Source organism: Glycine max, chromosome 10, assembly GCF_000004515.6.
Source record: "Glycine max cultivar Williams 82 chromosome 10, Glycine_max_v4.0, whole genome shotgun sequence".
Taxonomy (NCBI): domain Eukaryota; kingdom Viridiplantae; phylum Streptophyta; class Magnoliopsida; order Fabales; family Fabaceae; genus Glycine; species Glycine max.
The window spans coordinates 40,208,810-40,280,413 of NC_038246.2; the positions used below are offsets into that span (position 1 = coordinate 40,208,810).

Below are 71,604 nucleotides of genomic sequence, written 5' to 3' on the forward strand. Positions count from 1 at the left end.
TCTTCTTACTGGCTTGAAGAAACAAATAGAGTGAAAAAAGGAACAGATAACACAAACTGCAGGGACCTCAACTGTTAAATTTGATTTCTAACTTAATAAAATATGTGTAAAAATATTTTGAAATAATTTTGGGTGAGTACTATTATTTCAGTAACACTTTTCCACGGTGTTTTTCTACTAAAAATAAGATGGAAAAATAATAAAAATATATTATAACTGATACTATAAGTCATTATATTATAAAATTGTTAAGTAAAAATAATATTATCCTATTTTTTTTAACTGTTAAAGACTTAAAAGATCATATTCCTCCTCAATTATTGTGCCATTCATTAAAATAAGGGAGTATAAGTTGATAGAAAAGTAGTCTTGCTTATGAGTTTTAGGTTTATACTACTACTTTATACAAGCAACGTGATACAGTGATGGGTCATGCACTTCCGATCAAACTTCATATATTCCATAATACTATACAGTGATTCATTTGAATTGGGAGAAAATAATGACTACGAAGTTTACTTTGAAAATACGTTAACTTAATAACTTAAATACGTTGTTGACCAGTATCTTAGATGTATTAATAAAATAAACATATTTTACTAAAAATAATATTAATACACATTTATCATAGTTTTAAATGCATTTTTAGCATTAATTTTAATTTTTAATTAAGATCTTTAAATTACTAACTAATAAGAACATATAATAATAATGATAAGAAATATTAATAACATATTACCAAACATATTTTTTTGTTATTAAAAGAATAATGCATTTTAAATGATAAAATTTATAAGTTTAATAAATTATGTTTACATTTTATAATTTAAATATATTTTTTGAAAGAATAATTTAAATAAATTTTAATTAATAATGAAGAAAAAAGTGATATATATAGTGTTGCTTATGACTTACGGAGTACGCAAATGTGAAGGGAATGAAACTAAAAATCTGCTTCACAATCGAAAGGCGTATGTATGCAGTGATGTCATATTAAGTATATATAAGTAGGAAATGGTGAGTTTAAGATAAGCCATGGTATCTATATTGATACCCTTATCAAATATCAATTCATTGTGGCCCATTGTCTTTGGGACCAGCGTTCACATGTGACCCCCTCATTTGTTCCCTTTTAAATTTAGCCTCAAAAGACGTTTTACCACCTTCATGTCGAGTAAATTACTAATTTTACTGCTGCTATTTTAGTACTAATTTATAAATTATTTTTCAATAATCAATAGTAAACTCAAAACTAAAATTAAAAGATAAATTATATAATTCACATAAGTTAAAATAAATCAAATAATCTTGTTGACATATGTGAATGTGAGTCGTCACTCTTTTATTTGTAGAAAATTATGTAAAAAGGTATACTTTGGTTTGTGTATATTAAAAATTTAATAAATCTATATATAGATTTAGTATTATTATTAGATAAAGCATACTTCGTAAAAAAAAATTGAAAATTAAAATGACTATGTGAACACTGTACACGTATAATATATTCAAAGTAATGATAATGAAAATAATTAATTATCTCAAAATGAATCGAATTAGTAGAAGATGATTAATTGAGTTTTAAGTATAAACTTCATATATTTTATAGTTAAAATATAAAACAAAAACTAACCTTTAATTTTGAAAAAATATCAGTAGTTTTAAAAAAAGAGATATAGAAACCCAATTTGAAACAAAGACTCCGTCAGTGCATTATTTTAATAAACTCCCAAGTTTATTTTATTTTTGAAAAAACGTTAGGTGTCCATAGTCTAGTCTTTAGATGAGCGTGGGGCCAAATTGGATGTGAAATGTCAAAAGGAAGAAAATAAGATGCAACGGCCAAAGGTTGTATTCAAAGTTGAAGAACGTATCTGGTCCCGGAGCTTCTAGAATCGATCATGGCATATGCTCTTGCCTATTACAAAATGCATGATAAGGGGGTAAGGGTATGTCAAAACACATTCAGACACCAAACCAAGTCTATATTTTTAATAAAGTAAATGAACATTGACTAACCCATTTTTAGTTTCATTTGATGAGTCGAATCCTTCTTTTCACTTCCCCTAACTTGGAATCTAATGTTAAAGACCACATCCACTAATCCAGTGGCTCCAAGCACGAGGTTCTTCTATACCCTAGATTCTCTCCGTACAGTATCACCCTCCTCTTCTTCCCATGCTTAATCACATCATTCACATGGTTGCAATACTAAACTTGCTCCATAGAATTAATGCCCCAGACTCCGGAAAATTCACGCCAGCTATGCAGCAACAGCATATTATTAGGATAATCTGCATAGAGAGTGACATGCGAATATATTTAATGCTGAAATTTAGAAACAAAGAATGAAAGAAAATTGGTACTTCTATATCATGCTATTTCCTTCTTCTCTTTTCCTTCAAAACCGAACCTTTGAACTTTATTTTAGAAAAAAACGCAAAGACTAAAGGCTTGCTTTATTCCTTTTTCACTTTTTATTATTATTATAAACAGTTTTTAAAAAAATTAAATTACTTCATGTAATTTTACAATCTTTATCTTTTTAGTCCTTATAGTATGAAAGTGATTTTTTTAGTCCATATAATTTACATTTTAATTTTCTTTTAGTTCCTATGGTTTAAAAGTATTTTTTTAGTTCTTATAGTTTATATTTTAATTTTTTCCTATAATTTGAAAGTGATTTTTTCAATTCCTATAATTTTTTATTTTAATTACCTTTTAGTCCTTACTAAAAATATATAAAAATAATTAGTTATAAATTAGTTATAAATTATCAACTATTTTTTATTACAAATTATCTTGCGATAAATTAGTTAAAAATTACTTGTTAATATTTTTTTAGTTAATTGTAATTGATAATATTACTCATATGGTAAAGAATAAAAGAGAATTAAAATATAAAATGTAAGGACTAAAAATATTACTTTCAAATTATAGGAATTAAAAGAAAATTAAAATGCAAAATATAAGGACTAAAAAAAACACTTTCAAATTATATGGACTAAAAAAGAATTAACATGTAAATCATATAGACTAAAAAATTCATTTTCAATTAAAAAGGTAAGAATCGTGAAATTATAGATATCAAATAAATAATTTAATCTTTTTAAAATGTTTGTTTAAAAAATTGTTTTTTTTTTAAAAACTGTTTTTTAAAATAGTTTTACAGTAGTAATACTCTCTACATACATGTATATACGCTTACATAAAATGGTATAACCATACCTTAAAAAGACGTCTTAAAAAATTCTTAGTTTTTTTTGTATTATATTTCGTGATTCATTAAGTTTATGATATTTAAAGCTTGATATAAATCCCACTTATTCAGTTATTCTTGAAAAAAAGTACACTTTAGATATAATTATGCATTTATTTAAAAATAAAAATATTTATTATATATAATTATATTTTATTATAATTTTAACTACTAAATTTTGAATTAATGTTTATAATTATACTTTTCCCATGACTTTTAAAAAATAAATCCTCCTAAAATTAGGTGTCTTGAGTGAAGCAAATAGGTAGGTGGGGGAGATTAATGTGATAAGCTTTCAATGGTGTTGAATGCTTATCAAATCGTACACCTTCGTATTGGAATCCGTGACACGTGTATACTTATTTCCTTTTCAAATTTAATTTAAAGTAACTAACTGTACGGTCGGGGCTGCTATCCCCACAGCACGTGATCGTGTTTCGGCCCAACAATGCCTTGGATGGGCTTCTTTTGTTTTTTTATTTACCTTCGTTGGATTTGTGGTTGCCAGCTATTATTATTATTTTTTAAAGAGAAAAATGAACAAGAATTAATATAATAAAGAAATAAAAATAAATTATAAAAACATTATAATTTTTTATAGTAAAAATAATAATTAAATATAAATTTATTTAAGAATATAATTAAAATATATTAACATTATAAATATTTATTACATTATCATGCAACTATAACTTATCATATATACAATAAGTCTTTTTATAATAACTAATTTGAAAGATGTAAAAAAATTATATGGACAGTATATATAAATTACTTTTAATTTAATTTATATTATCAAATTTAAATAGTGTTTCAAAAATGTTTTTTTTTATAAAACCCTCTGCAAACCGAAAGGTTATAAACGTTTACCTCATTTTGGGTGAATTGAGACAAAGAGAGGAAAGGGATAAAAACAAGTAATAAAAAGTAAAGAAAGAAAGTAATAGATGTGATAGAAAACATGGAGAGGGATTGGAAAATAAGGATGAAAATGAATTGCGAGTAAAATGTATGTTTATAAGAACTTATATAAATTAGAATAATTATCGTGAATGTGGAGATTTTTAGGAATTATTTTTTGACTGAAAGTGTTTTTATGATTTTTTTTTCTGAATTAAAGAACATTTTTAGAAATTTCTTATCTCTTTCAATCTGGTCTTTCATGTTTTTTTTAAATTGCATTTTTAAAAAAAATTATAAATAATTTAAAAAATAACATCACAATATAAATTTAGTCATTTTAAACTTTAATTTTAATATAATTTATATGTTAAAATTTTTTATGTATTTTATATTTTAATTATATAAAGTAAACATTTATTACTCCAAACATCTCTTGATTTCTTTGGTGAGGAATCTCACATGGAATATGTATACTTTATAGTACCATTCAGCTAAATTGGTTAACGAAAAGCTACATTTACATAAATTTTTTATTAACTAATTGTTGGCACAGTTAATAATATAATTATATTTCTTAAAATACTAACAAAAGTTTAATTTTAACTATAAATACAAAAATGATTTTTATCATAAAAGACAGTTTCTTTTAATAATCCCTTTAAGCTTAAGAAATCATCCGATGGAGGCATTGACTTTTTAGGTTGGGGAAGGAGGATTCAAAGTGTTGATGAATGATGAATGATGAGTGAGAGCACTTATTTTGGAACGGGACCCAAACAGTCGTAGCAACCCACGTTTGGCAGTTGCTAGCTATTCTGTTACGGAATATAATAATGGAGCCCACCAGAGTCTTTGCTTTGCCTTTACTTTATGTGATTCCTCGTTCCAAGCAAAAATACATACTCATTATATATATATATTACCCCACAACCACAATTACTATGAATTATCTATTTTACACCCACCCAAACACTGGGAAGATGGCACTGTTTTCCCACAGCCTACTACTTTAACTATTTAAGACTTTCTACTAGTTTATAAATGTTATGAAGATGGATCAACAATAATTAGTTAGTTAAGTTGTAACCTTGTAACAGAAATCTATTGTAAATCTATTAGTTGTGTGATACCCTTTTTTGTAACTAGAATTGGTGTATATAAGTCTCAACTGATGTAATTCTTGTATGACATATTCTTTAGATTCATTGTGATCAAATACAAAACTCTGAGTGCAAGTGAGGAGAGGCTATTGTAAACTTCCCTAGAAGTCTTGCTGATGTATGTTGCGCAGTTGTGATCAAGTAATGAAGAAAGAATCGGCTACAGTGTGGATGTAGGGGTCTCAAATTGCCCTGAACCACGATAATATTCTTGTTGTTTTGCTCTTTCTTTACCACCTCTGTTCTTAGCATTCTTGCTGTGTGCGCTTGCATATCACCATTTCTGCAGTAATATCATCGCAACGATATAACAATTGGTATCAAGAGCCAGGTTCTTAGAGGGATCTTGCGATGGGGACAAGGTTTGATGTGGAGAAGTTCACAGGGGAAAATGATTTCAGCCTAAGGAGGATCAAGATGCAAGCTCTTCTTGTTCATCAAGGGCTTGATGATGCACTACAAGGAGCCTCTAAGCTTCCATCTACACTGTCAGACAAAGAGAAGAAAGATTTGCTCAGTAAAGCTCACAGCACAATCATTCTTTCTCTTGGTGATGAGGTTCTTCGAGAGGTAGCTGAGGAGAAATCTGCAGCAGGGATTTGGCTGAAACTTGAGAGCCTATATATGACCAAATCCTTAACTAACAAGTTGTAGCTGAAGAAAAGACTACATCAGCTGAAGATGGAAGAAGGTTCTTCTATCAAAGAACATGTTTCTTTGTTCACAAAGGCAGTTCTTGATTTGAAAAGTGTAGATGTGAGGATAGATGAGGAAGATCAAGCAGTAATGCTATTATGTTCTCTTCCATCATCCTTTGAAAATTTGGTGGACACTATGCTTTTTGGGAGAGATACACTCACCTTGGAGGAGGTTAAAGCTACCCTGAATTCTTGAGAATTAAAGAAAAAGATAACTGAAAATAAAGGTGAAGGTGGAGATCCCGAGGCATTGATGGCTAGAGGAAGATTAGAAAAGAGGGATTCAAAGAGTAAGAACAAGAAGAGGTCCAAATCCAGGAACAAGAAGGCCTGCTACTACTGCAAGAAAGAGGGTCATTTCAGAAAAGAATGCCCTGAAAGGAAGAAGAAGAACAATGGTAAATACAATGATGAATCTGATATAGCAGTGGTGGCTGATGGATATGAAAGTGCTGAAGTGCTCTCCATCTCAACTGAAAAACACAGTGAGGAATGGATTCTAGACTCGGGTTGCTCATTCCATATGACACCCAATCTGGAATGGTTCAGCTCCTATAAGGAGATAGATGGAGGGAAGGTTCTCGTGGGAAACAATATGGCATGTAATGTCATTGGCATTGGAACTGTTAAATTGAAGATGCAAGATGGATCTGTAAAGTTGCTCCTTGATGTAAGGCATGTTCCTGAGCTTAAAAGGAACCTGCTCTCTTTGGGAATGCTAGATCAATCTGGATGTTCATTCAAAGGAGAAGGTGGAACTTTAAAGGTATTCAAAGGTTCATTACAAATAATGAAGGGTACAAGGCAGAATGACCTTTACAAACTGCAAGGTAACATTATCTTGAACTCAGCTTGCCTAGTTTCTATCTCTGAACCAAATGCTTCCAAGCTTTGGCATTATAGATTAGGTCATGTGAGTGAGAAAGGGCTAGAAGAACTACATAAACAAGGATTGATCGATAATGGGAATTATCAAAAGCTAAGTTTTTGTGAACATTGTGTATATGGAAACCAAAAGAGAGTTAGTTTCCATAATGCAACTCACACAACTCAGGGTATCCTAGATTATGTACACTCTGATGTTTGGGGGCCAGCCAAGGTACTTTCATTAGGAGGAGCAAAATATTTCATAACTTTCATTGATGATTGGTCTAGGAAAGTCTGGACTTATCTGTTGAAACATAAAAATCAGGCTTTTAAGTGTTTCAAACAATGGAAATTGCTTGTTGAGAATCAAACTGGTAGGCATGTGAAACTGCTCAGAACTGATAATGGCCTCGAATACTTAAGTGAGGAATTCAATGAATTTTGCAAAGACAATGGAATAAGAAGGCACAAAACTGTTAGATTGACCCCTTAGCAAAATGGCCTTGCTGAAAGGATGAACAAGACCATTTTGGAGAGGGTGAGATGTATGTTGTCCAATGCAAAATTGGCAAAGAGTTTTTGGGGAGAGGCTGTGAATACAACATGTTATCTAATAAACAGATGTCCTTCAAGTGCAATTGAATTCTAAACACCAGAGGAAAGATGGACAGGAAAAGCTCCAAGCTATGAAAACTTAAGAATTTTTGGATGCACTGTATATGTTCATTCTAATGAAGGCAAACTTGAACCTAGAGCTAAGAAGGGAATCTTCTTAGGTTATCCGGAAGGAGTGAAGGGATATAAAGTGTGGTTATTGGATCCTGAAGGTCCCAAATCTATTATGAGCAGGGATGTCTTGTTTAGAGAAGAAGACATGATAACAGATTATCAACAGAAGTCTGATTCAATTCGAAAGGGTGTTCAAGCTGAGCAAAACAGACACTCTGATCAAGGAATTAGGTTGGAGGTGGAGAAGCTAGCACAAACATCAAGTCCAGTAGAGGACAGAAATGAAGCATCTCATGATGAACCTATGATTTCATCAATTCCTGAACCTGTTGATACTTCATATAACCTGGTCAGAGACAGACAAAGAAGGCAGATTAAAGCTCCTGTAAGATTGGGTTATGCCGATCTCATTGCTTATGCTTTGAGTATAGAAATTGATAATCAAGGCTCAGAACCAATTTCTTACAAAGATGCAATTTCCAGAACCGACAGTGATCAGTGGAGATCAGCAATGCAAGATGAGTTTGACTCTTTAATGAAGAATGATACTTGGAAACTTGTTGAAAAGCCAGCAAAGCAAACAGTTGTAGGGTGTAAATGGAATTTCAAAAGGAAACCAGAAGAAACAGGAATGGATAGCTACAGATACAAAGCAAGGCTTGTGGCTAGGGGTTTCACACAAAGAGAAGGAATTGACTATAATGAGATTTTTTTTCTCCAGTTGTGAAGCATACAAGCATCAAAATCATCTTGGCACTAGTTGCAGTTCACAACCTTGAATTGGAGCAAATGGATGTAAAAACAACTTTTTTACATGGGAATCTAGAAGAAACAATCTATATGAGTCAACCTGAAGGATATGAGGTAAAAAGGAAAGAGGAGATGGTATGTTTGCTGAAGAAATCTCTGTATGGACTGAAACAATCCCCAAGGCAGTGGTACAAAAGATTTGACTGTTGTGTCTACTTCAGAAGGTTGAAGCCTGATTGTTTTATCTACTTATTGCTCTATGTAGATGACATGTTGATTGCAAGTGCAGATATGGAAGCCATCAAAGAATTGAAGAATCTGTTGCAATCCAAGTTTGAAATAAAGGATTTAGGGGCTGCAAGGAGAATACTGGGAATGGATATTATCAGGAAAAGAAATGAAGGTCTGTTATATCTATCTCAGTTAAGCTATGTGCAGAAACTACTGAGAAGGTTCAATATGCTTGATTCAAAACCTGTATCAACACCTATTGCTGGACATTTTAAATTGTCAATCACTCATTCTCCACAAACCGAAGATGAAATCAAAGATATGAGTAGAATCCCCTACTCGAATGCTACAGGTTCACTTATGTACGCTATGGTTTGTACAAGACCAGATTTAGCATACTCCGCTAGCATTGTAAGTAGATTCATGGCAAATCCTGGAAAACAACACTGGAGTGCCGTAAAGTGGATCTTAAGATATCTAAAGGGTTCAAAGTCTGTTGGTCTGGTCTATGGAAGAAATTCAGAAAGAATCAATGGTCTGTCAGGCTATGTTGATGCTGATTATGCAGGTGACATTGACAAAAGAAGGTCCTTAACAGGATACTTATTCACTTTGTATGGAAGTGTCATAAGTTGGAAGGCTAATTTGCAATCAGTTATGGCTTTATCTACCACTGAGGCAGAGTATATAACTCTCACTGAAGCTATAAAGGAAGCCATATGGCTTAAAGGTCTTGTTCATGAGCTCGAAGGAAAGACTGGTCCTATTGAAGTATGGTGTGATAGTCAAAGCGCAATTGATCTCTCTAAAAACCAAGTTTTTCATGAGAGGACAAAGCATATTGACATTAGGATGCATTGCATCCAAGACATCATAGCACAAGGTGAAGTTGAAGTGAGGAAAGTGGCTGGAGCAAACAATCCTGCAGACATGTTGACAAAAGTAGTTCCATGTTCAAAGTTTACTCATTGTTTAAACTTAATGAACATTGGAACTTGTGACACTTGAAGTCTTTGTAAGAGACTGAAGGGAGGAGAGCTTGCTGGTCCTAATATTGAAGATCCAAGGTGGAGATTGTTATGAAGATGGATCAACAATAGTTAGTTAGCTAAGCTCTAGCCTTGTAACAGAAATCTGTTGTAAACCTATTAGCTGTGTGATACTCTTTTTTGTAACTAGAATTGGTGTATATAAGTTTCAGCTAATGTAATTCTTGTAGGACATATTCTTTAGATTCATTGTGATCAAATACAAAATTCTGAGTGCAAGTGAAGAGAGGCTATTGTAAACTTCCCTAGAAGTCTTGCTGTTGTATGCTCTACAGTTGTGATCAAGTAATGAAGAAAGAATCGGCTATAGTGTGGATGTAGGGGTCTCAAATTGCCCTGAACCACGATAATATTCTTGTTGTTTTGCTCTTTCTTTACCACCTCTATTCTTAACATTCTTGCTGTGTGCGCTTGCATATCACCATTTCTGCAGTAATATCATCGCTGCAATATAACAATAAATGTGGTACTAAATTTTGTAGGAAGAGATTCTACTATGGATCGAATCTCAATTAAGTTGTTTTAACTATATTTTATTTTTCTTTTCTTTTCGTTTAAAATTTCCAAGCTTGCCGTGTGTCTTCATCCATTCACATGAATGATTTATATGCCCAATTCACAATTCCATATAACTAGATAACTCAATTATCATTGATAAAAAAAAGATATGTTCGTTGATTCAATTACTAGGCATTTGATTAGAGGTTGAGTATGCTTACGAAACCTAGTTTTGGAATTTAAATCTAGGAGTGAATAATTTTATATCACAATAATGATTTTCAAAAAAAAATTATCTCACTATAACAATATAAAAATTAAATACACGCACACCTTACACTCACGCAGCGGGGGAAGATATCTCAAAATATATTACTATTATTTCAACTTCAATTTGATGCACATTACAGAACCTTCATATGTCATGCGTGGCTTTACGAATTTCATATATTAAATAATGCTAAATACCTAAACTTAATAACTATGAAAGAATACGTATTTGTGCTAAATATTAATTTGAAGAAAAATCTACTGTTCAATAGTTCTCTATTACCACTTAAGTATAATTATTTCCCTTAAAACTAAAGATACTTGTAGTCTTTAAAAGAAAAAATACGAAAGAAAACTAGGCAGTGGTGGTGGCAAACTATAAATCATATATATACATAATTTTCTTCAATTTGTGACAGACGGCGACTCTCAAATAGCAGTAACATTTAGAGATGCATAGTAGTTTTTTTCGTTTACTAACACACACACACAAAAAAAAAGAGGCGGTGATGGCATCCTTGCGACTTGCAAATAGCTTTAATTTGTACTTCGGCTTCATTTAATTATCGCCTATTTTAATTATATCTGACTCAAATAAAACTATCTCTAATAAATCTAATAAAAAATGCATGTGTTTTAGAAAAAAATAATAGTAAATAAATAGAAATATTATTAGAATAAAAAGTAGTTATACCGAAACAATACTAATAATCTACATGAGAATCTCGGAAACCAGAACAAGTGTGCCCACATCGGGTGCCTCAAAGTGATTCCCCCAATTTTTTTAACTCTTTCTTTTGGTTGCTGAGAAAGATTCAACTTCCAGTTATTTCTACCATTAAAAAATTGTTAGTTTTGACAGCAATAATTGCACCAAAGTACCAAATGCTAAACCCAACCCACCACATGTCCGAACCACCAAACATGGTCCTACCCATGTGACACATTACTCTCATTGCTAGTAATGTGATATTTGAGTCCAACCAAAGTGGATAGGATTATTATTAAGAGCAATGGAACAGTTTGTCTAGAATAATTTAGGATGATAAATTGATTATATGGGTCCCCAAAATTCAATAATAGAGAACAATCAAACAACAAACATCTTAGGTTTGGCTGGTAGTTGTGAGTTGTGCTGCTGAGGTTACTCTCACTATGACTGCACAAGACAGTGAAAGGCACGTCATCTTACGCTTTGTATTTTTTTTGCTAATTCAAAACTCATGACGTTGCTAATGTCTCGACGTTTCATATTCTGAAGTGAATAATATTCATTCAATTCAATTCAACCTTTAACAATATCGAAACTACACCACCAAGCACCAATCCCTTTCGTACTCATTACTCAATTTGTTACATGTGTAGTCTCCAAAAAGCTCCAGCATAGCAAAGCAGAAGACACATTACACATTCTCGTCAATTTCAATTTCTGTACGAGGCATCATAGACAAACACACAACATTAAACAATTTCTGCTAAGTTATAAAATAATGTCACTGAAACCATGGGCTTCAGAAAACCATGCCCTTCTTTTCTAATTTATAACCAAGTACTGTCGACTGTCGCATTGACAACGCTTTCCATTATTTTCTCTCTTTTATTTTTTTATTTCACTTGTGAAAATAACCAAATATTTTTTTTATACTTTTAGTCTATTTTAAAAATAATATATGAATTAAGAAATACATTCTTTTCGTTTCCTTTAATTTTTTATACTTCAAAAATTATTAAATACATTAAAAAAGTACAATCAATATATTTATTTATTTATTTATTTTAAAGTGATTTTCAGTTTTCTAACATGCCCTTTCATTAACATTTTCTTTTATTTATAAGAATTGAACTCAAATACCTAAAATATACTAGAACTCACGTATTATTCGATCGAGTTAGAATACTTTATCATTTAAAATTTATAACATTGAGTAAATTGATTAAAATTTATAAAAGGAAAAACATAATTATAAAGATTACAAGTAATACACTATTATTTATAAATTTTAAAACAAATAAAAAAATTCTTGATAGATAAAAATAAAATAATAGAAGTATGTTCTTTATTACTTTTTCATATTCTTTTCTTTTAGTTGACATGTTATAGGTTGAAAGTATTTATTAATTTTATTGATAATTAATCTCTATTAAAAATTATTTTTTTATTTCAACTAATAAGTTATAGGTATAAAGTATGTTGGACAAGCGGCGTCAATTATCTTAAGAGGGGATGAATTAATTTTCCATTAACAAACTTTTAACCCCTTCTAAATGATAGGCTCGGAATGCGGAAGAAGAAACAACAATCAATTTAATAATGTTCTTTAAGCATGCAAGACAAAATTAATTGCAATAATAAATGAGATAAGGGAAGAGAGAAATGCAAACTCAATTTATACTGGTTTGGCCACTTCCCGTGCCTACTTCTAGTCCTCAAGCAATCCACTTGAGATTTTCCATTCTCTTTGTAAAATCCTTTTACAAAGTCTGAACTACACAGGGACAACCCGTCCCTTGTGTTCAGGAATCCTTACAACTTAAGAGATCCTCAGTCTCTTAATCAATCTCTTTGATTAAGAAGAAGAAGAAGAATTCTCTCTTTAAGAGAAGATATTACAATTGAAGTCCATGGATGAACTCTTAATGGATTTGCAAGTGTTTGCTCAAGAGTTGTTGAGAGAGCATTTGACAATGAAGTTCTCTTAGAATATCTCTCTTTGCTTTTTGAAGTCAGACACACACATATATATAGGCCCTTCGTGCCTTTTCAAAATGGCTTGAAGAGATGTGTTTTTCAAAAAGTTTTTTCTAAAATTCTTCATTGGTAATAGATTATAGGTTTCTGGTAATCAATTACACAGTTATATTTTGAAGAGTCATGACTTTTGAATTTGAATTTCAGGAGTTTCGTTGTTGGTAATCGATTATAGACGCATGGTAATCGATTACATGTTCAAAATTCAAATTCAAAATCATTTTCAACAGTTATTTCTCAAACTTCCCTTATGGTAATCGATTACACTGCCTCGTAATCGATTACCAAAGCCTTGGATGACTTTGAAACCTTTTGTTTTGAGGCAAGGTTTGATCTTGAAGCAAGACTTTGTTTTGTTGAAACAATCTTGTATTAATCTTGAAGCAGTACTTATCCTTTTGAAGCAGCCTTGTTTGATTCTTCTTTGACATCATCAAAATCATGTATGCATACATTCACATTCTTCCCCTTTCTGATGATGACAATCAAGTGATTTCTTTTCGACATCATCAAAAGATACATGATTCACATTCTCTCCCTTTTTGATGATGACACTCATTATTAAGCTAATTCTTTTTTACATCATCAAAACTTGCATGATTCACATTCTCCCCCTTGTTGATGATGACGACCACTGTAGGTTAAGAGCAACAACAACAAAAAATATCTATTTGTATATAGTTTTACTCCCCCTTGGTTTTGCAATGTTTGCTTATATGAGACAATTGAAGATGTCATAGATTTCATATATAAAAAGTTGTCTCATAAAGAATAAATAATTTCCCTTACTCTCTTATCTTTTTTATCTATCTCTCCCCTTTTGTCAACATAAAAAACAAATCATAAGCAGGAAGGAGAAAATCACTTGTTGCAATGTATAAGAGTCAAGCGATACCAAAAGGCATTAAAACAAACTATTTTGCACCCACAAAAATACATATCAACTATAAAACAATCAAAAGTAATCAATAATAAACATAACCTTCAAACACAATCATCAAAATCAATCATAAAAAATGATCATAATAACTCCTAAACACAATCATCATAGACAATAAAAAATAATCATCAAAGACAATCAAAGTTCAATCAAGAACAATCATTAAAAACAATAATCAAAGACAATCAAAACTCAATAAAGAACAATCATAAAAAACAATCAAAGACAGGTGACCTGTTGGTATCATTTGATATCATTTGTTGGGCTTGTTGATCAAGTGACCTTTGTTTGTTGTCTCCATAAATCACATATTCACTATCTTGGAGAAATATGAATAAACTTTGATGCATCTCCTCTTCTCCACTTTCATAGTCTTTCTTTTCTTTGAAATTCCTTTTGTCGGATTTTTTCATTCTTCTTTTAAAGACAGAACAATTGAATCTCATGTGCCCAGGTAGATCACATTCATAGCATTTTGGGGCTAAGGAGGAATCTTTTTCTTTCTTCTCTGGATTGATATTTGATTTCCTTTGATCTTTTGTTTCTCATAAACTCATTGAATCTTTTCACAAAATTTGAAATCATCATCTTCTTCTTCTCTAGGATTTTTTTTATAGTTATTTTTCTCTCTACCATTGTAAGAATAAAGGGATCAAATTCAATGACTTCCCATATCTTTAAATCTATGGCTTCAATAAAGATGTGCATTCGGGTTTTCCAATAGTGATAACCCTTGCCATTGAACATGAGTTAGATGAGACCTATTAATAAAATTTCCCTTAGGAAATGAAAAGTTAGATGAAGTCATATCTATTCTTGAAGTTTTTAAACTTTAGACAAAAATCCTGCTCTGATACCACTTGTTGGACAAGCGGCCTCAATTATCTTAAGAGAGGGTGAATTAATTTCCCACTAACAAACTTTTAACCCCCTTCTAAATGATAGGCTCGAAATGCGGAAAAAGAAACAACAATCAATTTAATAATGTTCTTTAAGCATGCAAGACAAAATTGATTGCAATAATAAATGAGATAAGGGAATAGAGAAATGCAAACTCGATTTATACTGGTTCGACCACTTTCCGTGCCTACTTCTAGTCCTCAAGCAACCCACTTGAGATTTTTCATTCTCTTTGTAAAATCCTTTTACAAAGTCTGAACTACACAGGGACAACTCGTCCCTTGTGTTCAGGAATCCTTACAACTTAAGAGACCATCAATTCCTTAATCAATCTCTTTGATTAAGAAGAAGAAGAATAAGAAGAATTCTCTTTTTAAGAGAAGGATATTACAATTGAAGTCCATGGATGAACTCTTAATGGATTTGCAAGTGTTTGCCCAAGAGTTGTTGAGAGAACATTTGGTAATGAAGTTTTCTTGGAATATCTCTCTTTTCTTTTTGAAGTCAGATGCACATATATATATAGGCCCTTCGTGTCTTTGTAAAATGGTTTGAAGAGATGTGTCTTTTCAAAAAAAAAATTCTAAAATTCTTCATTGGTAATCGATTACAGGTTTCTGATAATTGATTACACAGTTATATTTTGAAGAGTCATGACTTTTGAATTTGAATTTCAGGAGTTTCGTTGCTAGTAATCGATTACAGACATATGGTAATCGATTACATGTTCAAAATTCAAATTCAAATCCTTTTTCAACAACTATTTCTCAAACTTCCCTTCTGGTAATTGATTATTCTGCCTGGTAATCGATTACCAGAGCCTTGGATGACTTTGAAACCCTTTGTTTTGAGGCAATGCTTTATCTTGAAGAAATCTTGAAGCAAGACTTTATTTTGTTGAAGCAATTTTATATTAATCTTGAAGCAGTGCTTATCCTTTTAAAGCAGCCTTGTTTGATTCTTCATTGACATCATCAAAATCATGTATGCATACATTCACATTCTCCCCCTTTTTGATGATGACAATCAAGTGATTTCTTTTCGACATCATCAAAACATATATGATTCACATTCTCCCCCTTTTTTATGATGACACTCATTATCAAACAAATTCTTTTTGACATCATCAAAACCTGCATGATTCACAAAGTATTCATTAAATTTATTGATAAATTAATATTTAATTGACTATCTTTAATAGAATCTCTCTCAATCATTTTTATTAATTTTTTTTAATTTCATTTACAAGGTTGAAACGTGATAACAAGACATTGGTCTGAGTAATATTAGACTCAATTTCTTAAGTAATGTTTCAAATTCAAATTCTCTAGATAAAAAAGTGTTTGGGAGAAAAATTTCACTAAAAGTGATCCAACCAAGTTTTTGAACGGAGATTAATCATCGGCAAAATCAATAAATATTTCTTATCATGATTAAAAAAATTAAATATGAAATTTGTTTGATGGGCTGCTATTCGTAATTAAGATTAGTTACAAAAGGTATACGCAAGATATACTGACAATACATATATGTTAAGCTCTATATAAACGCCCAACAAAGTGACTAGTATCCATTGTTGTAGAAATTTTAGGTTTGATAGTTTATAGAATTTTATACTCATACTAATAAATAATTTGAACGTATTTGCATACCTAAAATTTTCGATATTAATATTGCTCGGCAATTAATACTCTATTTTTAGGAAAGCACATGATACTATGGCTTTAAAATGAAGCAGCTTGCTAATACGATAAGTAAATGAACTAGTGTACAACTACATCTAGCAATTCATTTAGTCTTTATAAATTTTCAATTGCACAACCTTTAAATGCTTCATAATTTCACTTTATTGATAATTGAAAGACGTTCTTATTCCTTAAAGATCATACAGAACAATGATATCATTAACCGATCAAGGTTCAGAAGATGAAAACAATTTTTTTACCCCTACTTTAAACATTTGTCAATAGTTCAATTTATCATAAGGTGTTCAGGACTCAATTCCAAGGTCCAAGTACACCCAGGCCAGGTCCGTCATGGAAGACACAAGAGTCCTTACTCACATTTTGCTTTTTATACTGTTAGAACAGTAAACACGTTTTTTTAAGAATAAACACGGGTTTATTTGTGTTCTGTTAAAATAATTACTTGAGTCTTGACAGAAAATAAGCATAGGATGCAACACAAAGAAAAAATAATACAAAAATAATACTCACAATGTTAAAAAACAGGAACTTAAATAAAAGCTGTGAACGCACACCCGGTACAAACAAACTCAAGTCTGTCGGCTAGGTCATATTTCTCCTGTCCTTTATTTAACTCTACTTCTATAACAAGAGACACAGGGATTACTTACTTCAAAATGATTGAAGTGCAAACTTTATATGTTAGGATTATCAAATATACATGCACATGCAAAATAAACTACTTTAATTTTTACTTTCTTGATTTTCCAATTAAATGTTATAATTCCGTACTTTACCTTCACCTCTTAATAGAAAACACAAGACTAGGCACATATTGAAAACATGAATTCAAGAGTTGATATAGCAATGCAATGTCACAAAAAGCGTGAGGACCTTTGTCTCATATGGTAGATCCCAAGGGTTGAATCAGGTTTCAGAGGTATCCAAGTAAAAGGACTTAGGAGAGATCCCGCATTAACAGAGGATTTCCACCAAAGTCAAAATGACTACCAAAAAATAACAAGGAGACATCCAAAGTGAGGACCATATCCATTTTTACTGGCTTCACTGCCATTCATAAACCAATTGTACGAGCATTTTTAATTAGTTTGCAGAACACATGCAGATGTATCCATCAATGCTTGAGAACCTTATAAGTCAGAATGACATATACCAGCTACTAGTGTACAAAAGAAAACAAGGAGAGGCTGTCTACCTCAAAATGCAAATTTGTACCAGTGGAAAACAACAGTCTACATAGTTCATGATGGTGTTTCCCTTTGTTTTTACAATTCCAAAATATCATGATTAAATGGAACTCTACTTTCCTTTTCTTCAACTATTACATCTTCAAGACCAAGCTGACGGTTGTGGCATCAATTTCACCAAAATTAACTTCATACTTTTGTACCCAGGAAGGACTGAAAGGCAACAAGAGAAATTTGGAATGTATTTAATGCATTGAATGTGAACAACAAAACAATACAAAACATTGACACTAGTGATGCTAAGTGATGTGGTATAATAACTTAGATTACATGATAGGTTAGGAAATCAATATAAAATCAGATCATTCCAAGTTCCAACAATCCTAAATTAGATCAGAAATGGTTAAATCTATGAAATCTCACAAAACTACCAAGTTGAAGTCTAGTCCAACAAGCCAAGACACCATGTCTCCAAATTCAGTGTAATCATGACAAGCACCTATTTCAAAAGGCTAGAAATAAAGCAGATTTTGGCAATTACCACCGTAAGCTTATTTAATTGATCTCCGCAAAAGATTCACAAATCAAGTCTAGACAGATAAAAAACAGTCTGCTACCAAAAAATTGCCAATTCACTGTGAAGGTTGAAATTCATAAATATCTATTTACATATACAATAAAATATATACCACTCAATTTTGTTTATATATTGCATCAGCAGAGATTAAGATATCTCCATACCTTTATGCCTGCTGGAGAGTTTCCTGGCTTAGTAGTAGTAGTACTTCCAAAGTTGAGCTTTGCTTTTTTATCAGCTGGCTTTAATATTTGGAAAGAGCACATTAGTGTCTCATCAACACTCATCATAGCGCCAGCATTGTCAAACTCTCCACAATAATTAGGTGCTGAAAATATTGTTACAAGCTGCCGGTTAGCAAAGAACTCGTACCCATCCTCCACCACCTGGTCAAAACTCAACATTAATCCAATTTAAATGCAGGAACGTAAAGAATGAAGCATCATAAGCTAATAAGTGGCATTTGAAAGGGAGAAGTTTAGCCTCAATTCAGATTTGTGTCAGAATTTACATCGAAAACAGCAATACCAAGTTTGCATGAAGTAAAGCAATTGTTATAATCCTGATAGATAGATAAGGATTGGTGGAAATAAGTCTCAGTACTTTTAGTCATCAATTAAATATGGGGATACAAACTCAACCCAGAAGACTTGGCATAACACATTGAACACCAAAGGCAGGGAGTTTAACCTGATGAGCACGACAAATAAGATCCAAATCATGTTTCTGAAGAAACTCTGAGACCTTATCAGCACCAAATGTATATGAAACTCCCCTGTCATTCATTCCCCAACCTTGGACCTCTTTGCTTGGGTCTGACCAGAGGAGATCACAAAGCAAACCTGTATCAGGCACATCAGTGGGCCGCTGTAGATTTCTAATCTGATCCAGATTAAGTATGTCAGGAGAAAGACCCCCATGCATGCACAAAATCTTTTCATCAATTAGTGCTGCCACAGGAAGGCAATTGAAGCATTCTGTAAATGTCTTCCATAACCTTACATTGAACCTTCTTTTACACTCGTCATAAAACCCATATATACGGTTAATAGAAGCACATTCATGGTTACCCCTCAAAAGGAAAAAATTCTCGGGATATTTTATTTTATATGCTAGGAGAAGGCATATTGTTTCCAAACTCTGCTTCCCTCGATCTACATAATCCCCCAAAAATAAGTAGTTGGCCTCGGGAGGTAGTCCACCATACTCAAAAAGCCTTAAAAGATCAGAATATTGACCATGTACATCACCTGAGAGATCAACAAAAGGACATTAAGAAATAATCACACATTTTTCTCTGTAAACCATAATACAGTACTATGTAGCAATTGCAAAACTGTTGATATTGTTAGGTCCTATTTGACATTGATCAACAAAAGGACTACAAATTGTGTCTAAACTCTAAAAAATGAAGATCTCTGAAAAAAAATTTCATGCCGAACAAGGAACATTTGATATTGTTAGGTCCTATTTGACATTGATTAAATTCTGTTGTTTCAAATAATTGCTTTCAGCAGAATTATTATTTGAATTCATGAATATGAATTCTTGCATCAGCAAATGCTAAGTAAATGATTTTACATGGATTCTGGATATTTTGGTTAAAGTTTTGTTGTTTCAAATTGCTGCTTCTAGCAGAATCATTATTAGAGTTCATGAATATAAACTCCTCAACCACCAATACTACATATTTGGTTTTACATGGATACTGAATATATCTTACCATTTTGAAGAAAAGTTTCACAGTTACAAACAAAATAGCTTTTTAAGTTTGATTTTAATCCTATTATTCATTGCTAGGAACATATGTTAGTAGAAGGTATTCATCAAACAGATCTTCTTGCTTAATTTGGTCCTCTACAAAGAACAAACAATACAGTACTTGAGCTGAAGCCCTATTTGAGAACATATCTCTAAGATTGTGTTTCAACCTTAAAATTTAACAGTAACACTCCTAATTTTTCCAAGTTCTTCAATGTAAACTCTGGATTAACTGGCTAAACATAAGATTCATATAGCTTTGACGTGACAATCTTATAAAGGCAGATACAACAACATCCTTGACCTTGAGACAGTAAGATGGAAAATTGAGACAATATAGGCAAGGATTATGATACATTATTATTAAATGTAAATTCTCATAAGACTGCCATTTTAAGGACACTTGAAACAGCTTCTCATATAAAACCTTTTATCTCAACAAGACTTTACTAGGAAATTCCAAACATTTGTGTTTGACCCAATTTTTGTAGAGCTTAAATGCTACTTCAAGTTAAAGTTAAAGCTATTTGGTAAATTTAGATTTTTTTAAAATGAATTACTTTTAAGTTAAAATTTCTTGGATAGTGTATTTTTGGATCTTGGGACTTGAAATAAAGAATGAAAAAGAAAAATATGCGTCAAAAGCTCCTAAAATTAACTCATTTAAAAGCTCATTTTTTCCCCAAAGTTTTCTAATTTATAAATAAAATAAAAAACTACTTTTTAAAAGCTCTTTTTGTTAAAATTCTTTTTGGCACAATTTCTTTTAAGGAGATGACAAACTAAACAAAAGCTGGAGCAAACACCATTACATATCATGGAAAATTTTCCTTATGTACCAAACTTTGAACAGCTTGTTTCACAAACTCTGTTTACAAATTTAAGTTAGCTTGAACACTTCAACTCATAGAAACAATAATAAACTTGGTCAAGCCTAAACAACTGAATCAGGACCTTAAGGTCCTGTAAAGGAATTATATATCAGCAGAGAGATCAATTATGTTATTCTGATTATAAACATATCTTCTACCCAAAATTCCACACCACAGCTTAAAAGTTTTAATTCCCCACATGGAAAGTATGTATTAGACATCTGATAAATGACTAAAAAAACCTAATAAAAAGGTTAGTAATGCTGCATCCATCCTTACACTTCCCTGATAATAATTCACAACTTGATCTCAAGGATTTCCCCATTTGCAATTAATATTATTATTTCCTCCACTGAAGAAACGCTGTTCTTGCTCTGCATGACATTTCAGTGTAAAACAACTGTTTAGCTGAGAAGTTAGAGTTTTGAGCATAGTTGATACTGCCTCTGTTTCCAATATTATTTAAAACAAAGCAGTACAACTCTTTTAAAGTAGTAAACTATTTGATTTTATAAATACTGAGTTTAAGGTTTGGCTTTATTTTTTCTATATAATAAACCCCCAGAGAACTAAACATTATTTGATAGAGGAACATTATCCCACTAAACATTATCCCACTAGCAGAGAACTAACTTTGGGGTGACACACAGAGATCATGGTCCAATAAGCCTTGATAGAGGAACATAAAAAAAATAGGGGGTTAAATTATTTGATCATTTTTATTCAGACAGAAAAAGAATGAAAATGAGGAAGGCCACCAATGCTTCAACTTTCAACAAGGAAGAGAACACAGGTCCACAACTGCATTAGGTCAAGGCAGACTGAAGTGCAACAATCAATGGATTTCACCTCAGATAATAAGCTGGGAAGCTGCTTTGCCTCAGCCACTTTAGCTAATATAATATATGAACTTTCATCCATTTCATTTTTCATTAAAAATCAGATAACACGGCATGCCTATTAATGGGCTAATAGGCTATCAGTACTAATATTGGACTAATTGTACATCTCAATTGATATATTACCAACACCAGGGCCACATCAGGGAAACTTTGGTCAAATTTATCTTCCACAAACACCACTCCAACACCACTCCAAGGTTATCAATAGTGTTTTATGGCGCAACGGCCATGTTGGCAGCCACCATATCAGAAATGGCGGAACCCATTACAAAACATCAAATAATGGCTGATGGTTTGTGGCGTCCACCTTTACATGTTCATAACGCTGTTATGGCAGCACCATAACGGTTGCGTGACAGCACTGCATCACTCTTTGTTCTATACCCTACAAAAGGATTCAGGCCTACAATCATGAATTGAGCGAATGTGCTGGGCTGCTGACCCAGTACAATCAGACGCAATAGCTGACCCATAAGGCTTGCAGGTCAAGAACCTTCTGGTGCAACACCAGCAATGTACCAGGTTAGACTCTAGCGTTGTTTAGTAGGCACAACCAATTTCATCCTCTAGAGACATTTCCCACGTCTCATCATATAAGAAACATCACTGTTGCCTGCAGAGAAATAATATAAATAGGCTATACAGGCCTCAGATATCCTCGCTCTCTAACTTTTAGTCACACACTCGTTCTCGTACTGCAAACACTGACTTGAGTGTGGTTGAAGTCCTTGCAAGTACAGCACCAGAAGTGCATACCTGAGAAGATTACAATCAACTCTGGACTGATGCTGAACATTACTGATCCACTCTAAAACATACTCACTAATAAGCAAGCAACATGCAACAAATTTGTAACCAAAAACAGCAGAATAGTACTTGAGTTAAATCACCATTTGCAAACTAAACTTAAATAACTCTTTAAACCCCATAATCAAAATCATGTGGCAAGGAATCAAAACAGAGCCAAAACACTAGATCATACACAAAGAGAAAACATAAAAGCCTCGCAGTTGATCAATCCAGATGCCATATATATCCTAGTACAGATCTCCCTATGTTCAAACACGAAACGACGCCGTTTCGGGAGGGGGTGATGCTAGGGTTAAAACTAACAAGCAACAAAAATGACAATATGCAGTTCAAAAAGAAGAAGACAACAGAAATTACCGCAAATCTTAATGGGTGCTTCAAGCTCCAACAAATTAGGTTGCTGCAAGAAAATCTCTCTGGAAGCGGCACAGAGATGGCGGATCTCCGACTCCGACAGCTGCACCTGCTTCCCCGGCCGGCTGCGAACTTCGAGAAGGCGATTGATTATGTCGTCCAGAAGAGCTTGGTCCATTTGTTCCCCTCCCAGAAAAAGCACAAAGTCAACGTCTCTGTAGGGTGTGATTACGATGATGAATAATAATATCCCAAGAGCATGCCTCGGGGAAGACGACGACCAAACCGCAGTCGTTTTGCTAGCGGAAGGGTGTCGTTTGAGGATGACGGCGTGGGGTGATTATGGACATTGGTTCCTGAGGGGAGGCGAAGAGAGGAAAAGTGGGAATTGGTTTGAGAGGAGAGGATTTGATTAGGTTAGAGGAAGGAAACGGATTTCGTAACACTGTGTAATGTAGTCAATTATATAAATTATCAATTATTCAATATATATTACCTAGTTTGGTGTCATGTGACAATATATTATTTATTTTTTCATTATTGTACTGATACAGAATATGTCTTCAAAAGTAATAATTAATTTTTATATGAAATTAAGAATACATATAAGATGTAAGATGAGATATTATCCTTTATTTTATATTTAAAGTTAGGATTTAAATTTTAAGTCAGTTAATTAAATGATATGAATCAAAAAGAAACGTAAATAAGATGTGTTTAAAAAAAAAATGTCATGTTTGTGTGATGGCTAGTCTACTCTCAGAATTCTTTAGGCTAGCATTCAAGATGTATGTTAGTGTCAAGGTTCAACCAAATGAGTCATTCAATGAGTCTAGGTTGCGTTAGGGTATTGAGCCTTTTTTATACAAGCTAGTCTCTTTGACATAACAAGGTGTGGGATAGGTCTAAAACAATTCCCTCTCAAGTTAGTATCTTGGGTTAGTCGAGGTGTTGACTTAGTGATTATCTAACATTTTCCTTCGTTTAGGCATCGTCCATTAGTATTCTTGTCCTTTTTGGGTCACTTTTTATTGGGTTAGGTTCAATGTTTTGGTTTGTATCCATAGGTCGCTCATTTATAAAGTAAGTGAATATTTGCTTCTTTTAAATTCTTTTTATCAGTAGAGGACTTGCCCAAGTTGATTTTCCGTTCAATTCATGTTCCTTGCCTTCATTTATTTCTTTCTCCCTCCTTTGCTTGGTTGTCTTTTCCTTTACTTATGCTTATTCACCTGGGCCATAGTGGTGTAAGTGAGATTTTTAAGCCACTAAGACGAAGTGTCATCATTGATGACACTTATTCTTCCTTAAAAAAAGATCTATATTTCACATAAGTGTCTTGTGGTTTTAGCTGTCCTATGTTAATTTTGTTGGACAATGGCAAACTGAAGCCACAATTGTTTCATTGTGATGTCCCACATCGAAAATATAATATTCCTTTTCTTTATTCCCAAATTTCCTAACTGATTTTAATCAGTTTTGATTGTTATTCTTTTAACAAATATTTTTTTTAATGCTCTTGATTAGCTATAAACCAAATAGCATAACCTCCACTTTATTAGCAATTCTCTAACGGTCAATTTGTTAAATGTGTAGCTAATAATTATGATTTGTGGACAGGAAAAGAAAAAGACGTTTTTCATTGTTTTGCTATTAAAAAAGAGGACTGTCATAGTCTTGCAGAGGTTTGCACAGGGAGAAAATAATTTTCAATTCTTTTCTTATTATCTACTTCTAAAATTCTGGGCAATTGTTCTGTGATTTCCATAGCCTAAGGCCACGAGTGCACGTGTTCATAGGCTCGTTGTGTTAACCTTGGGGAGCAGTCGGCAAACTAGATTGCATCAAGGTCTAGCCGAATTTTGCTTTCAAGACAGTGATTTTTCACGGCACAACAAACCTCCAATCTGTGTTATATTTTTCTGTTTTGTACTTCTGACTTCTAGTTTTTTCCTACAATTTGAAAGCATAATGGTTTATTATTTCCTTGCATCAAGTACTAAACAGAAATTGGCTGCGTTTTCAAATGATGGATGACAAACCAATCATGGAGCAGATTCATGAGTATGAGAATCTAGTTGGTGATATACTAAATGAAGGAATGAAGATGTGTGAGATATTGCAGGCTAATGTGCTTCTAGAAAAATTTCCACCTTCGTGGAGTGACTACCGCAACCAACTGAAACACAAGAAGAGGGACTTCACTTCAAGAATTAATAAATCATATGAAGACAGAGGAGGCCAACCGACTTAAAGATAAGTATGTTTTACATTCTGTAAATTCAGTTAATGCTAATGTTGTTGAGTTTGCTGATCAACACAGGTCAAAAGGAAAAGAAAAACGATTTCAGAAAAAAGGACAAAAGAAAACACACACTAATATCAACAAAGGTGATAACAAGATTCAGAAAAGAAAGGGTGAGTGCTATGTTTGTGGCAAAACAGGTCATAAAGCTTATGGGTGCAAACTGAGGAAGGGACAACAATCTAACAACTCTAAACCTGCTGCACCATATGCTCCTCAAGCACATCTAGCAGAAAATGAAGAAGTGATAGTTGCTGTGGTAGTGGAGGCAAACATGGTCGACAACAAGGTGGACTGGATTCTAGATACTGGTGCTTCTAAACACTTATGCGCCAACAAAGAGCTTTTTCACCAGATTGAGGATGCTGATGACGGAGAATGTGTTTTCATGGGAAATTCAGCTACAGCTGGAGTGCTTGGTAAAGGAAAGATTCTCCTTAAACTTACTTCGGGAAAAACATTATCTTTGAGTGATGTTTTGTATGTTCCCTCTCTGCGTAGGAACCTAATTTCTGGTAGTTGTCTAAATAGAGCTGGATTAAAATTGGTTTTTGAAGCTGACAAAGTAGTAATAACTAAAAATGGGTTTATCCATGAAACTAGTGCCCCTTATACTCCTCAACAAAATGGCATAGCGGAAAGAACAAATAGAACACTTAAAGAAATGATGAACGCTATGTTATTAAGTTCTGGTATGTCTACCCAAATGTGGGGGGAAGCCATTTTGTCGGCCTGTTATATACTAAATAGAGTTCCCCATAAACGACTAGATAAAACTCCCTATGAGTTATGGAAAGGATTTGCGCCAAATTTAAATTTTTGTGAAAAGTATGGGGATGTCTTGCTAAGGTAGCTCTACCAGATTTCAAGAGGACTAATGTAGGTACCAAAACTTTTGATTGTGTGTTTATTGGATATGCTCAAAATAGTGCTGCTTATAGGTTCTTACGTTTGAATGATAATTCTATTTGTGAATCTAGAAATGCAGAATTTTTTGAACAAGAATTTCCTTTAACAAAACATGTTAATGAATTGATTTCTTCTTGTAATACTACTTCAGTGCCTTTACATTTGCGTACTTCTTCCTCTGTAACAAATGAACAAGTTAATGAACCTAGAAGAAGTAAAAGGAAGAGAATAGAAAGTAGTTTTGGACCAGATTTTGTTACTGCCTTCGTGGTTGAAAACAATGATGTCGATAAAATAAATGATATATTTGTATCTACTTTTCTCATTGAGGAAGATCCTAAAACTTATAATGAGGCTGTAACTTCCATTGATGCCAACTTTTGGAAAGAGGCAATTAATAGTGAATTAGATTCTATCATGTCTAATCATACTTGGGATTTAGTTGACTTACCTAAGGGAAGTAAACCAATTAGATGCAAATGGATTTTTAGAAAGAAATTAAGAACTGATGGAACCATTGATAAATTTAAGGCTAGATTAGTAGTTGTTGGTTACACACAAAAGAAAGAAATTGACTATTTTGATACATATTCTCCTGTTACTAAAATTTCCACAATTCGTTCTCTTGTTGCTTTAGCTGCTATTCATGGACTTATAGTGCATCAAATGGATGTAAAGACAGCTTTTCTTAATGGTGACTTGAGAGAGGAAATTTATGTGGAACAACCTGAGGGCTATGTGATTCAAGGTCAAGAGAACAAAGTGTGCAAGTTGAGAAAATCATTATATGGCCTTAAACAGGCTCCCAAACAATGGTATGAAAAATTTGACCAAACTTTGGTAAGTGATGGTTATATTGTGAATTCATCTGACACTTGTGTTTACTCAAAATTGTTTGGACAAGAATGACGACTCGCGCTTTGGTAAGTGATATGGTTTCTAGGGTAAGGTCCGTTTTTATGGAATGACGACTCGCGCTTTTTTCATTGTCTTTTTTTTTTCGGTATGCCGCTCCGCCAGCAAGGAGTGCCGCGCACGAGCGGAGCGAAAGAACCAAGTGGTTTGTGGTAATGTCAGAATTTGCACCTATTTGTCTCTCATTCGTGATCAGTCTGCTAGTTTCTTTGATCTTCCTCGGTCTTCTTTTTGTTAATCCATCACAAACTACACGAAAGTTGCCCCCTTATTTTCTCTTTGTTTTTCTTATGGCTCTCGCCTGTAGCATTCCGATTGCCTTTTGTGCCAGGGCCGACGACGGTGCCGTACCTTCCCCTTCGGATTTATTAATGTTAATTTTCGGTACTAATGTGACTGTAGTGGAAAAGACCAAATTATTCTTATCTTCTCATTTTGATATGAAAGATCTAGGAGAAGCTGATGTGATTCTTGGAGTTAAAATGAAAAAAAAGTGATAATGGTTTTTCCTTGTGTCAGTCACATTATATTGAAAAGATACTTAAAAAAAAATTAACTGTTATGATGAATTACTTGTGAGAACTCCCTATGATCCTAGCATACATCTTAAGAAAAACAATGGTTCTAGTGTTTCACAAATTGAATATGCTAAAATCATAGGGAGTGTTATGTTTCTCATGAATTGTACTAGACCTGATATAGCATATGCTGTGAGTAGACTAAGCAGATATACTCACAATCCAGGTAATGAACATTGGATTGCACTTTGTCGCTTACTCAGGTATCTTAAAGGTGGAGGTGCCATATCATGGAAGTCTTCCAAGCAAACTTGTATAGCACGTTCAACTATGGAATCAGAATTTATTGCTCTTAATTTAGCAGGTCAAGAAGCTGAATGGTTGAGAAACTTGTTGGCAGATGTGCCATTGTGGGGGAAACGGTCTATACCAGTTTCTCTTCATTGTGACTCTGAAGCAGCTATTGGAATTGCTAAGAACAGTGTTTATAATGGAAAAAGGAGACACATACGCATTAGACACAGTTCAGTCAGAGAATTGTTAAAAAATGGTGTGATCTCATTACAGTTTGTTAGATCAGAGAACAACTTGGCAGATCCGTTCACTAAAGGTCTAACAAAGAAAGTTGTACTTGAATCGTCGAGGGGGATGGGGCTTAAGCCTTTGTGTTGAGGAAAGTATGGTGGATACCATCAATGGTCAAACAAAACCATATGATTACTCTATTGTATTACATTTCTCATCTCCATGACATGTGGTAATACATTGTGGATAGGTTGAACTTTCAGTTCTTAATGAGTGCATAGCCTTAATTATTAGGTGGTCCATATGAATTGGACTTGATGGACTCATCGCTTATTATTTTGAAAGATGAGAATTTTTTGCTCTTAATGAATCCATAGCCTCTTTGGTGGTGCTTTTGAGACGCACTTGATGGATTCAACTTCGTGAGAGTGAAGGTGGGCCGCCTTCTATGAAAGAATTAGGCTTTCTTTCTAGAGCTCTCATTAGTATCCAAGGTGTGCGCATGGCCATTAAAAGCGCTGGTTTGTAATATCGCGAAAATCACAAATATTAGAGAAATACATGTGTTGTAAGGGTCTCATTTGAAAACTTGGTAGTTCAAGAGTAATTCACTACCTAGACACAATTGTTGCCTTACTTCACTATGTATCAATTCAATCATTATGATATTGATACTTAAATGTTACTCTCTCTTTTGCCCACAAATTGCTCTTTTTTTTAACTCCAGCTTTATAATTGGTGGGGGATTGTTGGACAATGGCAAACTGAAGCCACAATTGTTTCATTGTGATGTCCCACATCGGAAATATAATATTCCTTTTCTTTATTTCCAAATTTCCTAACTGATTTTAATCAGTTTTGATTGTTATTCTTTTATCAAATATTTTTTTTAATGCTCTTGATTAGCTATAAACCAAATAGCATAACCTCCACTTTATTAGCAATTCTCTAATGGTCAATTTGTTAAATGTGTAGTTAATAATTATGATTTGTGGACAGGAAAAGAAAAAGACGTTTTTCATTGTTTTGCTATTAAAAAAGAGGGGACTGTCATAGTCTTGCAGAGGTTTGCACAGGGAGAAAATAATTTTCAATTCTTTTCTTATTATCTACTTCTAAAATTCTGGGCAATTATTCTGTGATTTCCATAGCCTAAGGCCACGAGTGCACGTGTTCATAGGCTCGTTGTGTTAACCTTGGGGAGCAATCGGCAAACTAGATTGCATTAAGGTCTAACCGAATTTTGCTTTCAAGGCAGTGATTTTTCACAGCACAACAAACCTCCAATCTGTGTTATATTTTTCTGTTTTGTACTTCTGACTTCTAGTTTTTTCCTACAAATTTCTTGACGGAGGTAAGAACTTGGAAATGAAAATACTTGTTTAAGGTTCACCTGCCTTGATGGTTGTAGTGTCTGGTGGCTAGAAATTTCTTACACAAATTATCACCTTCTATTCAATAATTTCGTACATGAAAAAAAACAATATTATATTATAAATTCTTATTATATGGATCATATTTTAGTTTAAAATGATTTAATATTTAATTTCCACGTTTTAAAATTGTCATAATATTATTTTAAAAATATAAAAAAAGTTTTAATTATACACTTATATTCATTAAAATAGTTAAATCAATAAACGTACATTTTATATGAAGTAACTGATGAGTGATGACTGCTTTCTCAATGTAATATTTTTAAAATAGTAAATAATATATTAATTTAAACTAGAAGAATTTTTACGAAATCTATTTAAGTTTATCTTATCTTTTAAATGCAGTTAAGGTTATGAAAGATAATAGAAGAGAGAATATATTATCTTTTATAAAGTAATATCTTTTACTGTATAAGTTATTTTGATTTTATTTCAATAAATTTCGCGATAAATTTGGTCAAAATAAATTAAGAATTGTCATTAGTGTATCATGACTTAAACTTTGAGTTCGCTTTGGTGAGTTAGATGATACAGTGATTTGGGCATCGGCGAATCCAACCCAACTGCGAGCAATCAATTGTTGGTGTGAGAAGGAGGGCGAACTAAAGATTCGATTTTGGGGTGAAGAGAAGCGAAGCGAAGCAATGAGACGAAACCATTCTAACTCGGGCAATTACCGGAATCCATGTTTAACTATGCACCAGCCTTGGGCTTCTCTCCTCGTTTACGGGATCAAGCGCGTCGAGGGCAGGTCATGGCCCGCTCCAATCACAGGTTTCTCTTTTTTGTGTTTAATGTTATTATTGTATCAAACAAACAAACAAACAAAGACATCATTGACCACCTGCACGTGTCCTATGTTTTGATTTTGTTTTTTAAGGTCGTCTTTGGATTCATGCTGCCAGCAAAGTCCCAGAGGAGTCTACAATCAAAGCAATGGAATACTTCTACAAGGAGATTTATGCACTCAATGGCATCACTGATATCCAATTTCCTCAGCACTACCCTGTTTCTAGGCTTTTGGGTATAATACCTCAACCTCGTTCTCTGTTAAATGTTAATTCAGTTCAATTCATCGCTCACCAATTTGAATGCTTGATAACAGGATGTGTTGAAGTTGTTGGCTGCTTAACACGTGATGAGCTAGCATGCTGGGAGATGGTTCCTGAAGGGGTAAGGGGTACCATGTCAATTACTATACTTTTGTTTTTAACTATTCATTCCTAGTTATACACATTATCTTCACTTAAGCGGTTAAGCCCGTTTTTTTATTCCTTAGGTGCGGGTGGAAGCACAAACTGATTATTGCTGGCTGTGCGAACGACCACAGGTTTGTGTCTTTCTACTGCTGTGCGATTCCTATGATTATCAGATTAAGAACTGTTTGTGTGTATGTTGAACAAGTGTTAAGTGTTTTTTTTTCCTGTGCTTAATTCAGAAATTGTTGATTCCTTTTGAGATGCGGGGGTACCAAGGTGTTTATAACCTGGAAAAGAAGGTATTATGGTTCCAAGTCTCTGTCTTGATTTCTGTTTTTTTCTTTCTTGGAATTAAGGCTGATTTTTCCTACTTGTTAAAAGATTTATGAAGCTGCAGTTAGAGGTCTGTCTCCAGTTAATAGTCCGTTGCCGGTGAAATTTCCACTTCCAGATCCACAAAACCCATTTTCATTGAAGCCAGGTTCCATCTCTGCGCTTACTCCTAACTTAAAAGCAACTGAAGTGGATAAATCATCAAGTATAAGTCTGGCCATAGCTGGGGCACAAGCAGCAGCCACTCAGTTCTCAAAGAAGGATCAGAATTCCCATAGTACTGCTCAGAACAATGCACCTACTAACATGAATGCTAATAATGAGGACACAGAAGTTGCAACATCTTATAATCTAAGATCACAAGGCAGGTCTATGGAAAAGGGCAATATATCATCCACCAAGTTAAGTAAGACATTTGATGATCTGACATTGCCATCATATCACGAAGAGAAAAGCAGTAGAAATAGGAGTGAGGGAAGCAGTAAGCAGAATCGATCTCCTGGTGCAGAAGCAGATTTGAGACAGTTTCCTCAACCACCGTCTAAGGTATCTCTTTCTGAAAATGGTGTCTTTATGTACGTTCTATCATTCTTTGGAAAATTCTGCTTCATTTTATATGATTAATTAAAGCAAACACAGTGGAAATAAAAAACTTAAAGAAAGAGAGGAAAAAAAAAGGTTTTTTTCATTTGGTGTAACTCTCAGTTTATATCAATTGTATCACCCCTTTCTTTTGCCAAAGGGACAGTACATAAATTATGCCTAATGCTGATATGACTTGTTTATGTACTATGTCAGTAGTATATTGCTCTAATTCATATTGATTTATGTAGTCATTTGGACCAAGGGATCATTCAACATTAGGGTTTACTTGCTCATTATCCAGAATAGAATATATCTAATACATAATAGTTAAATCATAAGGCCGGGCTTCCATGTTTCTATTAATAATATGGCTTCCATGTTTAACTTAATTCTTAAAACTTAATATCTATTTTATATATTATTAAAGTAGAGAGTGTGAGAGGATTTCTGTCGCCCTTGATGGGGAAAAGGATGGGTACCCATTTTTCATTCTTGGCAAGGATGAGGGCAGGTTTGGAAATGCAGGGTCATGTCTAGCCACAAAGCACCCTGAGAGATGTGGTGACTTTGTCATCCGATCTACCCCATCAAAGCCATCTAAGTTGAGGCTCTGCCTTTGTTATGCTAACATACACAAATCGTGTTTAATGTCTTAGCTCCTTCCATCTGTTTCTTTCATCATTGTGTATCTAATTTTGATCCATGTTATGGAGTGGTCAAACTGAAGCTGCTCATTTATGCATGTATCCATTACCTTGTTTTGTGTACGAATGCAAAGTTGCTCCAGCAACTCAAGGGATAAGCCACATTCTCAAATGATGAATCTTTTGTCATTCATAGCTTCTTGAAAGACATGCTTTTCAAGAGTGAGGCTTTCTTTATTTGCACAATTACATCACGTATCTGTCTTGTTTTAACTTAAGTTCTGTAGAAAAGAATGCATTAGGACATCACAACAAAAATCTGAATATGACTATACGAGTCACTTTCTTTGCTTGCTTTAAAATTAGGACACTAGTTTTGATAATATACTGCTAAAATAAAATACAATAACAGATAATTAAATTATGCTTGTTTCATTATTAGATTTTTGCTGCTGCGTTGAAAGGCCTGAGGCACTGATCGTGCAAGGAGTCTGACCACTTGGAGTCTGAATGTGTATTTGTAGCATAACGAAGTGTAACTTACGAAGCTGAGATAAAGCTTGGAAGTGGTTTGCTCTCATGAAATTGTTTTGATGTTTTATAGTCTCTAAACTATTATAATTTTATGTCATTTCTCGGTGTCTGAGTGATTGAGCTTAGGTTCATGTATCATTAGTAGTAGAAGATTGTAGTCTGTAGACAATGGGGTGATGGATTGCATCCAAGCATTCAGACTCGTGCTGCATGATGTTACAAATGAATCCGCGTTAGTATCCATCTAGAACACATATTGCCATCTCTGATTTCCATTTGTACAACAGTACATGGCTGTTCAAAATATCCAGTTATTTATCCCAAACCACATATAAACTCAATCCACATTAGAAAATAAATAAATCAGATTACAGTTAAAACCAGATAAATTGGCTCATTTTTTTAAACCAGAGATTACTTTTATTTCTCTTTTACAAAACCCGGATCAAAACCGGACTTCACAGCTTGCATTCACTGTTGACAAATCGAACCCTCTCCATTCCCACATATTCTCTCCTTGAATCTGGAACCCTAATCCCCATTTGTGCAGTGGAACTGTAATACGCAAATCCTAATCCTAATCCTAATCTCTAATCTACTATTGGACCTTCATTCTCATTTAAAGATTAAGTACTGAACACTCACAATTCCCTGTTTGATGAACCCTCATCTCTTTGCAATCTATTCTCTCTTATTACTCTCTCCGAGAAGTTTTCTGTAATTTCAAGTCATTTGCTTTAGTCTGCAATTTTGATTTCGAATCTTGAACTCACCATAGCTACACACCATAATGAGAGTATGTTGGTAAGTAGGAAGATGCATACTTAATAGGAAGAGGCAATATACACTTTGTCCCTCAATTTGTAGAACGTTTTCATATTAGTCCTTAAATTGAAGTTATTAAAAAAATCTTTGAAAATGTAAATTGATAATCATATTAGTCTATTTTTTTTAAAAAAAAACAAGTGTGATTAAAGTGATAATATCAACTTATATATAAAGAATAAAATTACAGCAAATAGTTAAATTTAAGGATTTATTTGATATTCCAAATACTTATTTAACATTTTGTTAATTTTTCAAAGACTAATGTAAGAAAGTCTACTTCTTAGAGGTTAAAATAGTTGTTCACTCAAATTTGAAGATATCAAAGCAACTATATGACTTGGATTATATAACCCATTTTTTCACAACTATTCACTGATGTAGACCATATCTTATTTCCAATATTGTTTACATTTTTAGTCATATGACTAAAGTCTCTTCTTTAAAAAACCTTTCATAATAGATAATGTAGAGGAATGTTCTTAATTAATTATCTAAATGCAATCATATTTAGATATTTTTCTTCAAAGGTGTCTTCCTCATATGAAACCAGTATTTTAATGAAGAGTTTAATGACTATGTATAATTTTATATGTTACGTATAGTTTTAAACTATCATTCAATTACAAACAATTAATTGTATGATTTTTAAGATAAATACGATAAAGAGTTTAATGGTCATGTAAAAAAATATTTGTACACTGTTGTTTAATCATAAATCATCGTTAGTATAACTTTTAAAATAATTATTATAAAAGTTAACAATCTTTCTGTATATGATAGATTGTGATTGATGAAGGTGTAAAATATTTTATACTATAAGTGTATAATCTTTTTTCTCTTATAAAAATCAACAAACTTATCTTTACATTGTAACTCTTTTTTTTTCTATAGTTAATTTCTCTCTCTTTTAGTGGTTGTTGCTTCCTGCACTTTCAAATTGCTACTTACACTTTTTCTGTAATTTTATTTTTTTTTTACATTTTGGATTGGTCATGTCAAAAGCTAAAAAAGGAGTGTATTTGGGGATGTAATTTTAGATTTTGGATTCACCATTTTGGATGACAAAAAAGGAGTGCAGAAAGTAATAGTACCTTTTAATGTCTCTTCATGAATCTACATTTTTACCATCTTGTCGCCCGATAAAGCACAACAGAAATAACTGAATCCTTTGATGCAACACTTCAATCTTTCTCGTGATATCAAAAGCATGTCATGTATGCTACAAACCCTTTTTCTTTGAAAATAAAAACTTATTCAACTTATGTAATATTAAATATAATTTCTCGTGATAGCAAAACCATGTCATTGTATAGCTTAATATTATAAGTGTATTTTTTTTTACATTATTAATCAACAATAAAGTTTTACATTACAATTGTTTGTAGAGTAGAATGATTATTATAAAATTCAATTGTTTCTTTCGTAAGTACATTACAATTTGTGAAAGGAGATAGGAAAGTTTTACATAGTAGATGGCAATATTAGTTGAGTGTGAGCAATGAGAATCGAAGACTAGTCCTGTGCATGCTCAACTCCTCCTACTAGATGCGAATATTATTTATTCTTGTAAGATATTAAGTTCATAATTATACAAGTTGAAAACAAAAGTGGATAAGATATTTTTGGTATAGTTGTTTCTGGTGAGTAAGACAGTGAAGCCAGAAACAGGAGATAAGGTAAGGCAAGGCACGCAACTCCAATCTTGAATCACTCTGCACTCTGCACTCTGCACAATGCTTTCCCTCTCCGTCCCTCCTCTCAACCTCAAACCCATAACACCCAATGACCTCTTTCTCTCATCAGCCTCTCCCTCACCTCACCGTCGCTACTTCGTGAAACCCATCTCCGCCGTCCTCAACTCATCTTCCTTCAAGAAACCTGAGCAGCCTCTGCTGCCGCAGCATCAAGTCTACCAGCCCTTCCGCCCTCCCCCGTCTCCCCTCCCCTCGCAATTCGGCACCCTCGACATCGCCGGCCGAATCGACATCCTCGCCAACCGCCTCGGCCTCTGGTACGAGTACGCGCCCTTAATCAATTCCCTAATCCGCGAAGGCTTCTCCCCTCCGACAATCGAAGAAACCACCGGCATCTCCGGCGTCGAGCAGAACCGCCTCATCGTCGGGGCGCAGGTCCGCGACTCCCTCGTCCACTCCAAGGCCGACCCCGACCTCCTCGCTGCCTTCGAGACCGGCGGCGCCGAGCTCCTCTACGAGATCCGTCTCCTCAGCGCCTCGCAGCGCGTCGCCGCCGCGCGCTTCCTCGTCGAGAATCGCTGCGACGGGAAGGCCGCGCAGGAGCTCGCACGTTCCATGAAGGATTTCCCGAGCCGGCGCGGGGATAAAGGATGGGCGAGGTTCGACTACACTCTCCCCGGGGACTGTCTTTCTTTTATGTATTACAGGCAGAGCAGGGAGCATAGGAACCCGTCGGAGCAGAGGACTTCGGCGCTGGAGCAGGCGCTGCGCGTGGCGGAGACGGAGGCGGCCAGGAATATGATTTTGGAGGAGTTGGAGGGGAATGGTGAAGAGGGGGATAAGGTGGATGCAGGGGAGGGTGCTGTGCGTGTTCCGGTGGTGAGGCTGAGGATTGGGGAGGTGGCGGAGGCGAGTTCGGTGGTGGTGTTGCCGGTCTCCGCGGCGGAGGAGAGGGAGATTTTGGAGGCGCCGTATGAGAGTAGGAGCCAGGGGGTGTTTGGTGTGGTGGTGGCGGAGAAGGGATGGGGAAAATGGGTGGTGTTGCCTTCGTGGGACCCAGTGGTTGGTTTAGGAAAAGGGGGTGTTGTGGTATCGTTTCCCGATGCTAGGGTTTTGCCGTGGAAGGTGAATAGGTGGTATAAGGAGGAGCCTATATTGGTGGTGGCTGACAGGAGTAAAAAAGAGGTGGGTGCCGATGATGGGTTTTATCTTGTGAATGCTGATGGTGAGGGTTTGAAGGTCGAGAGGGGTTCGGGATTGAAGGAAAAGGGTTTCACTCAGAGTTTAGGAACTGTGTTATTGGTTGTTAGACCTCCCAAAGAAGAAAATGATGAATTGAGTGACGAAGACTGGGAGTGAACTCAAATCAAAGGGAAGGGAATGATTGAGTTGCTAAAGAATAGCGATAACACCACATTATATATATATATATATGGTTTTCTCAATTCAAGAATTGCTAGTTAACTCAGCTCAATCCCCTGCCTTTGTTTTTTGTGTCATGCAAAATAAGGTTCTATTAATTTGGGATTACATGCAACTTTCTTTTGTTTTCCATACTTAATAGAAGGATTTAATCGTTTTTGTTTTCTCTTTGTACGTTATATTCATGTGGTTAATACAGTGAGTGGTTTCTTTTAAATCTTTGATTGTGTTCGATAACCATTTGATCTTTAGAATGCATAACTATTTAACTAGTATATGCAACATTCAATCTGTCATACAGTTTTGTCACTACGGTATATGAATTATACATAGTTAAGTTAGAGGTGGTCAAGGTGTATAATTGTGTTTGGCACACTTGACCAAATGTGAAAAAATTCCAGAACACAGATCTCTACGAGATAACTTCCCATTTCCCCCAGCACAACCAAATTGGCCGTGAAACTACAGATGACAACACAATCCATACAACGGAAGTTATCATAGGGAAGGTGGCTCCTCACATCCATGGGGCTGCATAGCGAACATTGGATTGAAATTACAAAATTGAACAAAATAATTGATTACAACCAAAGATGGCATCAAAGGACTGACCGACTTGACTTCTAATTCATAAATAATCAACCATAGTATAAATATCATTGTGTACACACAAAAATCACAATGTTTGTTGCAATGTAGTAGTGTTTTTTACTCAGAAAAGCTGCTTTTCGCTAAAAATAAGAAAACAAGGGGGCAACAGCAGATGTAGCTTATGATTATGTTATGTCCTGATGTATTAAGTAAAATCAGCACAAGACCGTCCATAAGCACAGAGTGTGTTAAATAAACCATCCAAAACGAAATGCTCTTTAAAAAGTTGTATGAACCTTTACGATGGGAAAAATAAAAAAGAACAACTTCAAAATAAATCAAAGCAGAATAGATAAGGTTGCGAATGCTTCATCAATAAAGATAAAAATCCTCAAGCATAGGCAGAGCAAGAGGATCTGATAAAGCTGATGAAGAACGAATCGGCACAAGTTTTGAGCTCACAGGGTTCATCTTAAGCGCGTCTGCACATCTTTATTGTGCAGAATTTAGGAATATTCATACAAATTATGTGGTTTTAGAAAAATTTAACACAGTTGGAGATTGGGAAAAGGAAAATGTTCAGAAGTAAGACGGAGGCCACAAAGCAGTACCTTGGTCTAAGTCTGATGCTTATCGTTGAACCAAAGAAGCTCTGCCAAGAGTGAAAAGGGTTTAGCTCAAAATCAAGTTTAAGTCATTCATTGATAAATTTTGAAGCTGAAAATGTTAATTTCTTATCACGATAAAACCCTTAATAGATGCCTGTCCTGAAGATGAAACGTTAATAGCTTAGATCAAGTATAAAATTGGTTTATTCACCAAAAAACAAAAAGTATAAAATTTTCCCTGTCCAGAAGTTCTCAAATGTCATGTAACAGTTTGTTTCAACCACCGTGATTTCGGAATCAAATCCCATTCAGACTGTTTTAGTTAATAGATGTCTGAGCACACTACGCAAAACATGATTTCGTGTTTTGAAAACAAATCAACAACTTATATCTGCACAAATAAAAAAAATTAAAAAAAATCACATTTTTTGAAGTCACTTCCTAATTGTTTGGTGGATATTCAATCAAGAGCGACGTCTGAGACCTAGCTAAGTTACAACACTGAATGAAATGACGAGGACGCATCCTCTCCCCTCCTTTAAACTATTTTGCAGTTGCCATCATCCTCTCTATTACTTTAATAGAAAGGTCACAAGAATATTTAACCAAGCCATTGTTGGGCACGACGGTCTCCACTAGCTCCAACAGAATGACGAATGCTAATCTTTTCACCAGCATATTTTTGTTGAAGCCATTCAAAAGCATTTACATCAAGTTTTCCATTAACTGACTTCCCTTGCTTCCGACGAGTTTGTTGCTCCCGTATTGAAGCCCACAATTTCCCAACAGCATCCCTCTGACGAGCTGTAAATCTTGCCACATTATCAAAGGCATGCTTCACTAAAATATCAATTACAGTTTGACACCTGGATAGAGAAAGGACAACAAATAATGTCAACAAGATAAATCGTGTAAAAATACATCCAATAGAAAACAGCACCAGCATTTACCAGGGTGTTTTATAACGCCGAGCAGCAATTTCTAAACAAGTTATCAGGGCTTCTCTTTGTGACTTGAGGAATCTATTGGTTTCTTCCTCATCCTCCCTTATTTTCACAGATGCCTCATTCTTTGCCTTTAATTTTTCACCTTTCTTTGTGGAATTAGGAATCAGAGCATCAAGTCCAAATGGGTCAGCTTGAGCTTCCTCCCCCTCATTATCATTATCAGTGGCAGGTGTTTTACCACCTTCATCTGCTATAACTGTGCTATCTTTCAGAGACTTAGCTTCCTCTGTGTCCTCCTCTTCTGTTGCAACAGGAAGATTAGATATAGCTTCCTTGATTTGCCCAGCTGCTTTAGAAAACTGTATAGAAAGTAGGAAACAAAGTATGAGTAACAAATAGACAATCTTTATGGATCCAAGTATTCAAGGTAAACTGAATAAGATTAAAATAGGCAACAATATCCCAACTCTAAATATGGTGAGTAGACAAAAGTTAACATTACACGAAAAAATCCAGACAAAATTTTCACAGCAGTTAATTTGATGCATTAATAGTCCCTCCAAAAATACACAAAGTCAAAGTATCAGCTAGCAGAGGGCTGAGCCGGGAACCCACATTCCACTTAAGTGACAAATACTGCTATTTGAAACCAAGACAAACTTCCACTACCCCAAAACAAGAATACTTTGTCCCTGGAGTGAGTGTATATATGTTAACATTCAAGAGGTAACACAAGCCATGCATGAGTGCACTTCTATGCTCCATTATTCACCTGTCACAAAATAGTATGGCAAGGGTGAACACAGTAGATGGCTGCTGAATTGGGAAAGGTGGTGCTTATCAATCAGTCATCCACTTGACAAAATGCACAAAGAAAAGGACAGTACATCAATGACAGCATACTTTTCATTTTGTGATGATTGAAACAGCATTACATGTCAAAACAAGTTGCATATCATTCCAATATTTTTTTGTTGTCTCAAATAGGAGGAACATTGCAGTAGTTGTCAGCAAGTTTAACATAAAAGTTTGGTGAGAATCATACCACAAAGCTGTCATCTGTATATAAATCATTCGCCACCACAGCATTAATTGTCCAAGTTTCCAGTTGATTCTTTTGCTTCTTATTGAGGTGCTGCAATTAAAGGATAGGTCAAGGGTCAAGAAATTTTTCACATACCCTATCCAAGAAAGATGAATTATGAATATCTTGAACAGATTCTTAATCTTACCTCTTTGGTGTTTTGAGCTACGGAGAACAGAGAATGATAATCTGCCCGAACTGAAGGATCTGTAGAATTAATGGATGATGACATTGCAGCTTCTAATATGGCAAAAAAATAATCACTAATTTCTGACTTTACACTTCCTGCCTGAATCAGCTGTATAGCAAGCTTTGCAGCCTTGCTGAACTTTGCAGGGTTCTTGATGTGTGAAGTTATCTTCTGCATGGCCTCAATAACTTGTGCTTCAGAAGCATCCGTTGTGGTTTTGAACTTCAAGCTTTTCTTAGGTGCTGCAGCTGAAATTACAATAGATTATTCAGAATTCAGAAAAAAGCAAATGTAAAGAAAAATAAACTAAATTTAGGGAAAGGGGATGATGCCCCAGCCCAAGGCATCTGGGCTCCAAAAAACACTTACCAGAGGAACTTACGTCTACCTCATTCCAAAAAGACAGGTAGAGGCTTGAATTTGCAACTTATTGGATTTCTGTTTGTTTTGGAACACTTAAATTAGGACACCTTTCATACTAAAAACCAAGGCAAGCTCAAATAGAGTTCTTAGTTTTGATAAAAACAATATAAGGAACTCTTAAATTAGGATACATTTCATAATTCAACTTAAGTTCTCATTAATAAAAGAAACAACAACAAAGTTTTATCCCACTAAATATTAAAGACTGGAATTACTGAAGTTCGCAGTGTGAAAAGAAAAATCAGAGAATTCCAAGAAAAAAGGGTCTTGAAGCTGAATTTTGCAGCCCAATTAAATGGTGAATGAGTATGTTAATGATTGTTATCCATTCTTCTCACCGTCTTGCATGTGCACATTCTTTCCATGAGTCCATGTCATAAACAGTGTAGAATAAAAACGCGCCCCCCTCAATTGGTTTCAGAGTTGCAGCACAAAAAGCGAAGGAACGAGATAGCGAATTGGAAAACCTATGTTATCTACCTTAGGGTTCACGCGAGAAAGCTAAACAAAAAGGAAACACTCAACGACTAGGAGTTTAATAGAATTAATTATTAATTGGTTTGAATTCGAGTAACCCTAGGGTGGTATTTATTGAAATTGCAAAATAGCTTGAAAACATAACTGGAAATAACCGATTAAGGGGGGGAAAGAAGAATTGACCTTGGGTGTCGGGTTGAGTAGGGTTGGGGCGCTTGAGGGCACTTTTGAGGATTGGCTTTGGAGCCGGAACTGCAGAGGATTCAGGGTTGTTGTTGTTGGTAGCAACAAGAATTGGCTCATGATTATGTTGTTGTTGTTGTTGTTGTTGAGGAAGAATGAGAGTGCTTGAGGAAGGAGGGGGCAATCCATCAAACAGATCGTCTGCCATCACAAATGCTTTCTCTCTTCGCCTTGGGAAACTCAGCCTTCAAGCTAGTCAAAAACACGCTGCATATATGTCGTTTTTAATTAAACGACACAGTTCTGCAGCATCCCTCTTTCCGCTTTCATTTGGTCAAATTTTAAAACTATTTAAATTGTATTCACATTTTTTTATTTTATTTTAAAAATAATTAATTTTTATTTTTTGGTTTCCTTCTTCTTCAAATTTTATTAAATAATATAAATGAGTATATTCAATATATGATAAATTGTACTTCTGAATTTTGATCTTGCCTCTTTAGTAAAATTTATTTTAATTCTTTATCTTTTTAAAATTTTCATTTTAATTATTTATTCTTTAAATTTAAGTCCATGTTGTCTTTCAGTCAGTGTAGAATTAATATTATTAGTGTTTTATGTTTAAAATAATTAATTTTAACATAGTAACAATTATAAATTACCACCATTCACAAACCATTTTCTTTGAAATAAAATCATCATTATAGTGATAGTTGAAAACCGTTATTACATTAAACTTATCTGCCAAATTATCTAAAGACATTCCATGGTTGGCCATCTTATCTGCCACTTGGTTTGCTTGATGCAACTCAAAACCACCTCCTCTGACTGAGGGCCAGACTATAGCACGGATTGGAAGGATCACAACCTTGCTTCAGAATTCTAATAGCAAGTTGAGAATCACTCTCAACCAAAAGTCTTGAAGCCCTTACTCCAAGCTATGGAGATACCAATATACAAGGCTCATAACTCAGCAAGCAACACTGAACAAAAACCAATATTAGCAGCATAAGTGAAAATCACAGAACCCAAATGATTCCTGAACACACCACCTGCTGTGGCTTTTCTCTGATCCAAGCTTACCGAAGCATCACAATTCAATTTCAGTTTGTCAGCTGCCATCTAATTCCATATGTCACCTTCTGAATCACCTCAGTTTGGTTATAAAAAATAAAATAAAAAAAGCATCAAACTATGAATATTCGGAATTTCGGATAACTTGAGGTTGCTATATATTTGTTGTGTATGATGACGAAAAGAAGAAAAAAAAATCACGCAATTTCTTTTTAATTAGCATCAGATAATTAAGATGAAGTCACATGCGAGCACAAGGATGTTAGTAGCTTAGTTAGTTTTCTTTGCAATTAGGTATTCTGTCCCTAAAAGAAGTGCCAGCGTAAGGTTTGGTGAACAACTTTCATGATACACATGGTTTTGGTCCTTTGGAACCCCAAATACTGAATTCTGAACAATGTTTTGAAAAACTAACCGAAGACTAAACTGACGGTTATTGAATTGTTAAAATCGATTTCTTGGATTGCTTGAACCACCCATATTCTTTTTTTTTTTTTTACAATTAGTCTTAATTACACTTTTTCTTTTTATTTTTTCAGTAAATTTTATCAATAATAAAATAATTTAGTGCATTTTATTCCTAATATCTAAAAAAAGTTTTAAATTTTATCATCAACTACAGAAGGTCAAATTTGCAAATTATTTTAAAGTTAAGAGTGAAATTTATTTAAATTAATTAATTTATTGGGAGTGAAATTTGTCAAAAAATAAAAAAAAATTAGAATAAAAATTGAAACTAAGCCAATAAATTATTATTGAAGAAGAACATTTTTATGAATTAATCTTAAATTAAGAGTTTTTTATGAGTTATTATAAAATTATCTTTCTCATTGAGTCACTTATTTTTTTTCTTAAAACATGTATTTTATTTTAATATACTTTTTTCTTTTGATAATCATGATATTGGTATGAAGTTATTTCCATGGAAAATAATGATAAATTTTCGTCGAAGATCTTCGACATATATAAGGTGAGTATTTTCCTTATAACACAATGTATTCCATATGCTATGTACTTTAAATACACTTTTCTCATTAAGTCAAGTATTGATTACTTATTTTATTTTCTATTCCTTTAAATACACTTCACAATTTCAATTTAATTAAACAAGCAATCCAAAAAGTTTCTTTCTTAAACATGTCAAACAATAGTTGATCTTAGTGGTACTGAGATTCTTTTAAGTAAGATCTTGAATTCAAATCTTATAAATGAAGAAAACATGATTGGAAGGAGAAAATTTCAATAAAAATGATCAATTAGGTTTTTTGACAATTAATCATCAACAAAGTCAATGGATATTCCATACTACTAACATGTTATAGAAACTTTGAGTTTATTTTTTTTCATATATTTTTTAATTGAAATCTCTTTTCACTATATCCTTTTTTATATTGAAATTTATTTTTAATATTTTTAAAATAAATTTCCAATTGTAAAAAAGGAAATAATAGAAACACTAAGGAGGAATGGAGGATTGAACAGTATGTGTGTGAAGTTTAAAACTTTTTTGCAAGGTTTTCGCAAACCACAATTTATAAAACAAGTTAGCAAATATTTCATAAAAAAAAAACATAAAGGGATGAACAAACATAAAAACACGAGTTTTATATTTGTTCTCTCAAAGTTCTCCTTTAATTTTACAAGAGTGTGACTTTTGACTACGACAAATAACAATCTTAATCCTGAATTGTCAGACTAAAGTATTATTTAACACAAAAACTAAGATTACAATGAATCAACTCATAACGTGAAAATATGAAAGTTAAACCCAAAATACAACAGCTTTACAAAATAAAGAATAAAGTATTTGAGTACAAAAGTTCCAGGAGTTTGAGAGTTTTGTCCAAGACGTTCGTTCACCGTCAGACCAGTGGCATTCTATAGAATCCATGAATACTGAATTGAAGTTTGCATTGATTTCCATTGGCTAGAATTCAAGGAGGTATGATTTTCAGCCCTAATCATTTCCACTTTAACTTAATTTCCTTCAAGCGAACAGAAATTGAGTACAATTTGGATTTATACTTATTCAAGAAGGGGGAAATGAAATTCCCAAAGCAGTCGTTAGCAAAGACTACACAACCCTACTCATCACTCTCATCTCTCACTCTCTTTTGAAAGTAAAGTTTAACAGATAATTGAATAAATGAGCAGATCATTCTTCAATTTGTTTGGCTAATAATTGTAGAAAAAACAAACTTGGAAAGCTTTAATTAAGTTTCAAACGGTATAAAATTAAACGGAAACGATAGGAAAATCAAAACAAACAAGGCTATAGAGGTTCCACCATCCCCCTTAGACCTTATCAACGTGAAGTGGCTATTATGCCTTCACATTGAATCATTGATGTGAATGAAATCAGTTATTTTAATTACGTTGAATTATCAAAGTCGCCGCAAAATGATTACGTGGGCATTGAATACTTTATTCACAGAGAATTCAACCATCTGATCAAACCTTGACATTAATGTACACTAGAAAATGTTTTACTAACAGAGTAACCAAAATTATCCCTGACTTTGACATTTCAGCTACGTATTAATGGAAAGAATTATAGGAGAAAATGAACCTGCAATCACAAGTATACAGTATAGCCAAGATTGTCTGAGGTGCCATGTTTTAATCTTCGAAGATCAATTAGTACTTAGTAGATAATGGAATTTAATTTTGTTAATGTACGTAGGCAAGGGGATGGAGGAGAGGAGTGCAAGAGTGCGTGTGAAATTGTTTATGAAAAAATAAGTATCTATGTTATTAAGTTTGAAAAAAAAACACTTTAGCGGAATAAGTATATATCTATTTTTTTTAGGAATCACATTCTAATATAAAGAAAATAATGTCTAGAAATATTATTTTCATGGAATGCTGAAGAAATAAAAGTGAAAGAAATAATAGAATAAATTTGGAATGATTGATTATTGTAAAAAGTAACTTTCATCTTCAAAAAAATATAAAATATTCATCTTTTAACTGGAAAGTAAAAAGTAAAATAAATATAAATATTTTATATTTATAGGAATTGATAATATCTTGAAATATATTTTTTCATAATTTATATCAAATTAAATATGAAAATATAATATTCTCATATTCACTTTTCTAAAAATAGTTTTTATATCTTAGAAGAAACACAACCTAACAAATGTAAATGAATGTTCTTAAGGATATACTAAACTTGTGCGACTAAGTCAAAATCCTTTTACATATACCTCTCAATTCTAAATATTTAATTGTATTTCAAATCCCAATTTCAGAATTTGAAGTGACAAAAAAGAATTAAAGTCATGTTAGTCATGCAGTATACACGCATGGAGCCATGGAGGGCAACAGAAATCTGCCAATTTAATCCACCAATTTGAACCATCGGTTAAATTCTCTGTAGTCTCTTTTATAACTTCAAATTCAATGTTATACTACTATAAGAATAAGTAATACATATTTTGTTTCTCTAAAAAAAGTAATACGTATATTGTTAAAAAATTATATTATCATCTAATAACAAATAAATATTCATATTCATGTATAATAAATTTATTAATTTTATGACAATTATTTTAAAAAATTATTATTAATAATAATTTCTGATGAATTAATAATATTTTTTATATGCTGATAGAACATATTTATTATGCTCCATATATAATTTTTTTTATAAACTTTGTTGTTAAGTAATGTAAGACTTATTTCTTTTTTTTAATCTTATTTTTGAAATAACTTCAATGATCCATAAAAATAAAATAAAAAAGCCAATAATTATAGTCATAATGAGAGAATTGAATCCATGAATTAGAATGCAAACAGAGTCGAATAAACAAGTAATAAAGAAACTGAAATAACAAAACTGTAGATTAGAAAAAAAAAGGGTATAATATATCACAAAAGTTGACAAGTTTTTCTTTCTCTAGGAGAGAGAAAAGTTACAGAGGAGTGAGAGAAGAAAATAAAAATGACTGAGAGACAAAAGAATATATTTAATTAGTTATATTTTTTTTTAAAAAGAAAAAAACGTATATGTACCCATAGCATAAAGATTTTTAATGCAATTATAAACGTATCATAGTTTTTTTGGTTTTAATAATAATAATAATTTTAAAAATCATAAAAAATTACTTCTATTTGATTGACAGTCTAAAAAATTAGACTACTAAACGCTTTTTTAAATTAAATTAACCGAGAGAAATGAATGAGGAATTAAATTTATTGCATGCAATATTGCATTTAAAATCTGAAAAACGCAGACTCGTCTTAGTGAACTACGTTGACGCGCGTCAGAAGCGGGTGGAAAATAATTCTGCGTGAAGAACACAGAATGGAATCCACCGGAAAATAAAAAGATGACGTTAATTAAATAATACTATATACATAATCATTCACATATGAAAAGACAAATAGCGATACGCAAATTAAGCAAGGAATCATACTCGCACCCAAATTACTAGCAGTGACAAGCAACAATCAAAAGATGGTGGGTGACCTGTATTATGTGCATTTCTTTCGTCTTTCTTGACCCAACTTGCAACACACCATTATTTTCTACGTTATTAATATCTCACTCTATCTTTACGCAGTTCTAGCTAGATCCTTAATTAACTATTCCACTCGTGTTGATAAAAATTAAAGAAAAAAGCATATCAAAATTCCCTGATAAATTAGAATTAAACACCCGCTCTTACACTTAACTGTTTAATTTGTTCTCGCGTAAAACAAGAAACAAACAATCCCTTGAGCCATTCAATAATTTAGTCATAGATATGAACTGAAAGTCGTAGCTATATTTTAATGTAGGATTTTGAGGATAATAAATATTCAAAACATTAGTCAAAGTCTCAAAGAGTAAACATAAATTAAATTAAATTATTAAACAATTAAAAACCACAATATTGAATAGTACTAGTATATTTTAAAAATATTAATTATTTAATACTTGTTATATTATTTTCCCAGTCTTTAATTAGAAGTGTTGGATTCAGCATGGTGAAACATGAAACTGAAGCTGGAGTGTATGAGTGAATAGCAAGTAGCATACTAGCAGTTTTCTGCTCCATCAATCTCTCTCGTATATATCAATATTGTCGGGGAGCGAGCAAGTTCGTGCGACCCACCTTCTCCCCCACCCACACAATCACATATATAAATATTATATATATAACACACAAAGTTACAAACCAAACCCTAATCACCTTATTTCCAACCCTTCTCATTATTTTTTTCTTCTCTGTTGACTCAAAAACAATACTATATCTATCACTCTTACCATTAATCAATCATCTCCCTCCGATCTTAATTTCTTCCATATAACGAGAGAGAGAGAGAGAGTTAATTAGTTTTCCTGCAACTTCAACTTTTGTTATGGCCAACCGGTGGTGGACCGGGTCGGTGGGTCTAGAGAACTCTGGCCACTCGATGAAAAAACCGGATCTGGGGTTTTCCATGAACGAGAGTACGGTGACGGGGAACCATATAGGAGAAGAAGATGAGGACAGAGAAAACAGCGACGAGCCAAGAGAGGGAGCTATTGACGTCGCCACCACGCGCCGCCCTAGGGGACGTCCACCGGGCTCCAGAAACAAGCCGAAACCGCCGATATTCGTCACCCGAGACAGCCCTAACGCGCTGCGGAGCCACGTCATGGAGATTGCCGTCGGAGCCGACATCGCCGACTGCGTGGCGCAGTTCGCTCGGAGGCGCCAGCGCGGGGTTTCCATTCTCAGCGGCAGCGGGACCGTCGTCAACGTCAATCTCCGGCAACCCACGGCACCCGGCGCCGTCATGGCGCTCCACGGCCGCTTCGACATCCTCTCCCTCACCGGCTCCTTTCTCCCTGGGCCGTCCCCTCCCGGCGCCACCGGGCTCACAATCTACCTCGCCGGAGGCCAGGGGCAGATCGTCGGCGGCGGAGTGGTGGGCCCGCTCGTGGCGGCGGGCCCCGTATTGGTAATGGCGGCTACTTTTTCCAATGCTACGTATGAAAGATTGCCTTTAGAGGATGATGATCAGGAACAACACGGCGGCGGAGGCGGAGGAGGTTCGCCGCAGGAAAAAACCGGGGGTCCCGGCGAGGCGTCGTCGTCGATTTCGGTTTATAACAATAATGTTCCTCCGAGTTTAGGTCTTCCGAATGGGCAACATCTGAACCATGAAGCTTATTCTTCTCCTTGGGGTCATTCTCCTCATGCCAGACCTCCTTTCTAATTATTGAACGTGCTACATGGCAACAATTAATATATTATTATAGAAGGATCATATCATAATATTATGATATGAGTAAGTTAATTAATTAGCTCGAGACTTGATTTATATAATAATAATAATAATGATATGATATGCTATTAATCATAGTGTATTTGTATATTTAATTTACTGCAACCGCTTCCGATCTGGTCTCACCTTAATAAGCAACCTGCACAGTGGCCATGGGCGTTGCTTCTTTCTGTAATTTCTTGAGTGACTTTTTAGTTTTCTATCACTCTAGCCATGTCTGCTTCTTTCTTTTTTTATTTGGCTCAAGTATGTCTGCTTCTATTTCCTTCCTTTCTACTGTTGTTCTTGCACAAGAAAGGGACTGGACTAGACTAGACTGCCGAAAAACAATACTATTAAATATATTAATTTTATTATACATGTATTATGCAATTTAATTTGACGGATGATATTAATTTAAAGAAGAATAAATACAAGGACAACAGAATTCAGAGGCGATATATATATATATATTCTTTGATGCATGATTGCTAATTAATAAATCATATTAGTATTATGCAGCACAATTCCATTTGAATACGAGTAATGCATGAACGATGACGTATAGAAACTAATTAATTAATATATACTATCACCTTATTAAAACCTTCTTTCTTTTAGTTTCACATATTTATACATACATTTCTCACTTTCTCTCTGCAGATGTCATTTAGTATTGAGTATGTCCATAAATTTTTTCCCTTTGAATATATCTTAACTTGTTCTTCTAAAAAAATGTATATATATAACATATGAACCTGGGTTAATTTTTCTTTCTCCTATATTTTGAATAAGATAGTGTAAGCGTTTATATCACGAGGTAAATTCAAATGAGGTATAAACTACCCTCAATTCTTTCTCTTTGTCAATTATAGATGGTTAAAATATTATCTTATTTGCAATATGCTTTTAACTCTCGTGAACACACTCAGCACCTTACCTGCAGACACGAGACAACCCATGTAGATTTCTTAATATTATTATTTGGCCTTGTGCTGATCTATTGTTAGAATATATTGAAGCTAATCATTGGTTAATGTTATTTGTTAATTAAATTTTATTCAGATAAACAAAGCCCTTTATATTAAACTGCAAAAATATCTATTTTCGTTTTATACAATTGTAACTTACATGTGCAACTTGCCTATTATGAGTATGACAGTATGACAAACTATGTTATATACAAATAAAAAAAAGGTGACATGCTTCTATATATATATATAAGGAATTAGACATGCTTCTATTGATATGAAGTTTTTATATTATTATAGTCAATTTCTCTTATAATTTAATTACTTTCACCTCACATTTTTCTCTATAAATCTTTTTTTACCACATTATATATTAATAATGTGATTGATTGGTATACGTACTCATCATTGTTTTGCAGTTAAACAAAAGTTTGTACTAAAGAAAGCAAATCCAGTACCTATAACTGCTAGTGAATGTATGTGAGTGCGTAACATTTTTTTAGGGAGTGTTATTTTCGGAGACTCACAATTTTAAACACTTAGGTTAACAATCTTATTTTATTATTTGATAACCAAAGTTAGTTGACATCTTGACAGAAAAAAAGAGAAAAGGGAGAGGAATGTTAATATGATAAATGATATGATTTGAGAAAAATTATTAATTAGGTATTTGAAATTTTTGGGTGTAAAAAATTAAGACCCACGATAGCTAGTAGCCTAGTACATTACTAAAGATAGAGATAAAATTGTTAGGACAAACTAACTCTTATTACTGACATGGTCTCATCATGAGTCATGACACCTGTAGGTTATTTACAAAAGTTAGGCCGATTGATCTCTATTAAAAATGTATTTAGTTCAAAAGATAAAAAAGTCTTATAATTAGATTTAATTGGCTAATATTTTTTATAAAGAAAAATATTTTTTATAGGAGACAACTTTGTTTTTGGACAATAAATCTCTGCTTTTGAGTATTTAACATAATTACATGTATATTTAAAATTCAATTTTAAGACTACTAATTAGGTTAAAACAATTGAATTTATGTCTGTTAGTTGATCTATGCCTTCGTTAGTAATATTTATTTAATGATGATGATAATTGTTTTGAAATTATATATTTGTTAACTGTTTAAATGTTTAAGCTAAGTCCATAAGCTTTAAGAAATGAGTTTTAAACTTTACAGAGTTTAGATACAAGAATATGGATAAATAATAAATTCATTTTATAAAATATTTGTTTTAAAAAAGTAAGACATGATGTACTTTAAATGAGTAAATTGGATATTCATCATCTACATAATAAAATAGTTAAATACATTAATTATTTGATTTTTAGTATATTTTTAATGAATTATAATAAATAATCTATAAAAATATATATACACTATCATCTAATTATAAACTCTCTCACACACACACACACACACATATATATATATATATATATATATATATATATAATAAAATTATTGATTTTTATAATAATTATATTAAAAAATATATAAACAATAATCTTTATTAATTAAGAGTGTAAAAAAATTTACACATAAAAATTAATATCATAAATTCATTATATAAATTATTTTTAACAAGTATTTTATGATTTAATTTAAAATTTATCCAATCTAACTCCAGGTAGCATCTCTCAATTAATCTATTATATATTCAGAAAGGGTTGGCGCACAGTGATTAGCAAATTGTTTTTTACAAGGGGGTGAAGGTTTGAACCTAGCACAGATGAACTTGCCATTTGTAGAAAACAAAACATATTAACCTGTAACGGAAAAGGATTATTTGTATGTTCTCAAAGTATATGAGGATGGGAAATTTTTCTGAAGAAAAGTCTACTATCTTAATTAATTTGTTTATAGTGTTTATATATAGTTTTTTTAATATATCTAAACTTAATTATGTGCGACCCAAATCCCTGTATTGTCTGCGTCCCGAAAGTCCAAATATTTATTTCGGTGATAGCGATTATGAATGAACCTCAGCTGTCATCTCAGTAATTAATATATAGTAGGTTCTATATTAAATCACAATTAATTAAATTATGTGGACTAGCAAGCAATTGTCAATGGATTCCTCTATAGCTAATTGGTATCGATCTACTACAAAAAAGGAAAGTATGATGAGATTGAAAATATAATTAAGAATGTGATTTTTCTAGTTGGTAGAGTATCAACAAATACATAGTTAATTATTTAGATGGATTATTTATTATAATTTTGTGAGACTTTATAATTTTATATAAATTTATATAAAATTTATTCTAATGTTAAGATTATTGAAATGAGTGATGAACTTAATTTTATGGATCCTATAATAATTGAAAAATATTCTATTTGTAGTATAAATTTCTGCTTTAGTGAAAAAAATATTAAATAACGTTATTTAGAGTTAAATAATTTATGAAATTACTTTCATTAGATGCTCTTGTAAGCGGCTCGGAATACTTTTGTGCATATTTGCAATTATGTAGTCATTCATGTCGCAAACACACAGAAGATGTAAATTACTTTTTGAAAGATCAATTTAATCATTGAAATGCCAATAATTTAATATATTAATGATTGCAAATACCACTAGTTTAATTAATCAATATATTTTCAATTTTTAGGATTTCCACCATCATCTACCATATTAATTCTTTCAAAACAAATTCATATTACATTTCTTGAGAGACCACGAATGTTCGCATGGACGAATGAACGTTCGGGGGAGGGGGGTCTTGGCCCCCTTATTCTTTTTAGAAAATTAAAATTTAATAGGTTATTATTTAATTATTTTAAAGAAATCTGTTTTTATTCAATAATTAAAAAATCCAATTTGAAACTGAATAATATATTTATTTAAATTTAAATTATTGTATAATTAATTTTTATCTCTGAACTCTTTTTAATTATAAAATCAATAGTAATATTTTTTTTAAAAAAATCTTATTTATATTTTATCAATTTTTAGTTATTATATAATAATTTTTTATCTCCTAAATTTTTTAAATTATAAAATCAATAATAATTTTATCTTTTTTAAGAAATTTATCTAAATATTACATTTCATTCAAATTTAATTATTATAATCAATTTTGTATTTGACTTTGTTAATATCTAATTATTTAACTTCATTTTCTTGGACTGAAAGAGTCTTTATTTTTTAAATCTCATATAAATAAGTATTGTTATTGGATTTATGAATATTGTGAAAAATTCAAATTCTACGTTGGTTAGGAATAAAGTCAAAATACAATATATAAATTAGGGTAATTCTCACCTTATAAGCTAAGATAATAAAGTCTAGATCCAATAATAATATTTTAATCACGAGTTATAATATTAGTAAGAGGCAAATGTATTTATTTAATATTTTAGTGATAAGACTACTCTTTATAATAAGATGAAAGATGAAATTTTATTGACTATTTGTTGATATACATTGAAAAAAATTGTTAAAAAATTAATATAAACCCTATTGATTATTTTTGTGACATAATAAAAATATTATATGTTTTGATAGATTATTAATATAATTTAACATATTGAAACATCAAATTAGAAATATTTTTGTATAAAATTGATGGTATAAAGTTGTCTAGATGAATTTTTAATTTTTGTGGTTGGTCCCCTCATATTTTAGCCTAGTTCTGACCCAACCAATTTATTGATTTAGAGATTAATTTTGCTCGCGGTATGTAATTTTTGTTGGTCCAAATAAATTTTACATATGATAAAAATTGAATATAAATTTTTCAATAAATAAATCGTTCTCACTCATGAAGGAAACATGATCTTACACCATCGTACCAATTCTTTCGGTTTATTATTAATAATCTTATAATTAATTTGTTATTTGTGTATAAAAATACTGGATTTTGATTTTTTTTATATAATAAATGATTAAATTGAAATAACAGATATATTTTTTGAGAATCAAAATAAAGCAAATGTAATTACTCAAGAACAAACACATGCCCGTCTATTTAAAAGCAAGAAGAGGAAAAAGAAAAGAAAAGATGAATTAGACTGTAATATTGATATATCTAAAAGTTACCAATCTTATATATATGCTCTTTTAAACGTCCCAAAATAGGACATTGATCCGTCATAGCAAAAAGTTAGGCCGACAAAATTGGCAAGTGGATCGTGAATGATCTAATCCAATCTTTCAGCATTTCGCAAGGTTTTGTTTTTTGTTTTTTCTTTGATGTTGACTCTTGGGGTAAACATATTCACTAGCAGACACAAGCAATGGAGAAAGAGTGGTTAAAGTTACATAATCATTTTTTACTTTTATGCAAGCCGTGCTTAATTAAGGCAAGATTAAAGTCATGTTGGATTTTAATTTGTGGCATCTTGCTAGCTCCTTCTTGATGTTCATACATACATACTGATAATTCAAAACCAATACCACATTCAAAGAAATTACTGTCTAGAAAAACTCAAAGTTCCAATTCATTATCAGAAGCCGCTTCTGGGGCTTTTGCTAACAACAATTGCTTTAGAACAAAATCTCACCAACTAACTTCCCCAGATGTGCTTACTTCGTTAGCGTGTGGCGGTTAACTCTTTAAAAGTCAAAACAAAAATCTACTGAGCATGCATATGCATGTATAATTATTTTCTTTTATTTTATTGTAAAATTTGTCGGTGGAAAAATGAGCTAATTAAAGGCAAAATCTGCAGTGTGCTTAATCTGGAAGGATGTTTTATACACCCAAAGGACCTAGAGAAGCGAACATGGAGGGTCCAATTCACAAGGAATCACGTGTCGATGTTCATGAAAACCCTAATATATTATTCATTTGCTTACTCATTTGCAACATTCTAAGGGTAAAGTGTGTAGTTATGCGCTGCTGGAGCCCATTTAGGTCTGACAATTCAATATTCAATTTGCTTAAAGTAACGATAACACTTCAATAAAGACTATCCAACGAATGCTTTATCCTATTTTTTTTCCCTCCAAATTGTTGCTCTTTTCAGGTGGAATTTCGCCACCACCAGGATCTCATCAAGTACCATGATGATATTTGAAAGTGTACAAAACAAACTAATTACTAATACTTTAATAGGAATTCGTAGAACAAGCATTATGAAACATGAACCATTTGTTAGAGCACAAGAGTGCATTTTAATATGATATAAAAAAATTTGATAGTGCTTCACAAACATCTTTTATATAAGAGCAATTCATCATCAATTGAAAATTGAGTGAATGTCCGTAGTTCATTATCAAAGTACTAGACGCTTTAACATGTTTTTTTATTGACAACATGAATTAGCCGTGGCGTACACGGCTCTAGCTGGATTAATAGGGATATCAGCCTATAAGTAGTTAAAAAATATATGTGAATACTACAATTTTATTTGACACTTAATAAGAAAAAGAGACAGAAGAGGGTTGTGTTAATTAAAAGTTATGTGATATGATAAAAAAAGATAAAGAATAAAAATGAAGCCCTCTTAATTAAGTGTTTGAAGTTGATGGGTGTTCATGTATTATAAGTTTGTATGCACATGTGCATGGAATTTGTTTAATAAGCGAATTAATATAACACACTAAGAAGTTTAAGTTATGACTATATATTAATTGTGTAAAGATTTTTTATATTGTCTAAGAGTCTCCATAATAAATGTTTATTTAAATATGTTATTTATATTAATTTTATATAGGACCTACATGCCACATAAATTTAGATATATACTTTATATAAAAATATTCGTTAATTTTAAGATTGTTACAATAATTGTTAATTAACTTAATTTTGTGACTAAAAAAATGATATTTTATTGGTATGAACTAATGAAGTAAACGCCATTGTCAAACCATCTATTTTAATGGAAAAAAATTAAACAATATTGTTTAAGTTTAAGTCAATCACAAAAATACTTATACGTAAGAAATTGTTAACATTTATAATAATTACATTATAAGTCACATTTAATCATCATAATTTTTTATTTATTGAAAGTATAACTTTTTCTTACAATGATAATGTATACAAATTAAACTGTTGAGTTATTTAATAAAAATATTTAAATTTTTTAGTTATATTTGGATGTAAAAATAGGGAAGAAAATAGAGTGCAAAATTTGTGTCAATTTTTGTTGCTGTTTGAATTAAGGAAAAAAAGTTTAATTCTCTTTACACTTGTTTGGTACGTAATGCAAGATAAAAAAAATGATATAATATTATAGATATTTTTACGCTAAAAAGTAATAAATAATTTATATCATTAATTTCTTATATATATGAGATGGGTAAAATTTAGAAAATAATTTGGTCGATCTCCCCAAAATCTTCGCAATAATTTAAATCTCTTCTTATATATGCTTCCACTTTCTCCCCACCAAAGAATTCATACTTTTCCTCTTCATTTCTTTCATCCCGGCCGATGCATACACATAAAATTGAACTGAAACAAAATAGCATCAACTCATGACAATGAAATTATATGCAACTTATTATTTCATATTTTGAAACTAATCATGCATGAATCCATGTACATCATTATATCTTCCACTGTCATATCATTATTAAAATTTGTAGTGATAATTTTAACTGTTAATTACTTAAAATATTTCAGAAGAACTCTCAAAAAGTAATGATGTGATTATCTCTTTGCTTGATTTTGATCATTATGTTTAATAGAACACTTATATATAAAATGACAGGAGTTTTTTTTTTAATCTCAGTTTGGCGTGTTTAATTATCTATTTTAGAGCATCAAACAATTAGGATAAAAGTAAACATTCACATCATATGATTAGATCAAATATATAACTAATTCAGTGAATCTAGTTTAAAACATAATTAATATCAATTGAGATTTAAGCAATTTTAAATTTAAAAATTTTGTTTTAGATAGTTATACTGACATTGTTAATCTTTCACAATAAAACAAACCATATATTTAAAAATTATATAATCTATATGTTATAGTTTAACATTTTTAATAGGATAGTATTTTTTATTAGCACTTATTTTAATACTTTCAATTTTAAAAATCAAAATATCAATATTAAAATATTCACTATAGATTCAATTTTTTAAAAGGTAAATATACTATCTTTCAATCCATTCTCATTCAAAGTTAACCCAAAGGTAATAAAGCTTTTAGTAATGAGAGGCATTAAAATGCATTTATTTAAAATGCGTTAATAGCATTTGCATGGACTTAAAAACATGCATATAGCATTCTAATGCATTTATTTATGTGTCAAAGATGCGCCTGGGCGAATCATTTCCATCAATTGGCTCGTCCAAAATTACTTATTACTTATAGTAGACAAAGCAAACTTTTCTCTTTTAGTATAGAATCTTTTGGCTTATCTACATATACCTATATATATATTTTGTACAAAAAAAATCTATATATATTTTAGAAAGAGAAAAGGTATTCGTATTAAAATTACTACAACAATAATCATATACTAACGGTTAAGAATCAAGTTTATTTCTATCAATATAACTTCTATATATGATTTTATCACTCAGCAAAAAAAAAAACTTCTATGATTCTATCTAACGAAAATTAAATTATTAATAGAAATATCATAAATCTAAATGTATTAATAAATATTTTTTAGTATAATATATATATATATATATATATATATATATATATCATTTTATTAATAAATATTATATTTACCAATTGTTTGTCTAAATAATTTTTTTAAAATATATATCTTTTAAGAAACAAATTTTATCTGTTTCTCAACAAATCACTTCTTTAAAAATTATTTTTATTAAAATTATTTTTTAAATTTAAATAAACTCACTTAATAATTACATATATTATATTTAATTAGAAACAATAATTAGAACAGCTACACCAATCACGTGCATCATTCTACTGTTGGTTTGATCATGACGGGATAGACGTAATCCAGGGGATAAGGAAAGGAACCCTATGATGGTTTGACATTAAGGTAGTAGCTGTTAATGCATTAAAAGTGGAGCAATACAGCACAAAAACTTTATACATAATCAGGATAGGAATAAGCTATATTTTATTGCTAGAGAAACATAGACGGTTGTTTCAGGGAAAATGCTGATCGTAAGTTTTCAGCATCCAACTCTTTCGCTGATTTAATTAAGGATAAACCATTCTGTTAAATAACACATTAACACATATCTTAATTGGGTTTGAGTGGATTAATGCTTCATAGCTTCCTGTTATAGTGTTATATACTCGGAGGGTCGTAACACAATCAATTGATAAATATGGAAAATGCTTTGTGTACAAAGAAACATTGACTTATTTCGTTTAATTTTTATTAAGTATTTTTAAAACGTGTGTACACAGAAAAAAAAATTGTATATGACGACGTATGCAAGATCAAATATTATGTAATTTTCAAATAATAAAAGTGGATAAATAATATTATGCAAAGACCAAAGTTTAAGAGATAAGAAGGGAGGAAAAAAAGTATAAGATAACTAAAAAGTAGCAGTCAAAAAAAAGAAAAACAAAAGGTAACATTATAAATGTTATAAAAATTCATTATACAAATAATGTAACTAGTTTTGGAATAACTTAAATTTGAGTAATTATTAAGTACTAACTATTCAATCCAGCATTGTATCTCTCTCTCTCTCTCTATATATATATAATGAGAGTTGTTCATAAAATTCTTAAATTCACTATTGGAATTTGACTGTAAGAGAAAGCTAGATTTGGAACACATCTCACCTTCACCATTGTGGAAGAGTAACAGGGACATGTGTCTTAGACATATATTTTATTTACATAAATTTCTTCATAAGTAATGGTGGGATAAAAATAAGAAAGTAAAATAAATTTAATTTTTATAGAATTTCTTTCACTTTTATAAAAGTTTTATATTTAATTTCTCCAAAAGTTGAGGTTTATAAATTAATTTTAATTTAAAAGAGAAGTTTAATTTTTTTTTCTTATAAATGTTTAAGGAATTTTTTTTACCATTTTAAGAGAGTCTAAGTTGATTGAATAAGATATGAGTTATTGCAAATAAATTTAATATATGTCTTCAATTTTCAAAGATAAAAAAAAGTTAAATCATGTCTAGCAAATTAAATTAGAGTGCAATTGTATCAAGCGCTACCTTGTTTGACGTGACACAGCAATGCTATTAAACTGAACAAGGTCATTGGAATCAACAGGCGCATAGCATTGTTGGTTGTTGGTTGGAACTTGGAAGAGTTTGTTAACTGGTTAAGCTATTGACATAAGATATGGTATATAACTGAGTTATAAAATAAGGAATATGAATTATTTACCGCATGATATAATATATATATCAAGTCCAACACACACTTGTATTGTTTCATTACTTGATTATAGTAGTTGGTTTCTGTTCTCATAAAGGACAATTTTTGGATGTTAATGTCCTTTATTCTTTAAAAATTTATACTTAGTAATAAGTGAGTATGTAATAAATTGAACCCTAATGATTTTATAGGCTTACGGGTTATGTATGTAATTCCATGTTATGTTAATGTTTATCCCTCGAGCACTAAGCCCGAGAAGTGAAGACGATCGGGAAAAAGACACTCTCATTCATATAATGGTCCACAACATGAAGTTTAAGACGTACTCTCGTTCCATGAAAACTCCTCAAAACTCTTCCAGACGGTTCACCAAGACACGCTTATGGCTTATCTCATTCCTGATTCTAGCTATCATTAAAACAGCTATTGCTTAACCCAGTGTTCATTTATTTATTTGTAATTTAGTGCAAAACTAGCATGAATCTTGACTGTAATTTCCAGATTAGTAAAATAATTTTAAGAAAAAGAAATTTGTAGCTTCCCAAATTCTCATTGAATACCACAAACGTAAACCAGTCAGAAATAGATTATCCAAAATAGCCATTCAGATTTCCAGCACTACAAAACTTAGAAGTGAAAATAAAGGACTACAGCCATGCACCATGAACCGAACCGAATTAGTCGCTAACCTAATGGATGGTGAGATATTCATGGTCCTGACGCAAGACTAAATAAAAAGGACAACACAAACATCAGAGTTCTTGTCTTTTCTACCTGCTTCTCTTTTATACTTTTCTGTGTTGCTGAAAGCAATCAATGATAAACTTGAATAAGTGTACTTTTTCATCCGACTTCACACAGCACACCAAGGGAGATTATTGACAACTCAGTGCAGGCTTCTGGAACTTCCCGTGAACCCACACTCTTTGCATGGACTTTCCTTTCTGGCGATTTACAGACTTAACACAACAATAATCAAGCTCGAGCTGCACAGTTCATAAACTAACAAATTAGAGGTAGTCAGCTGAAAATGATGCGTCAGAAACACTCCACAGACATTGGAGACACCCAAAATTTTATAGGAAGGTTGACAAATGGGAGGTTATGTGAACAAACACTGTAACAGTAAACAGATTCTAACCCCAATTCATACATGAGAACCAGCAAACAAGTATTAAACTTCATGTAGGAGCACAAGTCAACTTGTACCAATCCCAAAAGCTCGTCTTCCAATTAAAAAAGAAAAGTACCTCGGTGAAGCCTGCACCCAAAAATAGGCTCCGGACAGTATCCAAACAAAAGAAATATGATCGTGTTCCATCTGACCGCATGTATTCCCTGAATCCCACTTGCTTGTCTGGCTCAAATCGAAGCATGGTCATATCATAGAGGCCTGTTACACAGGGTTCAGTCATTGCCAGCACCTTAGGTTTCTAAAGAACAATTATGACATAAAGCTAAAATTTTATTTTCCCAAAACCTCTGGACATAATAAGTTGGCTATTTTGTTTATTACCATAGTCCCGAAAAAAAACCATGCCTCCTGGCTTTAACACAATAAAACATTCCTTGACGGACTTTGGCATCCTTTCCAGTGGTACTGCTGATAGAGTGAATATCTGACATGACGCATCAAAAAAAGAAACTTACACAATGAGAGGTCATTAACTTACAATATTCAACTGAGTCTATGATATATTATATACTCAATAGATAAGAGATAAAGTTGTTATTTGTGTATGTTGAAGAATCTAGAGAAGCTAATATAGAAAGATTAAACATCTCTAAAGGCTGAACAATCATAAACAATGAGTCTTAGAAAGTCGAAGTAAACACTAAACCACCTGATATATAATAGTCAAAAGTAGACTAAAAACTACATATGAGACCATTGAGATTAAACTATGAATGCATGTATATTTCAAATTATAGTGATGTAGAAATATGGAGCACTATCACCATAAGGAAATGAGGAAAAGATATAGAGCTGACATAAGAAAAGAAGTAAACATCACTAGAGCAAAATGCTCTGCTTCTACGGCTTAGAAAAATGCCAATAGGTAGCAAAATGCAATATGAATAGAATATAGAAGAGGACATAATGCAGTATCTGTTATTGGAGAATGAATGAAAAAGGAAAATAATCCTTCACAAGGGTAAACCCTTCTCAACTGGGTTCCAAGACCCACTTCTGCAAACAATCTCACCAAATGACTTCTCTGCACAACCTTCCTCTACTTATTAACCTACCTAACTACTTAACAGAGCTGCCCTCTCATTAACAACCCAGTCCATCTCACTAACTACTTATTTTGGCAAACACACATTTTCCAATTCATATTTTATCAATCTGGGATAAACACAAAAATAACCATAAATCATATAAGTGTATTGAAACTTGTAATAAACAATAGAGCAACTGAAAAATTAGAGCCACAAGTAGATTAGAACTAAGCATGGAAAATTATTGAGATTAGAAGCTTGAATGGATGTATCTTCCAAATTAAAGTAATGAAATGTAGAGAAAAGGAACATTTGCAACATAATGAGAAGATAATTTGCAGTCTAACACTCAAACCACTTTTATAATACTTGATCCGTTTCAGAATATGTCATTCAAGATAATTGCACAAAGATTAAGAAAGCCACTAATTAGTCTCAATTATCATAAAATATAATTTATTTCCTTTTTATCAAAATATTGGCACTCCTGACTCCACTAATGCCATTGCTATCTCTCATTCCACTTGGTAGAGATAAGAGAGACAAAGATATAGTTGGGACAAAAAAAATTCAAACTTTAATTTTCTAAAATGACAGATAAATTGAAACATTTTTTTATTTAAAAAAAGGCTAATATTTTGAAATGGAGAGTATATTTGTTGACACATGTTGTTAGGATTAGGAATATGGTGTCAAGAGACAGCACTTCCAAAGATAAACATCTGAAATATATTAGTTTAAGCAACCCATGGTGATGATTATGGATCTAACATATGCTCAAGGTCTTGAACCACCATATCATTGAACTTATGATAATTTTAGAGAAGAAAAGCTCAGACCAATGTTACAAAATCAACTCCACCACCACAACATTCAAATTCTTCCGAGGGAGACAGATTGGTAAAATGCAGCCCATTATCCTCTCTGACACCTGGAGAAAAACATAAAGAACCAAGTACAAATTCTTATGGAGCCATTGCATAAATCAGTACAAATCAGCAGCATAAAGGTAAAGCAAAGCAACCTGATAAGCAGTATGACTGTTTCTGTAAAAAATTATCTTGGGAAGGATTGCACGCCAACCAGTTCGGGAATCCATTAGTGGAAAGATCACAACAGAATGTGCGGAATCGATGCTTAAAGGATGCATCTGTGGAGGCTGCACTTATAATCTCTTTAGCCCTCTCAAGAGTCTCATCACTACAGTCGCATGCATAAACAATCAAATCTTTGTTGGCCCTACACAGGAAAGTTTCATCAGAATAATATCCAATGGCAAATGTTAAAGCTACCTAGAGTTGCATCAACTTAGTCCAGAATCAATTAACCAAACGGATAAATATTGACCTAAAATAATGTTAAGTGGTATTTAAACATGATTCGAGGCAATTCCACATACACACTTAATCTGAAATAAGTAGCCGCTACGTCACACAGATAGGAAAAGAGAAAGAGAAAGAGAAGAAGCGAACCGCAGAATAGGAAGAGCGGTGCTGCCATTGCCACAACCAACTTCCAAGAGCATAGAGTTTGGGGGACAGGAGAGAAGTTCGGGGAACTCCTTCAACAGATAGCGCCTCTCCTGAATGCAACGAAGCAGCTAGTTAGGGAAAGTGAATGCGAAAATGCGAAGAGGGAAAGGGAAGGAACCTTGAAGAATTTTCCAGAGGCGTGACGGAGGTGAAATTGCTTCCATGCTTGTACGTCTGATTCTGGTGGTGCTGATGATGACGAAGAAGAAGATTCCAAGTGGTAGGCAAAGGAAGGGTTTGCTTCGATCTCTGCTCTTAGGTCTTCCCAGTCGAAGTCCTTGCAGAAGTATTGCGCTTCTGCTTCTGCTTCTGCTTCGCCTTCACTACTCATTTTCACTCACTCTTCGTTCCGTTCCGTTCCGTGTTTAAGTTAAGAATTAACAGAATATAAATTTTACACTATTTACACAATGACCCCGGTCGGCACGATCAGGGTCAATATATAAATGCTGAAATTTCAAATAATCAGTAAAAGCCTAAAAGGAACGGTTCCAGCAACTCCTCGTGCAACCAGTGAGCTAGTGTGTTCCACTCTCTCAGGTTTTTGGATTTCTTTCGCACGACACATAAATCGAACAAACGCAGTTACAACACACAAATCAAATTGGCTTTGTTTTGATTTAGTTAGAAATTTTCTGAATCTTTTTTCATTTTCTTCACCTGTAGCAGAGTTTCGTCCCCCACTCGCATCAATCTTCGTTTAGTCGCTCCCTCCGGATTCGTTCTTAAGAGTTTAATTGGAATTGAATCATCAAATTAGTTGGACACCGACACACTGATGCGTATAATTCGGCGTTCAAAAATTAAGCTTAATTAGTTGTAGTTGATTTTTTTTTTAAAATACTAATATTTCCTTGTTAATTAATGGGTTCGGCAACCTCGTCTTCTGTATTAGGTGAAAGATTTTTAAAGTTAAGAAATAAAAATTCTCTGGGTGACTTCGTTCAATTTAATTTGTTTACAAAATGATCTTAACTAAATGATTTTTTTAAGTTAAGAATTAATCATAGATTTTTAAAGTTGGAAATTTGTCATCAAATCATTATTTTATTTTCAAATAATTGAGATTTTTTTATCCATAACAATCAAATTCACATATTATATAGTTAGATTCTTTGATAAATAGTTGAATATTTAAGACAAATTCAGATTATAAAACGATTTGTAAGATTCAGAGATTAGAAGAAATTTGTAAGATAAAAGGTTGGGATTAGAAGAAATTTTTTTATATAATATGATATTTTAATTGGTATATTTTAAAGATAAAAAAGATTTAAAATTATTTAGTTTACTTTATGTGGCAAAATCATGGTGATATTATTGCGAAATATAAGTCAACTTTGCTAAATGATTAGTCATTGCAGGGCCACTTGATTGACATTGCAATAATAGATTAACAATAGCCAAAACTAATTTGATCGAAAATTTTCCAAACACTCAAGATCAAGTGATGAACCCGTATTTTGATTCATCTCCTAATATCGTCTCTCTCGGTTGGAGTTGGATGGAGGCAAGTAGTAACGTATAAAGCCATAACATATGGTTGGACAAAAGGCTACTTTTTTTATTATTTGATATTGTTAGAAATCCCCCAAGTTCACAATGCCGTTTTGAGCAACTTCAGAAAATTGAGTCACTCTTTCATTAGTAATTATAAAAGACACATTATTTTATTTTGTTTCTTATTTTCAAGAATTTGTTCACAAAATAATAAAAGCATAGCCCGCAATGCTTGAAAATAGGAAACAGAACTAAAATAACATGACCTTTTTGTAATTACTAATGAAATCATATTTTCTTAAACCGAAGCATGCTTTTAAAACTGTTCTCACAGTTTTTCACCTGCTCTTTGTAGGACTGTTCTAAGTTCATCTGCTATCTGATGAAGTACGATAGGTTTTTGGATCAATCCATTCATTCCTGCAAGTAGGCATTTCTCCCTCACATGTTCTTCTGCACTTGTTATAAGAGCTATAATCAAGGGCCAACTACGGCTATGGAACTTCCGGATTCTCTTTGCCAATTCAAAGCCATCCATTTCGGGCATGTGAAGATCCAACAGGATAATTCTGAATGAGTTACCAGCACCACTTACAGCACTCAGGCACTCAAACCCTGATGAAACAGCAATTACTTGACAACCAAGCTTCTCAAGTAGCTTCTTGGTCACGGTCCTGTTTACACCATCGTCCTCGGCTAACACAACCTTAAGGCCTCTGAACTGTGAGCTTGAATAATCTTTAGGTGCAAATATGGATTTTTCAAGTGATGGTCCTATCTGAAACTTGAGAAGAAGTGTCATGCCATGCACCAAACCAAGGGAGTTCGGTGATATCCATATATTACCTTGCATCATCTGCATATTATTCCACATTGTAAAGTCAGAGTTACAAAAACAATCATATAATGATCAATTAAAAAACATTACATAAGGTTCATTTGCTGAACAAATTAGCAGATAGGCAAGTTCAGAGAAAGAAATTTGGGTTTGCGGCAAAACACTTCAGCATTTGCTAGAGCTATTCACCCACTTAACCCCAAAATGCATGAACTTTCTTATTGGTCGCCTAATCCAACTGATGAAAGAAATAAAGAATTTTTTCTAGTCTAGTTTATGGTAGGAAAATTCTATAACTAATTGGATGATTTTACAAATAAAAATAAAATGGTAATCATTGCAATTTATTTCTGCTAATATAATCTCCATGTTTCCTGTGATGCCTGTGTTGTCAGCCTGCTGGAATCCGTATTTTCAGAGTTATCTAGGATAAGCTCCCAAAGAAGGATAAATGATGTTTACATATATGTGAGGTAAACACAAAAGGATCTTTCCAATACAGGGGAAAATAGCTTCTCTGCAACGATATGTTAAGCCAAGGACATCATGACTTGAGTTAGATTATGACAGAAACAGCATGTCAGCTCTTAGATGAAACCCGTAAGGAGAGAAATCTATGCAAAATTGTGTCAAATATAAGTAATCAGCTATTTTGTATTAACAGATTTGCCCATAATTACACTTTCCTAATGAATTGTTGGAAGAAACAAAATTAAAAAATACTTTCGCTAAAGTTGAAGTTATCATATTAATTCATAAAATTTTAATGAAAAAAATGGCAGCATAAGTGATAGATCAGTGCGTGGTCAATTTGGAGTAGAACATCCCCTTTGAGCATCCTAGGGTGCCACTATTATTCAGTAACATATGAGCCAAATTTAGCTTAATGCAAACATGAAAAGCAAGGAACAATGATTCCACTACTGAGCACCATGCTCTATATATAACTTCCAAATGCTAAGGTGATAACCAAAAATTTTGAGGCATGTAGAAGGTGAAAAGGTTGTGTGATATTTTATTTCTTCTGGGTTCAAGATTTATGCATCGAATCTCAAATTCATCTCTAGAAAAATAAGAGTTGTATAGACACAAAAAATCATTGAAGTGAAACAGCAGATGTCAATAGCCGTTTTAGAACTGGAATTCAACTTGATATCCCCAGAATTATTTCCCCCCATTAGAGCTAAAAGCAGAATCTGACAAGAGGCAAGCAAACTTTCAAAGCAAAATTGTGTTTTGTAACAATAGCAACCATGATAATATGCATATTGGTTAGAACATAACCAAGCACAAGAATTGTTGAGGCATTGACTAAATAGAAAGCTTCCTAAGTATTATTAAATCTGATCTGTCAGCAATATCACCCAATCTAACTTATTATGATAGTTTCACCACCCATTTCCAACATCATAAACAATTCTACATTGGATAATTCTGAAAATTCAGGTCAGCAAGCAAATTTGTCAAACCAAACATCATTCTTTAAGCATAAAATGTAGTGAGTTAAACAAACCATTTGGTCCTTATAGGTGACACTCACTTAAGAATCAATTCTTGTATGCAAAAACCTTAAGTTTTAGTCCCTATAAGGGCACATAGGGACTAAAACTTAAGAAATATAGTAAAAGTAGGGGCCAATGTGTACCAATAAGTAATATGAGTGTAAGTGGACTATAACTTCAATTTTTTTCATACAGGAACTGATTCATAAACGAGTGTCACCAATAAGGACTAAATGATTAGTTTAATTTAACCAATACAATTCTAAGCTCTAAAGCTAACTGCTAACAATTTATACAGTTAATGGATGACCACATAAATTCACTAGAGGATGGGGAATGTGTCCTTTATAAGTTACAGCTAAAAAGTTAACAGGGAAATTATACATCTGACTATAATCAAATAGATGATGGTACATAAATTAGATATAGATAATGATGCATCTACCTGTACCAACTTTTTGCACATGCTGAAGCTCAGGCCCCCCTTAGGTTCATTGTTGTAGTACTGCCTCCTACCAGTATAATGTATTGTTGAAATTGCTTCATCTGACTGAGAACTCTCAGTAATCTGAAAATCAAATTTTATATGTACATATTCATTTTGATTGCTTGACCTCCATATTCCAATATTTTTATCATCCCTGTCTCCACCATCGCTTTCAAGAAAAACTCGAAAATTGAGAGTCCCTTTGTCATTCATGTTCAATAAATAGCCAATCATGTGTAAAATTACTTGAAAAGTCCTTGCCTCATCACCCATAACTGTTTCAGGCAAAGACTTCTGGACATCAATTTCAAAACCAAAGCCTTCATAAACACACAAGCACTTGGCAATGGAAGCAGCTTCCCTCACCATTGAATGCAGAAGGAAAGGTTTCATCTCTAACCGGAAGCCTCCCTTTTCATTTTCTGAAATCTCCATTACATCATTAATCAAACTGGAGAGCACATGTCCAACTTTCAACATTGTATCACCAATAATCTTCTGCTCAGACCTCAAATTATCCTCTTGAAACAATGACAGCATCCCCAGAACAGAATGCATAGGCCTCCGCATTCCATGGCTCATCACCTTCTGAAACGACTTCCGTGCCTGGCTGGCCATCATTGCATTCTTTTTAGCCTGTTGCAGTGCTCGGTTCCGCTCTTCCAGCTTCTGTCTCATCAGCTGAGACTCTTCAAGAACAGATGCATGAGACAGGGCAACAGCCACCTGATCAGCAACCACTTCAACTATCTCCATCTCATGGTAGGTCCAAACCCTAGTGCTTGAACTTGGCAGAACCAAAACAAGTATAGCATAACACGTCTCAACCAACTCCGGCGTCCCTCCTTTGAAATTTGACACATGAAGTAACGGCATGCGAATAGCCGCCACAGCACCCAACTCCACAGAGCCACCACTACTCGCAGCTCCTAGAGCAGACTCGGGCCCCAGAATCTTCACCCCTTTGGTCTTTCTTATCTCCAACACATCAGGGTCGTTCACCGGAATAGAATTCTGAAAATTCTTGGCAGAGTTGGTTTTCAACTCGTGAGTCAAGTGCATCTCTCGTCGGTCCTCGTTCGGCATCCAAACTGCACAATTATGCAAATCCAACGCCTTTGAAAGCTCAACAAGGGTGGTGTAGAGGATGTTGTGCTTATCAAGAGACTTCCTAATTTCCCTAGTGAGCATCCTAACATGCCAGCTTGCCTCCTTCTGTTTCTTCATCATCCCAACCTCTTGGCCAAGCTCCATCACGTTCTGCCTCAGGAAAAGCTCCCTAACTTTGACTTTGAGGAGAAGAGGGATGAGAGGGGGAAGGGTTAAAGCAGTTGCACAGGAAACAAGAGCGGTGAGGAATTTAGCAACGGTTAGGGAAAGCAGCAATTGGAAGGAGGGAGGGCCATGATAAGAATAAGCATTGAGTAAATGGGTCATGCCACAGAGCACTATGAAGGCAATAAATTGAAGGAAGAGCAATTTGAATGGAACGTTTGAACGGCTAACAAAGTAAAGGAGTTCAATGGGTATGGAAAAATACGCAACGGCAATGAAAAAATCGCTGACTTTTTGGCCAACGAGGATGCTATGTATGCTCCAAATACCTTCCCCGTCATCGCAGTTGCAGTTGTCAAATTCAACATCGGTGGCAGAAGCACAGAGAACAAGATAACAAAGCAGCAGCAGCAACAACAAAAACCACAGATGATGAAGAAGAGGAGGAGTAATTTCCATGGCACCAAGTCAGTGGGCTTTGAAAACCACTCAAGAAAAAATCGCTTATATTGGCAAATCTCATAACATGAGACAAAAGTGAGGGGGAAAACAGAAGAAAGGTTCACCGACCATACCAGAGTTGAGCGAATCTGCAGAAATCAACGCGTCAAAGATAAGAGAAGGATGCAGATCGCGCAGAGAAGCAGACAGAAATAAATCCCTTTGAGATCTTCCCTTTTCTTTCTTTCTTGTGTTTGAAAAGGGAAGAGGAAGAAAACAAAGAAAAAGAAAAGGAGAGTGTATGTATAGTGTTTAGAGAGTGGGACCCAAGCATGGAAGAGATTTATAAAGTTGAGTTCCTGAACATGAGGAGGCTGAACCCAAGTACCTCAGCATCAGTTCCTCGTACAGTTGCTCTGTGGCTTGGCTGTGCTCTGCATAATTCCTCGAGTACTTCCTATCACCCTATGTTTGACTTATAGAACCCTATATCTGTGTTATAAAGTGTCCGGCAAGGATTTTCGACTTCTTTCTTACAACTAATGACATAACTTTCATTATATGATTACACTATCATGAGATATATCTATTACATGTACTATAAATATTAAAATATAACATAATTAAAAAATCGAACAATATATCCTTCCTTTCGTTCCATAACATTATTGCGTAAGAAAAAAATTATCCTTCGATAATTGTTATTTTATCTTTCAAATATAATATTAATTATTTTTCATTTATATTTCTTATAATATTAATAATATACGCTAAAAATATAAATAAATTAACGATGATAATGATAATTTATAAAATTATTATTTTTCATCTATTTATTGATAATTCTTAATTTGTGTAAAAAAACATAGGATGTCAATTATAATGTAACCAAGAGAGTACATAATATTTTTTAAAGCATGAGAGTATATAATATTTTAACAATTAACATTTTTTAATTATCTTAAAAACATATTTTATTTGAAGTAATAAGCTAGTGTATAAGATACAAGAATATATTTATCATTAATTTAAAGATAATTAATTTTATTTTAATATAAATTGACATGCATGTATTTCCTTTCATTTTACACGTTTTCTTATTTGACTGCGTCCAAATCCATTAATAATTGTTAAACTTAAAATATCATAACAATTTTTTATAAATGTATTAATAAATGATAAATCATTTAATGATTCACATTAGTATTTTTTTTATCGTTAGAATAAAAAATAGTGTTAGAAGAATTTATAATAATTCCCTGTATTATATTTAACCACCAAAAAAGTTAGACTTTTTTTTCTCATGCGCCTCGACTAATCCACATTAATATGAGTACATACAAAAATATATTCGGACGGATTTTGCACTAAATAGTAATTGTATTTTACTACATTAACTGTACATATTAAATATTTTAAACATTACCAAAAGAATTTCTATCTTTACCAAAAAAAATATTAAACATTTTAAGTTTTAAATTACTTTAAAATAATAAATATCATTTGGATTTTAATGAATTAATCGTTTTCATTTTAATTTCTTAATACTTTAAAAACTCTTACCTAATATATTTTTTAACAACTTTTTAAGCATTTATTATAAAAAAATACTACAAAGATAACCAAATCAAATACTACAGTTTATTATTATTTTTGTTAAAAATCAAATAGATTATTTTAAACTTAAAGGGAGCCACTACAACTCCTTATAACGGCTACTCCAAGAAATATTATATAAATAGGGTGCAACTTCCTTAAGAATTAAGGTCCCTCCCTTATTTTAATGCTTATATATAACAATATCATTTTTTTAATGATTGGGATAATTTTTTACTGTTTACTATGGTTCTTGTCCCTAATTTGTTTTGGAACTTCCTTTAAAGAACTAACATGTGAAAGATGGTTTGAACAAAATATATTAATTATTATAAATTATTTTATTTTATATTTAATTTTTACGGATAAAAAATATTTAATCTAAATTTTGATTGGTCAAATTATAGTTGGTTGTGTTTTATACAAGTGAAAAAAATAGGAAAATGAAAATTAGAGGAGTAAAACTTGATAATATATTATTATAAAGTTGATATGTTTAATTAAACTGTACATAAGCCTGGGTTTTATTTACTGGGATTTTCATTTAATTTTATTTAGTTTTAAATGGATATATTTAAATTTGGGGTGGGACTAAAATTAAAAAAAAAAAAAATGAGAGACTCAATTGGAAGGAGAGTAAATTTGCAATTAAGCATAAAGGGAAATACACCAATAGTCAAGGTAGCAATGATGGCACCTCCACATTCACCTCACCACTAAAACCATATACCACCCTTGTGCTTTACCAAAAAACTTAGTCCGTGTAGAATGCAGATGGCCCCTACAGATTTCATAATCTTTCACAGCCTCAAACAAGCGTGCCTTTACTCTTTACCCAAATTGCAATAAAGTGTATCTATCACCTACTTTAGTTTCTAAAGTTTCCTCGACTAATGTACATAATACCTTTTCAGTTTCTGAAACCACAACCCCCAGTTCCTACACTACATGACACTACAGATAATTGGGTCAACCTCACTTAGTAGTTCTTAAATCTATTTTTCATCATTGTAAATTGTAATACACCATTCAGTAATAAAATTGATGTTGACTTTTGTTCTTCTTTGTCAAAGCTCATCGCTTGCCCTCTTCATCTTCTACTGCTAGTACTAAATTACTCCTAATTAATTAATTATACTGAGACTCTTGAAC

At 32.8% G+C, this 71,604-nt stretch overlaps 7 protein-coding genes and 1 long non-coding RNA gene across 9 annotated transcripts; 3 read left to right on the forward strand and 5 right to left on the reverse strand.

The window, feature by feature from the left end:
* Positions 1-1,443: 1,443 nt before the first annotated feature.
* LOC106794916 (uncharacterized) lies at positions 1,444-2,443 on the reverse strand. The gene is made up of 3 exons (XR_001382984.2): positions 2,364-2,443; positions 2,017-2,260; positions 1,444-1,915 (listed from the first exon to the last, which is right to left on the reverse strand). It is a non-coding gene; the product is annotated as an uncharacterized lncRNA (long non-coding RNA).
* Positions 2,444-17,723: 15,280 nt separating this feature from the next.
* Positions 17,724-23,633, reverse strand: LOC100794578 (serine/threonine-protein phosphatase PP1). Its single transcript, XM_003536097.4, has 4 exons — positions 23,173-23,633; positions 19,161-19,720; positions 18,635-18,856; positions 17,724-18,106 (listed from the first exon to the last, which is right to left on the reverse strand). Exons 1-4 carry the CDS (start codon positions 23,345-23,347, stop codon positions 18,083-18,085), a joined length of 981 nt encoding a protein of 326 aa, XP_003536145.1. The 5' UTR covers positions 23,348-23,633; the 3' UTR covers positions 17,724-18,082.
* Positions 23,634-30,223: 6,590 nt separating this feature from the next.
* On the forward strand, positions 30,224-33,319 carry LOC100794041 (uncharacterized). Its single transcript, XM_003536096.5, has 7 exons — positions 30,224-30,551; positions 30,658-30,801; positions 30,883-30,950; positions 31,057-31,107; positions 31,216-31,275; positions 31,358-31,855; positions 32,981-33,319. Exons 1-7 carry the CDS (start codon positions 30,422-30,424, stop codon positions 33,014-33,016), a joined length of 987 nt encoding a protein of 328 aa, XP_003536144.1. The 5' UTR covers positions 30,224-30,421; the 3' UTR covers positions 33,017-33,319.
* A 1,986-nt stretch (positions 33,320-35,305) lies between these two features.
* Positions 35,306-37,233, forward strand: LOC100793519 (rubisco accumulation factor 1.1, chloroplastic). Its single transcript, XM_003536095.4, has one exon. It carries the CDS (start codon positions 35,634-35,636, stop codon positions 36,951-36,953), a length of 1,320 nt encoding a protein of 439 aa, XP_003536143.1. The 5' UTR covers positions 35,306-35,633; the 3' UTR covers positions 36,954-37,233.
* A 1,239-nt stretch (positions 37,234-38,472) lies between these two features.
* Positions 38,473-41,835, reverse strand: LOC100500440 (uncharacterized). Of its 2 annotated transcripts, none has more exons than NM_001251199.2 (5): positions 41,520-41,835; positions 40,395-40,684; positions 40,208-40,297; positions 39,166-39,521; positions 38,473-39,081 (listed from the first exon to the last, which is right to left on the reverse strand). In NM_001251199.2, exons 1-5 carry the CDS (start codon positions 41,725-41,727, stop codon positions 38,817-38,819), a joined length of 1,209 nt encoding a protein of 402 aa, NP_001238128.2. In that variant the 5' UTR covers positions 41,728-41,835; the 3' UTR covers positions 38,473-38,816. The 2 variants fall into 2 exon arrangements, with proteins under 2 accessions (NP_001238128.2, XP_006588401.1); XM_006588338.4 differs by having other exon boundaries at positions 38,505-39,081; positions 40,395-40,678; positions 41,520-41,825.
* Positions 41,836-47,560: 5,725 nt separating this feature from the next.
* Positions 47,561-49,059, forward strand: LOC100795097 (AT-hook motif nuclear-localized protein 19). Its single transcript, XM_003536098.5, has one exon. It carries the CDS (start codon positions 47,943-47,945, stop codon positions 48,783-48,785), a length of 843 nt encoding a protein of 280 aa, XP_003536146.1. The 5' UTR covers positions 47,561-47,942; the 3' UTR covers positions 48,786-49,059.
* Positions 49,060-59,636: 10,577 nt separating this feature from the next.
* On the reverse strand, positions 59,637-63,624 carry LOC100795629 (tRNA N(3)-methylcytidine methyltransferase METTL6). Its single transcript, XM_003536099.5, has 7 exons — positions 62,932-63,624; positions 62,754-62,863; positions 62,306-62,520; positions 62,121-62,212; positions 60,575-60,677; positions 60,309-60,451; positions 59,637-60,044 (listed from the first exon to the last, which is right to left on the reverse strand). Exons 1-7 carry the CDS (start codon positions 63,142-63,144, stop codon positions 59,934-59,936), a joined length of 987 nt encoding a protein of 328 aa, XP_003536147.1. The 5' UTR covers positions 63,145-63,624; the 3' UTR covers positions 59,637-59,933.
* Positions 63,625-64,356: 732 nt separating this feature from the next.
* Positions 64,357-68,874, reverse strand: EIN4 (GAF/HisKA/CheY-like REC domain-containing protein). The gene is made up of 2 exons (NM_001248078.2): positions 67,099-68,874; positions 64,357-65,169 (listed from the first exon to the last, which is right to left on the reverse strand). The coding sequence occupies exons 1-2, from the start codon at positions 68,872-68,874 to the stop codon at positions 64,642-64,644; spliced, it is 2,304 nt and encodes a 767-aa protein (NP_001235007.2). The 3' UTR covers positions 64,357-64,641.
* Positions 68,875-71,604: the final 2,730 nt, after the last annotated feature.

What these genes read in the sequence shown, in the direction of transcription:
- LOC100500440 (NM_001251199.2), bottom strand. Translation starts at nt 41,727, where the DNA reads ATGGCAGACGATCTGTTTGATGGATTGCCCCCTCCTTCCTCAAGCACT. An exon ending in TACTCAACCCGACACCCAAG is followed by an intron (nt 40,685 to 41,519) that starts GTCAATTCTTCT and finishes TTGTAATTTCAG; the next exon opens with CTGCAGCACCTAAGAAAAGC. An exon ending in CGGCGTTATAAAACACCCTG is followed by an intron (nt 39,082 to 39,165) that starts GTAAATGCTGGT and finishes TTCTCTATCCAG; the next exon opens with GTGTCAAACTGTAATTGATA.
- EIN4 (NM_001248078.2), bottom strand. Translation starts at nt 68,874, where the DNA reads ATGGAAATTACTCCTCCTCTTCTTCATCATCTGTGGTTTTTGTTGTTG. An exon ending in TGTGCAAAAAGTTGGTACAG is followed by an intron (nt 65,170 to 67,098) that starts GTAGATGCATCA and finishes AATAATATGCAG; the next exon opens with ATGATGCAAGGTAATATATG.
- LOC100793519 (XM_003536095.4), top strand. Translation starts at nt 35,634, where the DNA reads ATGCTTTCCCTCTCCGTCCCTCCTCTCAACCTCAAACCCATAACACCC.
- LOC100795629 (XM_003536099.5), bottom strand. Translation starts at nt 63,144, where the DNA reads ATGAGTAGTGAAGGCGAAGCAGAAGCAGAAGCAGAAGCGCAATACTTC. An exon ending in CCTCTGGAAAATTCTTCAAG is followed by an intron (nt 62,864 to 62,931) that starts GTTCCTTCCCTT and finishes CGTTGCATTCAG; the next exon opens with GAGAGGCGCTATCTGTTGAA. An exon ending in TGGGTGCAGGCTTCACCGAG is followed by an intron (nt 60,045 to 60,308) that starts GTACTTTTCTTT and finishes TGAACTGTGCAG; the next exon opens with CTCGAGCTTGATTATTGTTG.
- LOC100794578 (XM_003536097.4), bottom strand. Translation starts at nt 23,347, where the DNA reads ATGGACCAAGCTCTTCTGGACGACATAATCAATCGCCTTCTCGAAGTT. An exon ending in AGCACCCATTAAGATTTGCG is followed by an intron (nt 19,721 to 23,172) that starts GTAATTTCTGTT and finishes TTGATCTCTCAG; the next exon opens with GTGATGTACATGGTCAATAT. An exon ending in ACTCTCCAGCAGGCATAAAG is followed by an intron (nt 18,107 to 18,634) that starts GTATGGAGATAT and finishes GTTGCCTTTCAG; the next exon opens with TCCTTCCTGGGTACAAAAGT.
- LOC100795097 (XM_003536098.5), top strand. Translation starts at nt 47,943, where the DNA reads ATGGCCAACCGGTGGTGGACCGGGTCGGTGGGTCTAGAGAACTCTGGC.
- LOC100794041 (XM_003536096.5), top strand. Translation starts at nt 30,422, where the DNA reads ATGAGACGAAACCATTCTAACTCGGGCAATTACCGGAATCCATGTTTA. An exon ending in ATGGCCCGCTCCAATCACAG is followed by an intron (nt 30,552 to 30,657) that starts GTTTCTCTTTTT and finishes TTGTTTTTTAAG; the next exon opens with GTCGTCTTTGGATTCATGCT. An exon ending in GGGAGATGGTTCCTGAAGGG is followed by an intron (nt 30,951 to 31,056) that starts GTAAGGGGTACC and finishes TTTATTCCTTAG; the next exon opens with GTGCGGGTGGAAGCACAAAC.